Source organism: Apium graveolens, chromosome 2 (genome assembly GCF_009905375.1).
Source record: "Apium graveolens cultivar Ventura chromosome 2, ASM990537v1, whole genome shotgun sequence".
Classification (NCBI taxonomy): Eukaryota; Viridiplantae; Streptophyta; class Magnoliopsida; order Apiales; family Apiaceae; genus Apium; species Apium graveolens.
Genome location: NC_133648.1, coordinates 312,514,826 through 312,586,914, shown reverse-complemented (window position 1 = coordinate 312,586,914; position 72,089 = coordinate 312,514,826). Strand labels below are relative to the sequence as shown.

General features: G+C 35.5%; 2 protein-coding genes and 1 pseudogene across 4 annotated transcripts; 1 reads left to right on the top strand and 2 right to left on the bottom strand.

Moving 5' to 3' along the window:
* Nucleotides 1–35,106: 35,106 nt before the first annotated feature.
* On the bottom strand, nt 35,107–37,031 carry LOC141708757 (peroxidase 45-like). The gene is made up of 4 exons (XM_074512526.1): nt 36,708–37,031; nt 36,424–36,621; nt 36,048–36,213; nt 35,107–35,705 (listed from the first exon to the last, which is right to left on the bottom strand). Exons 1-4 carry the CDS (start codon nt 36,936–36,938, stop codon nt 35,311–35,313), a joined length of 990 nt encoding a protein of 329 aa, XP_074368627.1. The 5' UTR covers nt 36,939–37,031; the 3' UTR covers nt 35,107–35,310.
* A 6,468-nt stretch (nt 37,032–43,499) lies between these two features.
* Nucleotides 43,500–54,399, bottom strand: LOC141706396 (villin-4-like; annotated as a pseudogene).
* A 1,821-nt stretch (nt 54,400–56,220) lies between these two features.
* LOC141708756 (alcohol dehydrogenase 1-like) lies at nt 56,221–59,283 on the top strand. 3 transcript variants are annotated; one of them, XM_074512525.1, is made up of 5 exons: nt 56,223–56,381; nt 56,569–56,609; nt 56,708–56,856; nt 56,995–57,041; nt 57,192–59,283. In XM_074512525.1, exons 3-5 carry the CDS (start codon nt 56,716–56,718, stop codon nt 57,553–57,555), a joined length of 552 nt encoding a protein of 183 aa, XP_074368626.1. In that variant the 5' UTR covers nt 56,223–56,381; nt 56,569–56,609; nt 56,708–56,715; the 3' UTR covers nt 57,556–59,283. The 3 variants fall into 3 exon arrangements, with proteins under 3 accessions (XP_074368624.1, XP_074368625.1, XP_074368626.1); XM_074512523.1 differs by having other exon boundaries at nt 56,221–56,609; XM_074512524.1 differs by having other exon boundaries at nt 56,222–56,609; nt 56,726–56,856.
* Nucleotides 59,284–72,089: the final 12,806 nt, after the last annotated feature.

The following is a 72,089-nucleotide window of genomic DNA, read 5'->3' as shown; positions in this document are numbered from 1 at the left end:
TGAGGATGTTATTCGATATTTCTTTCATTTTCAGGAAGAAAAGTATTCCTTCAATGGAAAAAAAATCTTACAAGTATCATTCATATGATATTATTATTCAACAATCATTTCTTTCAATGGATATTCTCCATAATATCACAATATAGAATTCTAAGGACATGGAAAGATAATCCTTGTTATATTCTTCCTTCCAAGTTATAAATCTTCTGAGTGTTGTGACCCTTTTATTCATAGCTCATTATTTGTTCAGATGTTAGATTTTGAAATCTTGTTAAGATTGTCTAAATTTCACCGATATCGTGAAAATCATTTTTCCAAGGCTAACTGCCTTCCCAACAAAGAGAGGAATAATTGAGAACCGGTTGTTGTAATATGAGACTGGAAGCTAAGTGCTGTGATGGTGCAATCGGAGCATCGTGATGAGTAAGTTGTTTTAAAAAAAAGAAAAAGAATACCATGTGTAGTTATTATCGTAAGTATCTTTAAGATGGTTATAGAAGAACGAATATAGGGATACAACGTGATTAGTGAGGTACACTTCTATGAAACATTATCGGGATAGGTGCCAATAAATTCGGGAAAGACCAAGCATGTATGAATTTGAGGAATAAGATTTTCAAAAGGTAAAGGTAAGGTTAGTAGCAATCCCATGCTAGAAATACTCGATGATAAAAATAGGATGTTGCGTGAAGTCTAATGATATGTCTACGCAGCTTAAGGATCGTGACATAAGGCTTTCTAATAATAATCTAGAATAAGTGCGATAAGGTTCAAACTGAAAGGGACAAGGAGTTTACTTATGAGAAAATTTTGGAAATTTTTTTTTACAATGAACACGAGATAGAGGCTATAGTCAAATTGATCAAAGGCCATGATTGAGAAATATATTATCATCAAGGAAAGGCCAATGTGGCGGCCGACACTTTAAGTAGGAAAATATATATTGAGGATGACAAATCTCAGAATAACTGATGAGAAGGATCGCATGAAAAGAACGCTTTATTACTTAAAAAGAAGACTTAAAGATGCCTAAAAACGTAAACGGATATTAGTCGTTACAGAATATGAAAGGGGATGTCATCGAGTAGGTAAGTAAGTATTCGACATAGTTGGAAAATGAAAACGTAAAAGGCGAGGGTTAAAATTTTGGCGATTTCAACTTGTAGATGACCCAAATAGGGTTAGGAGTTAATTATAATGAATTTTGAAGGAGGATTATCAAGAACCAAGTTAGCCGTTGTGCTATTTGAGGATTTTGAGTGATAGATTAAATAAGACCGCTTACTTTATTATGCAAACGATAGATGTCCACTCTACAAAATTTTTATGAACGCAGAAGAGATAATTGGGACAGAGAGACCCCGTGACGACTGCGCCGCACAAGGACCCAAGATTTAATTTCACAACGGGTGTATTTCCCAAGATATTTTGCGAAAAAGGACGGACAAAGGAATGGCTTAGAGTTCTCATATCAACAAGTAGAATGAGAGGACTATCCTGACCATTGAAAATACAACTAGCGGCTTACCTTTTATTTGGAACGGTTAGGGGAATCGCCTATTATTGACAGATAATTCGTGTAGATGTACTTACCACACTAGCATACGAAAAATAATCGCCGATATCCCTTATGAAGGGCAACGTGAAAGAATGAAGGATGTCATTGTCAGAACTGATAGATGGCAAAGAAGATCGTACACGCCCTATAAAGGCCACTAGTAGCAGGTATCAATAAACGTGAATACGTCTAAGGCGCTATCGAGAATAACGAGTACGACCCAGAAATTGTCGTAGTACTATAGATATTATACGGGGAATGATTAAAGAAGTCCGACCGATGACGGAAGCTGAATGTTGCACGATCCTAAAACATGTCAATAAATTGCGTATGAAATGGTGCTTCCTTCAAAATGGCAACAGGGCGATGACGTGCTTCACGTTACTACGGGAAGAAATGTTAAAACTAGCGCTAAGCGGGTAGCAGGAAATGAGCGTGTAGAAATGCGACGAGAACTTCTTACATAGAATAATCGACAGAGATGATGCGCCCAAAATGGGAAAATATTAAGGAATGAAACTCTAGCACTAGTAAGAGCAATGTAAGGGGAAACAAATAAGTTGAAGGATGATTCCAAATACTAGAAGATACGCTAATCGTCCATGTTATCAATTTTAAGGGAAATGAAGTGGCCAGTTGACGTTAATAGAATTATCGACAATAATGAGTTATCATGCGTGCATTGGAACGGCTACAAAGCTTGTACGGAAGAAAGAATCATTCTCTCTTAGGTTGGGAAGAAATTGGTAGGCGGAGGATACTGGACCGTAGTTGAGTCGACAGACCAAAGGAATTCCTAGAACTTATCAGAACCCGGCTAGTAGCCCAGGACGAACAATAGAGATATGCAGACCAGGGCTATAAAGACAGAAAGTACGAAGTAGCAGACCAAGTATTGTTGAGAGTACCTCCCGAGGAGGAAGTGATGAGATTCGAAAGGGAATGGAATGTTGAACCCAAGATTTATTGGACCAGTTGAAGAATTAAAGGGCTAAGAAAGTTGACTTATTAAATTTGCACCATCATCGAACGGTCACCAAGTTTATAACGAGTACCACGAATCGAGTTTAGGAAATTTAACCGTCAAAACCAAACATATGATTGAAAATGAGCTAATAAACTCGTAGCCAGACTTAGCGTACGTCGAGTAACGTGTAGAGGTCATAAGACTACAAGGACAAGTACCCAGAAATTTATTGGATGGATGAGTGGAAATTTTATGAAGAGATCAAATACTGCAAGGTCAACGTGAGGACTCGAGGTTGTCATGCGAGAAGCATATCCCTACCTGTTTCTGAACTGATTCCGGGACAGAATCCTTTTAAGGGGGGAAGACTGTAAGAACCCAAATTTTTAACATCGGTAAAAGACCTTTATGAATGGTAATATAATAACTTGAATTTTTGAGACCTTGTAAAATGTTTAATGAATAGTAACCCTGACGGACGGGAAAAACTTTTGAGCCCACACTATGTAGTGCGTAAGGAAATGAGTTTCGGAGTTGATATTACGATTATACATACTAAATGAGCGTATGTAAACGCTATTAGTTTTCGAAGAAAACGAACTTTGAAAACGACCGTATTTACGACTCGTCGAGGATTACGGGAATCACAATATAATTACAAGATTAAAACCCTACGGATTTATATTCAAGTATGATAATTAAAAATATAAGGAATAAATACAAAAGAAATTACGTCGCGAACCATTTACGAGTAAGTATTACGAAAATGTTTAAGCAACCGAGCGAACGCGTAAACGATTAAATAAATGTAACACACTAACTAAACCATGGTAAGAACGTAACCATGGTGACTTTGTCAAATAGTAAGCTAACCATAGGATGATCAAGCAAGCTATCCAAATAATGTGCTAAGGAAGCTAACACAAGTAGTTTCTAGGAAGCTACCTAAGATTTGTCCCTAAGATTTGCAACAAAGAATAAACCTAGAATGCTATACTAGGAAGAATAAAGATCAAGGAAAGATATCACCCCCATTTCCTAGAAGCAACCTAGCAAAACAACCAAGCTAAGTAACCAAGGGAAGCAAGTATAAATACCCCCCACCCATTCACTTCTTCCATTCGGCCCTTTGAAGAAAAAGGGAGAAATTCCATTTCAAAACTCAAGTTCTAGCCATGGTAAAATCATCCCATTAATTCTCAAGCTTCCTCGCAATTAAACTAAGGTAATAAAATTCTTTCATCTCTTTTTATCAAGGTTTGATGGGTAAAATAAAATCAAGAAACTCACTAGTGAATAGTATGAATAGTAACCTCTCTTTGGTTTCTTAATTTCAATGGTGGTTCTAGGCTCCAAAATTCATACCAAGCACTTTCAAGCCTCCACCATCCTCAAGAACGCATCTCAAGCTTTCAAGAAAGGTAAAAATCTTTGGCCCAACTCTATTTAAGATTCATTTTTAAGATCCATTTAGTATGTGGTAGAAAACTTAGTTTAAAAAGTGGTATTGTTGAGATCTTGAAGTTTAAGTTAAGTAGATTTAAGGTTGATTATTGTTGCCTCAAGAACATGATATTCTTGAGAGGAGTTTATGTGTTGATGATGAAATGATGATTATTGGTGGTTGTGTTAAGAGTTAGGGCGTGAACGAAACCCCGATCGTAAATGTAACTTCGTTAAAACCAACAAATCGTAACTTTCAGTTTCTACAGAAAGTCCCGGAGTTGTAAACTTTAGTTTCTTGAAAAAAATAACCCTTGATTATTATAGGAAATGTTATAAGGATAATTTAGGCACTTGAATCGCTTGATTCCGATTTACAGATCAAAAGTTATGGTCGTTTTAGTAAAAGTGATTTACGCGACAAAAACTGCTACAAATCACAAACTTTGAAAATATAAAGGATTGACTTAAAAGTGTTCATAAATCATGAAATTTTTACAGAGAGTAACATACTTAGTTTAATAACTTTCTTAAAAATTTCAAGTGAAAATAATGATTTCTCAATTTTATAAAAATATCGGAGATGAGACCACGCGATTAGAAACCGTAGAATCCATAAGCGGAGCCGACGGCGAAAATAAAAATGAACCTAAGATACTTAGAAAAATGAAGTGACCATAATGTGAATAAGAACTTAAAGGAATAATAAGGGTAGTATAAGTTGAGAGGGTGCATAATAAGTAGCGCATGAGTGTGAGTCACCGTAAATTAGGACGGGACCTAACAAAACAAATTGTGTTTATGATTATAGATTTCCGAGCGGAACCTAGAGCATCCTCCACCTCGAGATACCCAGGAAAGTTTTCAAACCCTACCTTTTAAGAACTGTTGTGTTGTGAATATTTTACAAAACTGTGATATATGCATGAGATTGCTTTAAACTGTTTTACGAAGTTTGAGATGTATTACATTACTCAATTGTTGATAATTTCTAGTATATGTTCATACCGAGTTCGAAATATTATATTTAGACCGAGAGCCGGTCGGTGTAAGCTTATAAAAAACCCGGAAGTATCCCGAAGGAGTTTATAATTGATAATGTTGACGCTAGCGAGTAGCGTAGCATGTATATATTTTAGACCGATGATCGGTCAGTAAAAATTGATGAAAAGCCGGAAGTATTCCGGGGGTGTTTTACTTAAGAATATTAACGCTGCAGTAGAGCGTGATGTATAAGTCGTAAGACCGAGAGTCGGTCAGTTTTGTTTTATAAAGTAAAAACCCGGGAATCATCCCAGAGATATTTTGGACGATTAAAAGTCCATAATGGTACGTTTTAAAGGGACTCAACGTCCACTTGCGAAACATTGAATTACCTCAAACTTTTATTTAAACGATTTTCCAACGATCATATTACCTCAACTATATTTATGGTTCGAATAATAAATACTATATACTTATTCCTTTATTATGGAAGTAGTATACTCCAATGATCATTTATTTTAAACCCGATTAATCACTATAGATTATTAATTATGGAGAGACAAACTAGTTGAGGAATATTATTTTTAATATTCCTTTAAAGAGTAAACTCATTCGAGGTTTAATTATTTATCGATTATCATTTAATTATGTATTAAAGGTGTTAGGTCCCAATGTGTTTGTAGAAGGGGGGTTGAATATAAACGATACCGAATAATCGAATTTAGTGCGGAATAAAAAATTGAAACAAAATTCAAGTTAAATAAAAATATTATTAAACTTGAAAGGTGTTACAACAACGGTATCGATTACAAGGGATTAATCTCAAATTAATTATCATAAATCTGGAATAAATTCGACATGAACTTTTTCTATTTTTGCAATAAAAAGATTCAAATGCTAAACGCAATTTGAGATTAAGTTCTAGGGATTATGATCCTCTAGATAGTTACACAAGAACAAGATAATGATTTCTAGTGGTTTGGATTTAACTTTACTAGCTAGAAATTGTGATCTTGAATTTAGCAGATCAAAATGAAATATTTTCTGCGGCTGCTTTTTTTTCTGTTCTTGAGTTGTTGATGGATGATATTTGACTTCTGCTACTTCTGTTCTTTTATAATTCATTCAACAGACCTACTTGAACTGGCAAGACAATCTGCATGACAATCACTTGTATTAGAAAGACAATCGGTATGACTATCTGTTGTACTAGCATGACAATCTGTTTGAACTAGCAAGACAATCCTCCTTCTAGTAGACCTTTCGGTATGACAATAGAATGAACTAGTATGACTTTCGGCAAGACTATTGAATGAACTGGTATGACTTTCGGTATGACAATTGATTGTCATACTAGTTCAAATAATTGTCTTACTGAATTAAAACTGAATTTAATTCAATTATAATTCAGAAAATTCTTAATATTAATTCAGAATTAATTAATCAATTAATTCAATTAATCAATAAATTAATCTTGGCAGATTTAATTTATTTTCTTAATTAAATTATATGACTTAATTAATTAATAGAGAATTAATACTACTCTTGAACTGCAACCATTCGTCTGAAAATCTTCTGATAATCACTGTCAATTATGAATCAATTCCACCACTTGAATGTTGACACTCGATGTACTGTCTGGTTCATGAGTGACTAACTTTCGTGACGTTTCTTCATGTCTTGACTTTGATAACTTGATTTTCTTCAGATTAAATCCCTGTAATTCTCTGATACCCTGACAAGAACTCTGTCACTTGATTAAATCCACAATCTTGATTTATATCACTGAGGCTTGATCAATTTCTTGAACTTCTTCCAGTGAAGTAATTCCTCAAGTCTGTAGATGAACATTGTTTCTGAATCCTTTGATAGATGTTACTTTGAGAGATCTCTTTGACGGTAGATCCACTATTTACTTGTTACATTCTTATTTGAGTTGAGTTAAATCCTCGAATAAATAAATAGGCTATAACATATGCCTTTCAAAACGGTTTATTATTGATTTAAAATTCATAGATCCTGATTTAAAATATACTTTCTGATTTCAGAATATCATTCGAATAATTTCAGATCGTTGGTGAATATTATCCCGACTTATTTAATATTTTGAATATAGTTTCAAGGAGAAACTTTTCCCCCTTATTAATTATCTGTTGACAACGGTCAACTAACATCCTTAGTACTTCCTCCGAAATTCTCGGAAGTACGTATATACATATATATACAATTATATCTTAAAGAGATAAGTTGTTTCTATCAACAAGCAAAACGCTTGGGGAACTTCGATGTGGTTCGAGTTCTCGAGATTGATAGAATTCTTTTAAAGGACAATGGAGGGGTAGACTCTGGTACTATGTGTGCTAGATGGACTACCAAAGGTACCGCAGGCGAAGGTACTCAGTGTACTCAGGAACTTGTGAAGTATGTGTATACCCTAAAATGGGACACGTAGCCCGAATGCGGCAAGGGTGATAACCGGGATACGAAGGTCGTCTTCTACTAGTGGAAAAGGTTACTTTATCGCAGTACGACTGATCATCGTATACGATGGCTCCAATGAATGTCCTATTCTTCCAATTGGAATTGTGATGCAATACCGTAACCTAAGCCTAGGTGCTGGGTTTACTATTAAGGTATTCGCAGGTTAATAAAATCCACTAAAGGATTGTTTTCATAAGAAGGTGTATATCACCAAGGAAAACTATTTTTGAAGAAAACATATTTATCATATATGATGTTTTACGTAAGTAGATCATACAGTCATTTTCATAATGTACATTATTATGCTGGGCATTATAGCTCACTCTTGCTTTTTTTTAAATGACTCAACACAACAGATAACCAGTATGCCGGTGTGGGACTTAGTCGCTTGCAATCATGGGGAGGATCCCTGACAGCTTTGTCTCAGGTATGCTAGAGTATCAGATAGATATAGGATATCAGTCGTAATTATTGTAACTTCATGTAACTGTAATAAATAATTGTTTGAGATCCTGTAAAGTACATTTGAGTGTAATAAAAGAAGATTACATTTTGTACGTCATTTCTAAGGCTATAACTTGTGTGTGTGAGTATGAGATTGGGGTCTGTTGGATTATTGAATCAATACCAGGATACACATGAGTGAAGGATGGCGTGACGACCCAGATTCCTGACCCCGGATTTGGGGGCGTTACAATCACGGCTAAGAAGATCAAAGATTTTGTTTTCAATTCTATAGTCTGCAGATTTGGTATTCCATATAAGCTAATATCTGACAATGGGAAGCAATTTGACAGCAAAGAATTAAAGAAGCTTTGCGAAGACATGCACATTAAGAAGGACTTCACTGCAGTCTATCATCCACAGAGTAATGGCCATACGGAGGCCATAAACAAGATCATTAAGCATACTCTAAAGGCCAAGTTGGAGGAAAATAAAGGAGATTGGCCAGAACAGCTGCCAATGGTTCTTTGGTCTTATAACACAACTCGAAGGTCAACTACGGGCGATTCCCCTTTTATGCTAACCTACGGGTATGAGGCTATCATTCCCATGGAAGTGGGAGCTGGATCGTTATGATGGGATTTTTTCATTGAGGAAGATGCAGAGGTCAATCAAAGGCTCCAGTTGGATTTGCTGGACAAAGCCAGAATGAATTCTCAGTTGAAACTTGTTGCGTATCAGCAGAGGATTGCAAGGTATTTCAACAGGAAGGTGAAGTCTGTGCCTTATAAGGTGGGAGATCTCGTTGTGCGAAAAGTCATGCTAAATACCAAAAAAGCTCAGCATGGAGTGCTTGGAGCTAATTGAGAAGGACCTTACAGGGTCAAAGCTATACTTTAGAAAGGGACTTATCGCTTGAAAGATTTGGATGGCAAGCTCATCCCTCGAGCGTGGAATGTAGAGCACTTGCGAAATTATTATCGGTAGGGTGTGGCCTCGGCCCTCTCAGTTCTATGATTAATTTTATATAATAGACTAGTAGAAAATAAATTCCTCCTAGCCTAGGGGAGTAGTATATATGACTATGAACCTTGGAACTAGCTGAAGGATAAAATTTTCAAATAATTTCCCCACAGAGCATAGTAGCCATGGGACTGGTGTAATTTTCACACTAGAGCGCATTATCAATAAAAAAAATAGTTTCACTTGTTTGTCTATAGGATGTGCCCCAAGTAGGGAAAGTCGCGTCTATAGTGCAATATTTATGTTTTTAAAGGGGCAGGGCGCGTCCCGTTGTTAGGAATGCCTTAATAATTATGACTTGTGAAAACCTTTGTTGTAAGGTACTTTCATTATGATGATTTACTTGTAATACTCTAAAGTTATGCCTTAGAATAAATCAAGGCACGCCCTCTGGGTGATACCTTAGAAAGATTATGACCTAAACATGAAATACTTTCTAGGGCTAAAGGCTCGCCCTACGGGTAGAAGCGTTTCAAACATATTACTTATGAAATTTATTCACAAAATGAACCCATAAGGGTTTCAGGGCGCGACCTATGTAATGAAATGACCAGATAAACACTTGACTTATGTCCAAAAATATGATCTTCATATAAAGCAGGAAGAAAGGACTTAGAAAAAAATAGTTATGGTGATTTTAATATGTTTTGGAAAATAGAAATCCATTTTTATTTATAATGGGTAAAAGGACTAGGTAACCCTTAAAGAACGCGTCCTATAAAGAATGATCTAAACAAAAAACTGTTATGAATTTACCTACAACTCAAAGAAAGAGATGCGCCCTGATGTCATGAAGCGTCCCATATAGTGATAACCTGGAAAACAATTACGTACAGAAGGAATAGAAGGTACGCCTTATGTTTGTGGCGCACCCTAAAAGTGGATGTGCCAGATATTTAACTTAGAAAATATATAAAGAAACAACCAAAAAAAATAGTTATCAGTAAAAACCAAAGGAAAAGTAGCGGAAAGTTTACTCTAACAACTTTGCACAGCATCAAAAGAGGGTCGGCACCTCAAAGTATTAAGGAATTTAGTTCAAACAGAAATTAAGAGAAGCAGAGAATCAGGGCGCGCCCTGAGTGTCGTCAGTTGGTAGAATTGATTGAAGGGGAATAGAAGGTCAACCTCAGGCACGTCTTTAGGCGTGCCCTCTTCTTCTAGCCCAAGTTCTATCCTCCTTTCTTTGATCTCTGCAGCATATTCTTTCTTGAATTCCATCATCTCTGCGACAGTCTCCTCACCAAACTTCTCGAAAGAGTTTTTAGGGTCGTTTGCCATGAACCCAACTCTGTAGAAGTGAAAGCCACGAGCAAAGGCATCATCAGTGATTTCTCTTTTCTCATTTAGCCATCCATCTTTTTGTTGTTCTTTAAGATATTCAATCTTGAGCTTTTCTTCTGCTAGTTGAAGTAGTTCAGCATTTTTGTTGGTAGTCTCAAGTTGGTAACCCGGGTTCTCCAATTCCCCTTTGAGAAAAGAAATCTGAGAGTCCTTTGCCTTAATATCCTTGAAATGGAGGAGATCTTTGTCTTTAAAGTTGTTTTGCAGGAAGTTATTGTCCCCCTATAACCTCTCTAGGCGCTCCCTCTCTTCCAGGATCCTGTCCACAGCCTGAGTAGAATGTAACATGAGCTGGCAAGAAGCTTTGACTGAAGCTCTGGTGAATTTTTCAAGGCTCATTCTCTGCCATTGCTTAACTTCTTCATCAGTAATGTAAACGGACCAAAAGGGCCAAGAAAGTTAAGAGCTGCAGAAGAAGAACCTGAAGGCGCGCCCTCCGTCCGAGATCTTTTGAACGCGCCTTGACCCTCTGTTATGTCTACCACAGTCCTCTTTGGAAAAGGGGTCGGTTGAGATACTGGGATGGGGATTGGAGCAGGTGTTTGAGTTTTCAAAGCATCTTTCTTTTGAGCCCGTGCTTTTGGTTTTTCGCTAGGGCGCCCCCCAAATGACTTAGAAATTCTTGGAGGAGACATGTCTACATAAAAATCATAAAAATAATTAGTGCAACAGAAGCATGATGTGCTTTGTTAAAAGGGTGCGCCCTCATTGTGAAATATGTATCATAAGTTAAAGTGATGCTTGATAAGACGAAAACCATAAGTAAATGTAAACAAAGAATGATGAAGTGTAATATGCAATACTTAAACTAATAAAATGCAAAGCAAAAAGGGCGCTCCCACAAAAGAAGGTGTGCCTGCTTGAGTTATACTATGTCAAATATGTAGAAGTCTCACCCTAAAGAGTGTTGTCTTCTAATTCCTCTTCCTCTTCCTCTACCTCTTCATCACTATCTATGTCAATGATACGAGAAATAGGGTTGCCTTTCCTAAATTTTATATACTTACGCTTTGTCCCTACTTGATTAGACAAGATTCCTACTCGCATCAAATTGGTTCTGGTAATCAATATTTTCAAATCCCATCTCTCAGCAGCCAATCTGAGAAGGTCTTCTTCCCGATTTTTAGGCGCACCCTCAAGCTCTTTTACCGCTGGTTTGTCTAAACAAAAATAAAGTTATACAAGATGAGAATGAATGCAGATAATGGAGAAAAGAGAGTGAAAAAGTTAGATAAGGTGTGCCCTTACTTAGAGAGGTATTGAATCGAATCCTTATCCTTGGAACATCATATAAGTAGAAAAAATTCTCTTTCCAGCCCTTCTCATTACTAACTTTTCCAGAAGAAAATCATTTCTTATTGCGCTCCTAGTCCACGACCAGATAGTAATATCCATGTTCAGATTTTCTCAAACTGAAGAAATGGCTTACTTCATCCATTGTGGGTTGAGGAAAGCCTAAGTCTGTGTATAAAATGAATAAAGTGAGAATAAATTTGTAGCTGTTAGAGGAAAGTTGAAGAGGAGCTACATCATATAGTTCAATCACCTCTCCCAAGTAAGAGTGTAAGGGCGCACCCATACCCAATGAAACCAACTTGGGCTTGGTTACCATTCTGGGAATTCTGAAATTTCTTCCATGGTTGAAGATATGGGGACGCATCATACTAAGTGGGCGCGCCCAGATTCCCTCCATGTCATAGAACTCCATCAACCATTCCAGCTGCTCATCAGAATAGGCCGAGATTAGTCACACACAGAATAATTTTCCATGCTCCTTCCTGAAATGTTTCTTCACGGCTTCATTACATGGCTCGAAATTGTTCCAATCAAAGTCCAATTCGCTATCAGAAACTTCCCAATGAACGAATGAAATGGGTGAGGGTATAGGAGAAGTGGAAAATTGAAGGGTGCCTTCATCGAAAAAATTCATCTCGTCATGAAGAGGCGATAAGTTCCCTTCAGATGCGCCCTCAGAGTTAAAGGAAGTAGACGCGCCCTGAGATTGTTGTGGAGATAAGATTGGAGAAATTTCTCATTAAGAGACCTTGGATGGTCCAGCTCCCATATTAACTCATATCTCTATTCCTCTGTGTCTATCAGCATTCAGTTCCTCTATCCGATCGTTAAAGTCGTCGTCTACTGGAAGTGGTGATATATCATTAGGATTTAGTTGATTTTTTCCTTTTCTTTAAGCTAAAGGAATGTTATCTAGGGATGGCAATCGGGTCGGATCGGATCGGGTATTACAGAATTCATATCCAAACCCGAAAATTTTATCCATACCCGAACCCGACCCGAACCCAAAAAATACCCGAAAATGAATACCTGAACCCGATCCATCGGATTTTGGATCGGATTCGGGTATACCCGAAACCCAAAATTTTTTGAATTGGATATTCATACCTGAACCCGAATCTGAAATCTGAAAATTTGTATAATTATTGATATTGCAAGTGTTTGGGATCAAATACACGACTTGTAGAGAAAGAGTTTTAACGTGCCATCTTCAACCACTACACCACATCATTAATTGTGTTACTATATGTATAGCTAATATTTAAAAATCAACTCAATTGATACCCAGTTTTTTAGATTTATTACTAAAAGATGTTTTGTTAACCTTATAAACCTTATCACCTATTTAAATGATTAAATAATTATATTTAATTAAACTTTATAAATAGTTAATTTTTAACATAAAAATAAAAATATATGTTCTAAAAATTATATAATAATATGTATAATGTATATTATTAAAATATTTATATATAATAATGTGTAGTATATAAAATTCTAATATTATATCTATATTTATATAACTAGTATATATATAATAATTCGGGTTTTTTCGAATTTCGGGTTCGGATCGGGTTCGGATAGAGTTTCGGATTTCAGATCGGGTTTCGGATCAGTATACCTAATATCCAAATCCAAATCCAAAAATTTTCGGGTTTAAAAATTAAATTCATATCCAAATCCAAATCCCAAAAATCAGGTTCGGTAAATCCAAAATTTCGGGTTTCGGATCGGGTATCCATCGGATCGGATTATTTTACCATCCCTAATGTTATCCATAGAAGAACTATTCGAAGAGTCTGCCATAAGTTTTCCTTCCTTAGAATCTTGGATAAGGCGCGCCACTCGATGTAAGAAGTCATGAGTATGGTGAGCGTTTGGAGGCTGAACTTTGAAGTAGGCATTGGGAAAAGAATATATCCCAAGATTGGTGAGAAATTTCTTGAAAGGGTGAAAAGGAGAAGACGCACCCTCGTCTTCCAGCTGTCACATAAAAAGAAAAAATTTGTTGAGGGTGCGTCCAAAAAGAAGAAAAATAAGACAGAGAATGGTAAAGTCGAAAGCGCGCCTTAAGAAAAGACGTGCCCCGAGGATTTTTATTACGATGCTAAAATGCTAAAATAGAAAGAAAGAGAAGACGCGTCTACGTAGAGGGATGGTTATTATAAATAAAGATAAAAACAAGACGGCGCGCCCTAAGCGAGATTGTTGCTAGTAAGAATGAATAGGCGAGTCTTAGATCTAAATTGGGCGTAAGTTATTCAGAAAAACGATTGGAATTCTAGGAACATGAAATTGAAATTCAAAATCCTAAAATTATGGATCTAAATTACAAAATCAGAATATATACAGGTATATAGACACAGATACATATATCGACACATACATATCAAGAACACATATGTTCAAGAAGATGAAAAGTTTTTATCATATGTGTTCGCAATAAAACCCACGAGAAAATACACGTAAGCGTACATGATCACAAGTAGTATAAGATATAAGTCAAGTTCGTTCCCACAAAGATTGGTTTAGGTTAAGTTCAGATTATGCACTTATGCAACAATGTATGATTATCGTTTACAGCTAAGACAAGTAACAAGTTTGATTTGATTAACTACTTAAGAGATTATACTAACATGCATTAACTAAGAGATTAAAAGTGATTTACTTATATGAGAATAAAACAAGGGATTCTAACTTCATTAAATACTTCATTCAAAGTTGATGTCTTTATCAATAGCATATGATGGTGATGATAACTAATCAGACAACACGAAATTAGTATACGCTATCTTTCGATATATGTATACCCTACTACTAAGCATCCACAATCAAGATAGAAGTTAAGTAGACACCAATTATGGTTAGACCCTATATGTCTATAAGATTTGAAAACATAATAGTTGAAGAGAAAGTTATCTACCGTGATTATATAGGGTAGATAAGATGGTTAAAATTACCTACAAATCATGCATGTCAATTCATACATAAACCTATGCTAGCATGGCAAGTTCTAAACCTCTATATTCACTGTCGCTTCAATAGAGATTAACAAATAATCTTAGATGTTAGCTACGCATTAAAGACGAATAAGCACAACCAAACTAGGAAATCATAAATCACCACACACTAAAGATTTAGAACAATCAACTATTGAAGTCCATAAATAAATCCGCTAGAACCCCATGACAACGATTAGTTCATGATCGAACACATCATCACCATGGGTTCCAATGAAAACATGATATTAAATAAGTTTAGAATATTACGATAGAATATAGAAGTACTAGGGTTTATAACAAGAACAAAACTAGCATCCAAAAAGTATCGCCTAAATCGAAGAATACAAACGTATGAAACTAGATCTTCTTCTCCTTAGCCGTCTTGTGTGCTCTAGGTCTTCGTACTGTTCTTCCTGGCTTCCTTGTTATTAAAAACGTCTTTTTATCTTTATATATAAGCCCAAAATGGACCTGGACTCTCATACAATCAGAATCGTAATTAGAATCAGGATTCTGCAGAAACGTACAAGCGCGGGCGCGCTGCCTTGCTGGAACATCTGGCGCGGTCGCCCCGCTTCTGGCGCGGCCGCGCCTGCCTTCTGACAGAAACACTGATTTTTGTTTTTTTGCGCTCCTTTCTTCGTGTGATCTTCCGAAACTCCATTCCTAACCTCTTATTAGCATAAAAATATTGAAAAACTCCTTTCCTCCTTCTGACTAGTGCCCTGTAACAACTAAACATGAAACATATCAAAAACACCACATACTTGAGTTCAAAACATCCAACTTAAGCCGATATGAAGCATTTCAAGTGGATATAAAATCCACTTATCACAGCCCCAAACTTAAATCGATTTTGTCCTCAAGCATAAACAGACTCGAAACTAAAAATAAAATACATGCATGAATGCAACTAATATGAATATGACAATGCAAAGGTCCCCTCGGACTAACTATAACCAATCAATAAGCAAATATCGCTAAGAATGCAATTACTCAAAATAGAGTTCAACTAAATCCCACAAATCAACATACAACCTAGAAACGTGCGTGTGTGCGATACTTAACAGATATGCTCTCATCACTAGATCAATAATCATATCCTATTTTTCGCCAAAACAATCACAATTTTATAAATAGAATAGACGTTAAACACATAATGACTCACAACACTTCAATTTTACTAGAGTTATACAAGGATCATGTTATTATAGTGAACACATAACACAAATGCTTATTTGACCGTGCAATGAATAAGGTCCCAAAAGACTTATATAATAATACCCATGTAGCGAGCGTTAGGTTATCGGATCCCAGACTATACAAGCCTTAAGTCACTAGGCACAAAGTCCCCTAGAACTTAATAACTCGAGTATTAAAGAGATCACTCTTGGTCAATTATGCATATACTATCACAATTTTTTTCTTCCTTTTTCTTCTGTTTTTTTTTATTTTCTTTTTTCATTATTTCTGAATGAGTGCGTTTCGCTCCATCTCATTCAACCCTAGACTACTCATAAAAATATGAGCCAGCTACTAGCCATTTGGCGCCTAGCCTTATTCACAACAAGCAATGAAATCCATGGTTTCCCTAGTTTAAAAATCAGTGTTACTTCGTCATTACGGGAATAACACAAATTCTAAATATAACCAAGTGATTAAATCTCAAAAAGCAAAAAAGTATGATCATGATCTAGTTCGAAAGCAACCTATAATACTTGTGAATGAATTTTGTTTCTGGCATGCAATTCAATTCATTAGGACTTAAACATCCCTCTATTCGACATCACTACACTCAAATTAACATCAACAAATCAATCCGAAACAGCTCATCCTACGGGATCATGTTATATGAATGCAAATGCAACTAAATGGACTCACATACAACATGAATAAATATACAAAACAAAGATTCAAATACTATATGAATAATCATGCAAAAATACGAATGAACTACTACTAAAGATGTAATATGAATCTATATAGACACAACATACACTACTAATCATTACATTATCACCCCCAAACTTAAAAAATTTCAATGTCCTCATTGAAGGCAATAAGAAGGATACAAGGCATACCTAGTCATTAGAAAGATAACCCTCCTCTGGTTGAGTACCAGGAGGCGGGTAAACATAATCAGCTCCAAAAACAGGCCAATCGACCTCGACACCAATGGCCCGGAAAGCAGTGCCCAAAGCCTGTATCAAATCTGCTGCAAAACGACTGTGAATGTCATCCATGCGCCTAGTCAATCGTCTGTACTGTGCATCTCCAAGTCCAAAACTCTTCCCTACTGCTGAGTACGAGAAGATCGAGTGGCTCCACGATAAGCTCTAGTGGCTGCCTGACGTGCCTGAGAAGAACATCCTACATAAGTCTGATCAGCTGGCTGGCAACCCGGTAAATGATCATATGTGTAGCCCAAACCTTTCTCGTCGGCCTTACCGTCATACCACTCCTTCAGCTGCTGAATCGTCGAGCTATCAATGAGAGCACTCGGCATCTGTAGCTGCTCATGCTCAGGCCACCCAACACCAACCGCGGTGCATAACCTCGTAATAATGGATGCATGAGGACACGCCCCTGTGGTCCTTCCTTGCATAAAACGGAGCATGTTCAGATGAATCACAAAGTCGAGATCCACATAATCTTCATTCAGAATCCCCCATAGCAAAATAGCATGATCCACAGTAACCTCGTGCGAGTGTAAAAATGGCATGATATTTGCACACACAAACAGATTCCACGCCCTAGCATACTGGTTCATACACAAAGAAGGAAAAGTAAGCTTCTCATTCGTGCCCGCGTTGTACTTTCACTCTATCCCAGGAACACATAACTCAACCACAATATAATTCAGATCAAAATCCTCCCTAGTATTTTGCACCCAATCCTCATCAGTAGGCTTCCTCGCGGGTTGATTAATAACCCTACGAATAGCCTCAAGAATATAATCAACCGTCAACCCACGAACCACAGAAAACCCATTCTTATCCGCCTTAGCATTCACATAAAATTCTCAAACAATGCTCAACGGGACCGCAGCGGGTGTCTCACAGAAAGTCTACCCTCCAAACTCAACAATCATCTCCAAAAGCTTCCCATCCTTCGCCGTGGGCAAAAAACCCCTCTCATTCATAATTGACTTAGAAATTAACCTATTAAACTCTGTTTGTGCCTTCAGAAAAGAAAATCTTTTCACCGTTCCACCCATGCTAGGTTCCTCGATAGCCGAGGGATGAGTGCTACTACTCCCAGCAGTTTTTGCTCTCTTAGGTGCCATATCAACAATAGAATAGAAATTAGGATGTAGGTAGTGTATAGGAGAAGCTAGGATTTTGAGAATATAGAAGATGTATGTATAATGAGAGAAGATGTGTATATATAGGATGGGTAAAGGGATGGGTAGGGTTTAGAAGTGTTTAGGATATAGAATTAGGGTAGAAATAGGTTAATTTTCGGGTAAGAAGTGTTTTTATTTTAATTTTTTCTATTTTTTCCCTTTTTTTCTTCCAGGGGGGTCGCGCGGCTGCCCCGCTTCCAGCGCGGGCGCGTCGTGCTTCTGGAGAATCTCGCGCGGCAGCCCCACTTCTGGCGCGGGCGCGCCGTGCTTCTGGAAAATTTCAGATTTTTTTATTGTCTTTTTTTCTTTTTTTCTTCTTGTCGATGCTACTATACAACAAACATGGGTTGCCTCCTACAAAGCACTTGGTTTACGTCGCTAGCTTGACGTGAATCCTCGAATCAAGTTGTCAAAAGAACGACGCTCACCACTTCACGGTTCGCCGTATCACCATAGTAATGCTTCAACCACTGACCATTTACCTTGAACGATTGGTCCGGATGCTTATCAAAAATCTCCACAACTCCATGTGGAAACACAGCCTTGACAAGAACGAACCTGACCATCTTGCCTTAAGCTTCCCTGGAAAAAGTCGGAGATGAGCGTTGAACAATAGAACTTGCTGACCAGGCACAAATGACTTGCGCACTAACCTCCTATCATGCCATCTCTTGACCTTCTCATTGTATACCTTGTTGTTTTCATAAGCCCGTAGACGGAACTCATCGAGTTCATTAAGTTGAAGCATTATCTTCTCTCCAGCAGCTGTCATGTCAAGATTCATCTTCTTCAAAGCCCAATACGCTTTATGCTCTAACTCCACAGGCAAATGACACGCCTTCCCATACACCAACTAAAATGGTGACATTCCTAGAGGAGTCTTGTATGCTGTTCTATAGGCCCACACAACTTCATCTATCTTTAACGACCAATCCTTCCTTGACGGACTCACAACCTTCTCCAAGATTCGTTTGATCTCTCGGTTCGACACTTCAGCTTATCCATTAGTTTGAGGATGGTAGGTAGTGGCAAAATGATGATTCACATGATATCTTTCCATTAAAGCAGTGAACTTGCGATTGTAAAAATGCGATCCCTCATCACTGATTATAACCCTTGGAGTACCAAAACGTGTGAATATCTGCTTTCGAAGAAAATTTATCACCACATTCGCATCATTGGTTGGAAAGGCTTTAACATATGCCCATTTAGACACATAACCCATCGCCAAAAGAATATACTGATTGTTGCATGATAAGATAAATGGCCCCATGAAGTCGATTCCCCAAACATCGAAAATCTCAACTTCAAGAAGACATTGAGAGGCATCTCGTCTCTCTTGGACATATTTCCATCCCTTTGGCAGCGATCACATCTTGACACGAATTGATTAGCATCCTTAAACAACATAGGCCTGAAAAATCCCGCTTGAAGAATATGGGCAGCTGTCTTCTCTCTACCATAATGACCACCATACACAGTAGAATGACAATCTCGCAGAATACCCTCCGTTTCAATGTAGAGAATATATCTCCTGATAATCTGATATACTCCCTGTCTGAACAAGAACGGCTCATCCCATCGATACCACATCACCTCATGTAGAAACTTCTTCCTTTGAGCATAAGAGAGTTCTGGGGGAATAACATTACTCACAAGATAGTTCACAATGTGTGCAAACCATGGTTCTTCTTCTTGCACCCCAAAAAGTTGCTCATCGGAAAAGATTCATTGATTAACATCTTATCTTGGGAAGCATTGCCTTGATCTTCCAGTCATGAGAGATGATCCGCTACTTGGTTTTATGTACCTTTTCTATCTTTGATTTCTAGCTCGAATTCCCGAAGCAATAGAATCCATCGAATCAAACGAGGTTTTGAATCTTTCTTCGAGACCAGATATCGAATAACAACATGATCAGTAAAAACTGTCACTTTTGTCCCAAGTAAGTAAGATCGGAATTTCTCGAAACCATAGACGATCACCAAAAGCTCCTTCTCTGTAGTAGTGTAATTCAGCTGAGCACCTTTAAGGGTTTTACTAGCATAGTAAACCACATGGAATATGTTCTGCTTTCTCTAGCCAAGAATTGCTCCAACTGCATAGTCATTAGCATCACACATCATCTCGAAGGGCTCATTCCAATCAGGTGCAATAATAACAGGTGTTATAGTCAAACTCTTCTTCAAGCTCTCAAAAGCAGCTAGACATTCTTCATCGAATTTGAAAGGAACATCCTTCTCTAACAGATTGCACAAGGGTTTAGAGATTTTAGAGAAGTCTTTGATGAATCACCGATAGAAACCCGCATGACCAAGAAAACTGCGGATTCCCTTAACCGAGATTGGCGGAGGAAGATTTTTAATAACCCCCACCTTGGCCTTATCCACTTCAAGACCCTTGCTAGATACCTTGTGCCCAAGAATGATACCTGGTTGCACTATGAAATGACATTTTTCCCAGTTAGCACCAGATTGGTCTCAACACATCTTTTCAATACCAAGCCAAGATTATGCAAGCACTCGTCATATGAAGTCCCGAACACAGAGAAATCATCCATGAACGCCTCCACATTACTGCCAATCATATCAGATGATATCATTATGCATCTCTGAAAAGTAGCAGGTGCACCACAAAGTCCGAAAGAAACTCGACGAAAAGCGAAAGTGCCCAAAGGACAAGTAAAAGTGGTCTTCTCTTGATCTTCTGGGGCAATGCAAATCTGATTATAGCCCGAATACCCATCCAGAAGACAATAATTCTCATGACCAGCCAACCTATCAAGCATTTGATCAATGAATGGAAGAGGGAAGTGATCCATCCTGGTGGTTTATTCAGCTTCCGATAGTCCATGCATACTCTCCCCCTTTGACTGTCCGAGTAGGAATGAACTCGTTCTTTTCATTAGAAACAACTGTAATGCCTCATTTCTTAGGCACACACTACAACGGGCTCACCCATGAACTGTCAGAAATAGGATAGATGATCCATGCATCCAGCCATTTAAGAATTTCCTTCTTCACAATCTCTTTCATGATAGGATTGAATCTTCTCTGCTGGTCAACTGCCGGCTTACTTCCTTCCTCAAGCAGAATTTTATGCATGCAATAAGAAGGGCTGATTCCCTTGATATCTGCTATAGTCCATCCAATTGATGATTTAAACTCTCTTAGAATTCTCAAGAGCTTGTCTTCATCACTACCTGAAAGGTCAGATGCAATAATAACAGGCAAAGTAGATGCATCCCCTAAAATGCATACCTCAAGTGATCAGGCAGTGGTTTGAGCTCAAGTGTGGGAGCTTCCTCAATAGATGGCTTCAGACGCTCCTGAGAATTTTTAAGCTCTGAAAATCCAAGAGACTCGAATGGAAAATCCAATCTCCTTTTCCATGGCGAAGCATTCAAATACTGAAGTTATTATGCCCCTTCTTCATCTTCACTATCAGACTCCCCTATTAAGGCTCTCTCTAAGGCATTCGTCCTTAGTAATTGATCAAGTTCTAAAGTCACTACAGAATCGACCAACTCTACCTTAAAGCACTCATATTCATCATTAGGGAATTTTATTGCATTGAAGACATTGAAAGTCACGTCCTGACCCTGAACTCTCATTATAAGCTCACCCATTTGCACATCGATCAGAGTTCGGCTTGTAGCTAAGAATGGTCTTCCCAAGATAATAGGAATCTTCTTATCTTTCTCGAAGTCCCGAATGACAAAATCAAAAGGGAATATGAGTTTATCAACCTTAACCAAAACATCCTCCACTACACCTCGCGGATAAGCGATGGAACGGTCAGCCAGTTGTAAAGACATGTTTATCGGTTTAGGATCAGGCAGACCAAGTTTCTTGAAGACAGATAAGGGCATGATATTGATGCTAGCTCCCAAGTCATACAAACACTTAATGAAAGATAGATTGCCAATGGTACAAGGTATCGTGAAGCTTCCTGGATCTTTAAGTTTCGGAGGAAGTTTTTGTTGCAGCACAACACTACACTCTTCCGTTAAAGCAAAGGTCTCCAACTCCTCAAGTTTAAGCTTTCGAGATATAATACCCTTAGTGAACTTAGCATAGCTCGACATCTGTTCTAGAGCTTCCGTAAAAGGTATGTTAATGTGCAACTTCTTGAAAACCTCCAAAAACTTAGCAAATTGCTTGTCGAACTTCTGTTTTTGAAGCCTTTTAGGATATGGAGATGATGGATAGACTTTTTGACTCCTGTATTCTACTCCGGAGGAGTGTTTTCAACAACATTCTTCTTCAGTTCAGCTTCGCCATCCTTTTTCTCAGCAAAATCATCAAAAATCTCCATTTCTGAATTTTGGGAGGGCGCGGGCGCGCCTGCATTCTGGAAATCTTTTTCAGCATCTTCTTTTTCTTGATTTTAATGGCTAGTGACCCTTTCAGATCTCAGGGTGATAGCCTTCAACTGTTCTTTGACTTCTCTCTTTCCTAGATTAGCCTATGTATCACGTGAAAGAGTTCCTTGAGGTCGGTTCAATAAGGCATTAGCAATCTGCCCTATTTGATTCTCCAAAGTCTTGATAAAAACCGTTTGGCTTTTGCACATAAGCCTCAACTCCTCCAATTCAGATTTTTCATTAGAAGGTGGACCGACACCTCCATGAGATTGTTGTTGCATCCCCCGTGGCTGATATTGCTGCCTTGGTAGCATACTGTTATTAAAAATCAGGAGGACTGAATTGCTTATTTCCAAAATGCTAGTACGGCTATTGCACATCACCCTGATTATTGCTCTAGCTGAAGTTAGGATGATTTCGGTTGTTAGGATGGTAAGTAGCAGGAACAGGTTGCTGCGACCTCTGAAAGTTACTCACGAACTGAGCCGACTCACTAGATATATCATATTGCTCTGTCGCATGCGATCCTGTACAAAGCTCATAAACACTCATTATCGGTTGAACACCATAGTTGGTCAGAGAATCGACCTTCATAGTCAACGCCTTTAACTGAGCAACGATAGCTGTAATGGTATCCACTTCCAAAATTTCCGCTACCTTGCCTTGTGGTAGCCTCTAAGTTGGATTCTGATATTCATTCGCAACCATCATCTCAATCAGATCATAAGCTTCCTCATAGCTCTTAGCCCATAAAGCTCCACATGATGCTGCATCGAGCATAGGTCTTGACTGTGCTCCCAAACCATTATAAAAGCAATTGATCACCATCCAGTCAGGCATTCTATGATGAGGACACTTTGTTAGGTCCCAATATATTTGTAGAAGGGGGGGTCGAATACAAACTATACCGTTAAATAGAATTTAATGCGCAATAAAAAAATTGAAACAAAATTCAAGTTAAATAAAAATATTATTAAACTTGAAAGGTGTTACAACAACAGTATCGATTACAAGGGATTAATCTCAAATTAATTATCACAAATCTAGAATAAATTCGACATGAAATTTTTCTATTTTTGCAATAAAAAGAATCAAATGCTAGAAGAAATTTGAGATTAAGTTCTAGGGATTTTGATCCGCTAGATAGTTATACAAGAACAAGAGAATGATTTCTCGTTGTTTGGATTTAACTTTAAAACTAGAAATGAATGATCTTGAATTCATCATAGAGAGATGAAATATTTTTCTGCGGCTGCTGTGTTCTGTTCTTGAGTAATTGATTGTGTTCTGTTGTATATCTTGAATGTCTACTGCTTCTGTCTTTTAAATGATTTGATCAATAGAACTTCATTGAACTGGCATGACAATCGGCATGACAATCATTTGTACTAGGAAGACAATCGGTATGACAATCATTTGTACTAGGAAGATAATCGGTATGACTATCTCCTGGACTAGCAATACTATCAAATTGAACTGGCAAGACTATCTCCTCCCAGTAGAACTTTCGGTGAGACAATCAGGAATGGTCTGGCATGACAATCAGTATGACAATCCAGATTGTCATGCCAGTTCAATCTCAATTGTCTTACTAAATTAAAACTGATCTTAATACAATTATAATTCAGAAAATTCTTAATATTAATTCAGAATTAATTAATCAATTAATTCAATTAATCAATAAATTAATCTTTGCAGATTTAATTTATTTTCTTAATTAAATTATATGACTTAATTAATTAATAGAGAATTAATACTACTCTTGAACAACAACCATTCTTCTGAAAATCTTCTGAAAATCACTGTCAATTATGAATCAATTCCACCACTTCAATGTTGACACTCGATGTACTGTCTGGTTCATGAGTGACTAATTTTCGTGACATTTCTTCATGTCTTGACTTTGATAACTTGATTTTCTTCAGATTAAATCCTTGTAATTATCTGATACCCTGACAAGATCTCTGTCACTTGATTAAATCCACAATCTTGATTTATATCACTGAGGCTTGATCAATTTCTTGAGCTTCTTCCAGTGAAGTAATTTCTCAAGTCTGTAGATGAACCTTGTTTCTGAATCCTTTGACAAATGTTACTTTGAGAGATCTCTTTGACGGTAGATCCACTATCTACTTGTTACATTCTTATTTGAGTTGAGTTAAATCCTCGAATAAACAAATAGGCTATGACATATGCCTTTCAATCTCCCCCTATTTGTTTGTTAGACAATAACAACAAATACCTAGAGGATAACTTAACTAACAAATAAGAAAAAGATATAAACAGAAATGCAAAGTAAATAGCAGAAAAGTTCTGGATAATATTTAACATTTTCCAGATTCCAAATAGATGTTCCTCTAGACTGAACATATCTTCAAGTAGTTTCATTTTCTTTTGTACAACCATATTTTCTGTTGAGAAGCGCATATCTCTCTTGCTTCTCCCCCTATGAGAATCAACTACTTAAAGGAGATCACCGTCGTTTACCACATCTCCCGTACAATAGGATCAGCAGATAAAAACCAATGGTACTCCCCTTTTGGAAAACAGCTTCTTCCCTTACTATAAAATCACCTTGTGTTTACCACCTCTCCCGTACAATAGGATCTGTAGTTACAAATAACAATGATGTAGTGTGGTGTACATGTTCTTTACCTTTTTCTTCCTCCCGACAATTTCTCCCCCTTAGTTGAGGAATCCTCCAAACTATTACTTAAGCTTTTATCTCCCCCTTAGAGAAGGAATGTATGCCGTTGTCTGAAGGAGTTCTCATATTCCACTTGGTTGGAAAAGAAATAACAAGTAGTTTCTCTTTCTTCCTCACTGTGAGTGTGTGATTCTGTTTTAGTGTACCTCACATGTGTTTCACTATTTTCTCCACTCGTGTTTACACTCATTCTCACAAGTTTATCACTCCTCTCATAGCTCCAAAATTCAGCTATACCTGCAAGGAAAATCACCTTAGCCATCCTTAAGGAGGTCACAGGTGGTGCAATGGGAGTTCGCAAATCCCCATCCTTGTTAAACTCGTCATTTAAATCTGAGTCATAATCTACAAGTTGCTAGTTTCCCTTTTAGGGTTCCAGATTTGAATTCTGTGAAGGTAAACAATGATCCAACGAATTTAGCATAAAGATCAAAGTTCCCTTCTAATGTCTGTGAAGACATTTCCTTGTGACTCATCAGGTAATATCTGAATCATTATCAACAAGTTGCCAATATGCGCCTATGTCAGATCCATTATCCGCAGATGCATCCAGAGGATTTAAGCCTAGGGAGGTAGACACTGACCAATGACATATGGCTTTTGGATCAGTATCATCTCCTAACACCTGTAAAGGCAATTGGTCCATTAAAGAACCTTGAACAATCGAATCTGACCTTAAAATGGTCGAAACTCTTATTTCCGTCAACTCCTCATTTGTGTGTGTAACCTTTTCTTGTGCATCAAGAATTGTTTATGTTTGAGGTGGTGACACTACATCGGATACCCTGGCCGACAGGCAAATTTCAATAGATGCAACCTGTTGAGAGGATGAATCTAGTAACTGTTTTTGTACCTTTTCAGCCATTACATCTTTTTGAGAAGATGTATGGGGGCTAGCAGTTGTCTCGGTTTAAATACTACTCATCTTTGTAGGAGACAGAGCTGTTGGGTTGACTTCAAAACCTTCCTTATGTGGTGCACTAAGGCATTATCTCCCTCACGCTCATTCATACTACATTTTAGTGGTAAGAGAGTATTGGTTGGTTCTGTTTCTGTGTTTGTTTTTACAGTCTGGGATAGATGTTGTGGGTTTTCAACCTCATGACTGTCAATGAAAGAAAGCCATTGGAGACTGAACCTGTATCACAGAACATATGGCAATATAGAGATAAAATGTAATTAAGATCGATAATGAATGAAAATTATACATTTAATCTTTTGAGAGAAATGATGTACAATAGTGATTTCAAAAGATTTTAAATGAAATAAGAAATCACTAATGTTGAAAGAAGTTTGAGTTCAATGATAACATTACCATCTTGCAAACAGCCATATCCCTCAGTTAAACCTTTGTTGTTATCTCCAAAGGTAACCACTGGGCCAGCTTTCTCAACCACATTTGATAGCAGGGCTCTATCTCCGGTCATATGTCTTGACGATCCACTGTCAAGAATCCACACTGCTGGTTCCACCTATTTAATGTCCTACAATACAAATGGATTAAACCTTCTTCGGAACCCAAACTTGGTTGGGCCCGGCATACTTGTAGAATTGACCTTTGTCAGGCAAAACAACATTCTTAACTTTAATGTTCTCAACTTTCTCAATGACTGGACATTTGACCTTGTAAACAGCCTTAACAAATTTTTGTTTAGGCTTAGGCACAAATGTCTCCTTTCTAGCCTTAGAAGGACTAGCAGTCTTAGACATATCATGCTTCCTATTATTCACATGCTGACGAGGAGTAGTCTTATCACTAGAAACATGCTTACCATTAAAATAAGCATACATCAAAATAAAAGCACAAGATATACAATTAGGAACACCACATACTTTATGAGAGGGATTAACAACAGGCAAATTATGCATGGTAGACATGGCGTTTTTGTTATCCAACTCATGTGTGTCTGAGTTAGTCTCAGTTGCTTTCACAACTTTGACTGGAACTTTCGACACACTTGGCTTGGAAACAACCTTCTCATTAGCACGATCTTCAGCACGTATTTATTCTTGAATAATAAAGGAGGTCTCATCAAATGGTTCAGCAATTGATCCTTTATAGAGGGGTTTATCAACACCCTTAAGCACATGTGGTACTTCCCTACCTTTAGCACAGACATGAGGAGGGGAGTTTATGCCTAATTCTCCGATATCAGCATTATAATCAAAACATATTCCAGATGTTTGATTAACAGCTTGCTTACTGTAGAACTCTTTAGCCTTCGAACAAGAATTAAAGTAAGCTTTAACCTTAGTCTCAAGACCGGTGATCTTGTCTTTGAGAATAGTTTCGAGTTGTTTATAACAGTTAACTCTATTCTCTAGAAAAGTTACTTGTTCTTTTAATTTGTCTTGATTAATGTGCACAAGTCTTAATTCATTGACCTCTTTCTCAAGGTCTTTGATCTGCTGACTTAACAGTTCATTATCACGACGAGCACAATCTAAGGAACCTCCTAGATGATAAACTAATTCAGCATCAGTAAATTTTACCTCTTTTCTTGACGATGAAGTATTTCCATCAATAGCCATAAGAGCAAGATTCCCTTCGTCTTCATCTTCACTATCAGTATCATCCCAGCTTCTTCCCTTTTCCAGATAAGCCCTTTCAGAGTTACTCTTCTGATTTGAATCATAAGAGTTCTTCCTTACCTGCTTTGGCTTCCTGCATTCTGTGGCAAAGTGTCCCAACTCATTGCAGTTATAGCATCTAATGGTGCTCCGATCAACCATCCTTGTTTTGTATCCACCACTGCTGGTGTTAGAGGATGAAGATCCATCTTTCTGAAATCTGTTGTAGTTGGACTTGTACTTGAACTTGGGATTTCTCTTGAATCTGACATTGGAGGATCTCTTGACAATCTGGGCCATTGACTCATCTTCCAATTGCTCCAGCTCTTCCAAGGAGTAAAAATCATCACTGGATTGTAGTAGGAGGATCATATTCTGCTACTAACACATTTTCCTCAGCCTTGGAATATTGTACCATTCTCTCTGACAGTTGAGATTGTTGTTGTTGTTGACCTTCAGCTACTAGAGCTGTAGATGTGCTGACAACTCTATCTTTCCCGTAGACTTCCTTCTGCCGAATCTGCTCCAACTCATAGGTTTTTAACACACCATAGAGTCTATCCAAAGAAATCTCAATCAGATCTCTAGCTTCTCTTATGGCAGTGATTCTATGTTCAAGATGAGTTGGCAGTGTTAAAAGGAACTTTTTGTTGATCTCCTTGATTGAATAATATTTTCCATTTATGTTCAGGTTGTTGATCAATGCATTGTACCTTTCGAACACTTCAGTAATTCCTTCTCCTGGATTGGATTTAAAATGTTCATACTCAGAGGTTAGGATCTCTAACTTGTTCTCCCTAACTTCCTTTGTACCTTCATTAATCACCTCAATAGTTTCCCAGATGTGTTTGGAATTTTTACAGTTCATCACATGTCTGTTCATCAAAGAATCAAGGGAATCAACTAAAATTAATTGAAGGCTAGCATCCAAGGAGGCTTCTTCTTTTTCAGCAGGAGAAAAATCCTCGGGCTCTTTTGCATAGGTTCTAGCTTTGGTAATTACAACATCATCTTCTATAACCTCTGGTTCAATAACCATCAGAATTTTTGGACCCTTCTTTAACAAGTTCAGATATTTGGGATTTGCAACTTGTAAAAACAAGAGCATTTTCTTCTTCCACATAATATAATTTTCTTTATCGAACAGTGGAATTTTAACGGTTCCAACTTTTTGTGAAGTCATTATGAATTTTTGAATAAATAAAAATTCAAGGAGTGGAAGAATCACAAAAGTCTAGGATCTTGATTTGTTCGTTAATCAGAAGGCTCTGATACCAATTGTTAGGTCCCAATATGTTTGTAGAAGGGGGGTTGAATACAAACTATACCGTTAAATCGAATTTAACGCGGAATAAAAAAAATGAAACAAAATTCAAGTTAAATAAAAATATTATTAAACTTGAAAGGTGTTACAATAACGGTATCGATTACAAGGGATTAATCTCAAATTAATTATCACAAATCTAGAATAAATTCGACATGAACTTTTTCTATTTTTGAAATAAAAAGAATCAAATGCTAGAAGAAAATTGAGATTAAGTTCTAGGGATTTTGATCCGCTAGATAGTTACACAAGAACAAGAGAATGATTTCTAGTAGTTTGAATTTAACTTTAAAACTAGAAATTAATGATCTTGAATTCAGCAGAGAGCGATGAAATGTTTTTCTGCGGCTGCTGTGTTTTGTTCTTGAGTAATTGATTGTGTTATGTTGTATATCTTGAATGTCTGTTGCTTCTGTCTTTTAAATGATTTGATCAACAGAACTTCATTAAACTGACATGATAATCGGCATGACAATCATTTGTACTAGGAAGACAATCGGTATGACAATCATTTGTACTAGGAAGACAATCGGTATGACTATCTCCTGAACTAGCAAGACTATCAAATTGAACTGGCAAGATTATCTCCTCCCAGTAGAACTTTTGGTGAGACAATCAGGAATGGCCTGGCATGACAATCGGTATGACAATCCAGATTGTCATGCCAGTTCAATTTCAATTGTCTTACTGAATTAAAACTGATTTTAATACAATTATAATTCAGAAAATTCTTAATATTAATTCAGAATTAATTAATCAATTAATTCAATTAATCAATAAATTAATCTTTGTAGATTTAATTTATTTTCTTAATTAAATTATATGACTTAATTCATTAATAGAGAATTAATACTACTCTTGAACAACAACCATTCTTCTGAAAATCTTCTGAAAATCACTGTCAATTATGAATCAATTCCACCACTTCAATGTTGACACTCGATGTACTGTCTGGTTCATGAGTGACTAACTTTCATGACGTTTCTTCATGTCTTGACTTTGATAACTTGATTTTCTTCAGATTAAATCCCTGTAATTATCTGATACCCTGACAAGATCTCTGTCACTTGATTAAATCCACAATCTTGATTTATATCACCGAGGCTTGATCAATTTCTTGAGCTTCTTCCAGTGAAGTAATTCCTCAAGTCTGTAGATGAACCTTGTTTCTGAATCCTTTGTCAGATGTTACTTTGAGAGATCTCTTTGACGGTAGATCCACTATCTACTTGTTACATTCTAATTTGAGTTGAGTTAAATCCTCGAATAAATAAATAGGCTATGACATATGCCTTTCACACTTCCTAAGCATCTCCTTATAGTGCTCCCAAGCTTCACATAACGATTCACCCGATTGTTATGTGAATTGAGTAAGAGCATTCCTGATTGCAACTATTTTTGCCATATGGAAGAATTTGGTAAGGAATTTATGAGCAAGATCCTCCCAAGTAGCAATAGAACCAGCTGGTAGAGAGTGTAACCAGCTCTTAGCTTTATCCCTCAAATAAAATGGGAAAAGTCTCAATTTCACAGCATCTTCAGAAACATTATTAAACTTGAAGGTGTCGCAGATCTCGATGAAATCCCTAATGTGCATATTGGGATCTTCCGTTAGAGCACCCCTAAAATGGACTGAATTTTGTACCATCTGAATCATGCCAGGATTGATCTCAAAGGTATTAGTTGCGATAGTTGGCCTGACAATGCTAGATTGAATGTCATTGATCTTTGATTGAGAATAATCCAACAATGCTATCGTTGCTGCTGCTGGTTCTCCCATTGCAATGATCGCTTCTTCTTCAACTTTTTCAACTTCCTCAACAACTTCTTCTTCCAATTCTTCAACTTCGTCTAGTGTTTCCTTACGAGATTGAGACCGTGTTCGCATACTCGCTCTCTAGATTACCTGAAACACAACAAAGTAACCTTATTAGTAAAATAATCCAAGTCAGTGAACTTTAACGACCACTGATGATCTGGACATAAACTAAAATTTTAACACCCTTCCCCTGCAGCGGCGCCAATAACTTGTTCGCACTAAAATATACGCGAATATACACGCAAGCGCACATGATCAGAAGTAGTATAAGATACAAGTCAAGTTCGTTCCCACGGAGATTGGTTTAGGTTAAGTTCAGATTATGTATTTATGCAACAATGTATGATTATCGTTTACAGCTAAGACAAGTCACAAGTTTGATTTGATTAACTACTTAAGAGATTATATTAGCATGCATTAACTAAGTGATTAAAAGTGATTTAATTATATGAGATAAAACATGGGATTCTACCTTCATTAAATACCAAAGTTTATGTCTTTATCAATAGCATGCGATGATGATGATAACTAACCAGACAACACGAAATTAGTATACGCTATCTTTCGATATACGTATACCCAATTACTAAGCATTCACAATCAAGATAGAAGTTAAGTAGACACCAATTATGCTTAGACCCTATATGTCTATAAGATTTGAAAATATAACATTTGAAGAGCAAGTTATTTACCGTGATTACATATGGCAGATAAGATGATTAAAATTACCTACAAATCATGCATGTCAATACATACATAAACCTATGCTAGCATGGCAAGTTCTATATCTCTATATTCACTGTCGCTTCAATAGAGATTAACAAATAATCTTAGATGTTAGCTACGCATCAAAGACGAATAAGCACAACCAAACTAGGAAATCATAAATCACCACACACTAAAGATTTAGAACAACCAACTATTAAAATCCATAAATAAATCCTCTAGAACCCCATGACAACGATTAGTTCATGATCGAAAACATCGTCACCATGGGTTCCAATGAAAACATGATATTAAATAAGTTCATAATACTACGATAGAATATAGAAGTTCTAGGGTTTAGAACAAGAACAAAACAAGCATCCAAAAAGTATCGCCTAAATCGAAGAATATAAAAGTATGAAACTAGATCTTCTTCTCCTTAGCCTTCTTGTGTGCTCTAGGTCTTCGTATTGTTCTCCCTGGCTTCCTTGTTATTAAAAACGTCTTTTTTATCTTTATATATAAGCCCCAAATGGACCTGGACTCTCAGACAATCAGAATCGTATTAGAATCAGGATTCTGCAAAAACCTACTAGCGCGGGAGCGCGAGCGCGCTGCCTGTGACGCGGGCGCGCTGCTTTGCAGGAACATCTGGTGCGGCTGCCCCGCTTCTGGCGCGGGCGCGCCTGCCTTCTGACAGAAACACTGATTTTTGTTGTTTTGCTCTCCTTTCTTCGTGCGATCTTCCGAAACTCCATTCCTGACCTCTTATTAGCATAAAAATATTGAAAACTCCTTTCTTCCTTCTAACTAGTGCCCTGTAACAACTAAACACAAAACGTATAAAAAACACCACATACTTGAGTCCAAAACATCTAACTTAAGCCGATATGAAGCATTCCAAGTGGATATAAAATCCACTTATCAACATGCATTACTAATTATTCAACAGAATCATAAAAAGAGAAAGAATTCATGTACCTTTTTGATTGCCTGAGATGTTGATCGGAAAAAGGTTGTAAAATGTTAAAGAACCAAGCGGTCTTGCTTGAAATCGCCGGAAATGTGAGTTCTTCAAAGGGAAAGAGGTGGAAGAGTAAAGTAAAAAGTGAAAAATTAATGATATTTCACTTATATTTATAGTCAAAAGTGATGTGTGTGATAACTGTCAATTAAATCAATTATGTCAATCACGATTCATGAGAAATAAGGGGAACCGTTTTGAACTGTTTGGAATCCAAAGAACGCGCCCTCTTGAAGGCGCGCCCTCTCTGATAATCGCAGTTAGTCGAATTTTGAATAAAAATAATGTGTTCCAAAGGCGCGCCCTGTTAAAGGCGCACCCTTTAAGATAATATTGATAATACATAAGTTTATACAAATTTTGATAAGGAAAAGAAATTCCAATTCTATTTTCTAGAGCATATGGAATTTGGGGGGTAGTTGTTATGCCCAAAAATTGGTATAAATATTATTCGGTTCAAAATCAGATTGAGTGGTCAAAATTGAGATATGTATGCCTAAAATTAAGGAAAAGATAAATCAAGTTTCCTTTCTGCAAAGGTAATAGGCGTGCCCTTTGACTATGATAAGGCGCGCCCTATGTTTATAAAGAATTGATGGTTGAAAACATCATGCAGATGTTGAAGGCGCGCCCTCATATATGCAGGAGGCGCGCCCTAATGTTATATGGAGAAGGGAAATGTGAGTATTCACTGAGTTACCTCCTCACTTGTGAAAGGCCTTAGGACGCACTCTAAGGAAAAGAGTTGGCTTGGATGGGATTTCAGCATGGTTACTTGGACAGATTCTTTGGATGTGGGGTAAATTCTGGTGTGTGCTTTGGGAGCTCTGTCTCTGTAGTCAACGGGTGTTCTCGTTGGGAGACTTCGGAGTATCCTGCACTTTGCACCTAAAAGCTTGAGATCACTTGTTCTGCAATCTGATAGGGGCTCCTTATCCGGGGGATAAGGATGCGTCCAACATTTGGGGTGAACCACGGTTATACCTGAGTCCACGGATTAAAGAAACAGCTGGTAGTGGAGGGTTATCCTGGGTCAGGTAGATGCCTTATCCGTGAAGTCTCGAAGCTGTGGACGAGCCTTGGGCCTTTATGGTTGGGCCTCATCGGCGAACATTCCTAAGGCTAGTAGAAGACGGTTTCCAGTAGCTTTCCTACTGGGCCTCGGGACAAGAGATCTTAGCCCATTAGGTTTCTTGTTCTATAAGAACTACGTTGGCTTGATTCCCTATAAACAGGTATACATAGACAAATTGTAAGGGGTCATAATACGTAGACAAATTGTAAGGGGTCATAAGTAAGGGGTCATAAGCAAAAGCGCAAAGAAGCCACTATTAACCCTAACCCTAAGTAATCTCAGGCACCAATAACCACACAAATTAAACACTATTCATAAATCTGACGATTACTGTTCACGTTTTCCGGCGAATAACCACCGCCATAGATCTTGTTTCCGGTTACGAATCTCAGACTTTGTTGCTACCAAATTCCGTCGTCTAACAGTCAACACATTGGAATCAGATTCTAGTGACAACTTTACAAGAACTTTTGATATCACTTTCGAAGCCTACTTGCATAGCACAACTCAAACTTTCAGGAAAAAAAATACTTTTAGGGGTTGTCGGTTTGCGCAGATAGTTGGTGCGTATGTCAGGATCAATGGATGCTATAGCACTGAATAATCTCTCTTGTGATCCTATTGATTATATCTCCGATTCTGGTCTTGATGATGATGGTGAAGTATCTCAACTTAATTCTGCATTTATAAAGAAAGTCTCTAAAAAGAGGTCCCGAAAGAAAAGCCCTGTAAAAGGTCCAACTTACCGTCCTAGTCCTCAACTCAATCACATGCGACAGACACGTAAAAAACAGTGGCGGCTTTGAGGTTGGACGCTACCCGCTCACGGATATGTAAATATTACGACATTACAAACAAGCCTCTCCCTGCCATATATTTTAATCAACTACTTTATCTCTCTCAGTTGGCTCTTTGCTTGTAAAACATCAAGGAGAAGGCACAAATGTCAAAGTGCTCAAGGCAATGAAATATTGTTGCAGGAGCAGGATTGTAGCTTATAATATCACTTTCGAAGCCTTCTTAAGTGGTAAAAATCTGAAATTTTTCAATCAAATGTACGTACATCCATTGCTCTTCCAGTTGAAGAAATTATAAGATTGTGTTTGTCAGGATCAAGCCTAACTGATTACAGGGCTTTGTGGAATATGCTTCTTAAGCATGGCGGGAATATGCTTTTTAAACAGAAAAACTATTCCCTCCGTCCCCTTTTAGCTCGTTAGTCAGAACTACTCTCCGTCCCTTTTTAGTTAGTCGAACTACTTAAAAGAATTCATCGGTAATTTTTTGAATCGGAGAAAATTTACACTATTTTATTACGAAATGCTTTGTTTTCTTGTTGAAAGCTCTTTCTTGATGTCTCTGTAGACGATTATTCTACTACTTGAATGCCTTCTGATAATTAAGCACAAACATAATGTACATTGCAGGACCATTTTTATACAAAAGTTTTAATATACAATCATCATACTAGTGCTTAAAATTATTATATGCCAATACAAACTTTAATCTTTTGCATCTCTAGTGGCTACTTTGTTAGGTAAGGGAACTCAAGTACAAAACGTGATGAACCTTGCCACTTCTAAAAATAACCAACTACCAAAAGAAAGAGTATAAAATCCTTTAAAAATCATAATGAAAAAGGCTCATATATATTAGTTTTATTGATGAAACATGAATGCCTTGATATATCTCTATCAAGAAATTGTAAGATGGAAAAAAGGACTAGGCCATTGTTGCGCTAGTTATTAAGCATGAACTTGTAACATGAACTCTATACATCTTGTAATGAATAGCAGGGTCTATTTACAAACGGATGTCTGTGTGCATAGGCCTAGTTAATTGCAGTGCAGTCGCGACGAATTTCTCCTTTGTTTCCAGTAAGAACTCCGATTCTGCCAAGCTTGGTAATAGCGGATACGAAAGCATTGTTGAAAGCAGTTTTGCTTGATGCAAACTGTTGAACCGTGCTTCTTGATCTGGTATCAGTATATAATATTTGATCAGAACTAAACAGGCCTTTTCCTTGGACAAGGTTTTGGTAATAGGCATTGTCGAATGTTTGTGGCGTGGTGGGATCCATGTTTATGGCGATTCTCGGATCAACTTTTAGTGGGCACATTTGTCTGAGCTGCAAGGCGTATCCTCTGTTCAGGGTCGGATCAATCTGTTTTCCGTATATTCGCTTTGAGAATTGGTTACAATGAGAGAAACCAAGACTATGTGCGCCTGCACAAGAAAACTTTCGCGTCATTTTCATTAAAAAACAACAAACATGAGAAAAATGAGCAGACACTTGAATTAGCTAGCTAGACCTGTTTCCGCACCCACACGTGTTATTAACACTTTCTTTTTGCTAATTGATTACACACGCGTGGCAGAAGTCGAACTCTTGACCTCTCGCAAGAGGGACACGAGTTCAACCATTGTACCAGCCTTTTGTTGGCATGTGTTATTAACACTTAAGATATTATAGACAAATTAAATCCTTCTCCAGAGCTAGTACATTTCAATTCTTAATGTGGACATTAGGATTGACTTTTAGAAGAGCTGTTAACTTAACACCCCTACCTGAAAGCGCAATCATATCTGTTTGGCTTAGACCATGGGATGAAAACATAGAATTAAGCTGATCCAAGTTGAAATTAGCATGTGGAAGCCTGCGTTGAACACTGGCCTTGGTAGATATCCTCCCATCTCTTCGTCCCAGTTCAACTGTGTATCGCGGTCCTCCCGTCTACATGTATCATAATAAAATCAGGAAGTCCAAGAAAAGTATATATAGCAAGTACCAAGTATACAATGCATTTTCCTATCTAATCATCTTGAGGGGTTAAAGATGCTGAAAAAATATACTTTTGTTGCTAATTTATGTCTGAACAATATTACTTCTTCTAGAGCAATAAACTGAAATATATTGAGACTAGATAATAATAATAAAACATACCAAGGCCACAACTTCTCGGGTAGCCAGAGCTAAGATATCAGCACAAGAGACTTTGTTCCGGCATTTAGAATCACTATCAACAGCAGCCTTAGCTTTGATGACAGTGTCAAATCCATCTCCAGCAAGTGAAATATCATCTGGATGATCTTTCTCTGCATTAGCAGTAGGTGAAGCTAGCATCACTGAAGCATCACAACCCTAAACAAAAAAAAAACAATTTTCTTATCAATTCAAAAGTGTCCTATTTTTAATGTGCACACAGAGTTTAGTGAATGATATATTACCCGGACAAAGCAATCATGGAAAAGAAGCCTTAAGGTTGCAGGAGCAGTAACAAAGGTTTGCTGAAACTTTGTCTTGACAGCAGCTTGGACAATAGATTCCACATTCGGGCACGAGTTTCGATAAAAATTCGTGCTTAGCTGAGCCCTGGAATGAGTTATCAGGAGCAGCAAGGGGAAGATGAAGATCAGAATAGACACCAGAGGCACAGAACTTATTCTTTGACTCCCCATATTTATATTATTAATCTCTCTTTATCTTTGAGTTGTAATGTGATGTTTATTTCACATGCTGCATGTTAGTTGCAGCTCAAATCTATATATAGTGTATCAGAAAGTCAGGCCGTCAGGGTCTGTTTGGTTTTAAAAATTTTAAATAGAATAAGAAAATGATTAAATCAGTTTGTGATTGCTTATAAAAGACAATCATTCTTATCATTTACAGTGGATCATTTTAACAAATAATTGTCAGCAATGCGCCAATACAACACAGATTCGACTGAAAATGGTATAATAAAAGAAAAAATGTCTATGGAATTATAGAGTTGTTGGACTAAAAGAATAAACCAGGAAATGTACAGTCTGTCACTGAAATGACGTGTTCCATTCGAATAATCTGTCCGTGTCCACTTATTTTTTTACCTTTTCGCGGAAAGTCATTTTGAAATCACTCTAAATTGAGCGGAACACTTCCGTGTTATAAGCAAATACTCTAGTGATTATGTTCCATGATCAAATGATATTATCGGTGGTACTGTTATATTACAAGTAAATGATAATTATGTTCTACGATCAAATGATATTGTTGTGGTAGGAGTGGTCGAGAGTTCAAACAATTTTTGGATATTTAAAAGTTCCATCTCTGTTAAATTGTGTAAAACAGGGTGCCTGTGGCATGTATGACAAAGAATTTGGTTGAAAAGTCACGGACACCAGAAAAGTGACTAATGATATCACATGGGTTTAGAGCTATTAATCTTCCAAATTGATGTCCGTTGCCTTTGGCGTTTATGTAGTATTATATATAAGCACTAATCTTAGTTTATTGTGACTAATGTCTGTAAAGTAAATTTGTTTTTTGATTGTTTTTTTCTGAAGAGAATTCTGCTAGAATGTGAGATTGTAGTGGTTAAAACTTTACACATGTGAGATTGTGTCCATGTCTCACTTTGTGAGAGAATTCAAGGGTTTGACTCCTAACATGTAGTTAGCTATTGATGATGGAAATGCTAATCAGGATCGAGAATGGAATGGAGAATCAAATGTTAATCAGGATCGAGAATGGAGGATATGAAACTGGTTATGGAAATGAGAATGATATTAATAACCTTTATAAATAAGCCAAACCTCCTTTTTTTTGGTACCACCACCTTTTGATTTCATTTTTCATGATTCATATTATAACTCTAACTCTAATTGTATTTTTATTATCCTTTTTAATTCCTATATGACTTATAATTATATATATAGGGGGTTGTTCTAATAGAAATCAAATTAAAATAAAAACTAGAAATTAGTCAAACCCACATATATTATAAGAGGCACTACAATCGCTTACTATCTTCTCCATCTTCCATTACAGCTAGTCAGTCACCATATAAAATCACCTCCATATCTCTAATTTCCATCGTCATCGTCGATCTATATCCACCATTTACAATCTCTAATTGTCTTCCACCAACACCTTCCGCCAAACTTTTCGTTTTGATTCATCACTGACATAAATTTTGACGGCTTTTTATTTCTTCCGCTTCGATCTTCACTTATCTACACTCAGTGAATTCGATTATATCTAAAAAAATTCAGATTTAACCTTTCGTCATTGATTCATGTATAAAAATCATAAATAGTAAGTTTCTAGTTTTATTTTAAAATTGGTTTGTATTTGATCATCTCCCTATATATTATTTTTACCCGTTTTTCTTTATTAATAATTTTTTTAAGTGATACTTTATTTTCACTTATTTTTTGTTTTTATCACCTTTTGTTTTTTTTGTTTTTATGATTCATGGTGTAACTCTAAGTGTAATATTTTTATCCTTTTTGATTCTTATATGACTTATAATTTTATATGTATTACTTTTACCCGTTTTTCTTTATTAATAAACGAAACATATTCACTTATTTTTTAGTTCCACCACCTTTTGGTTTCACATTTTATAACTCCAAGTGTATTATTTTTATCCCTTTTTATTCCTATATGACTTATAATTGTATATGTATTATTTTTACTCATTTTTAATTTTTTTATAAGCCATAATTTTTTATTATTTTTATATGTTTGAATCCTATTTTTAATTAAAATAAATAAGTTCATAAATTGGCTCAACTAAATATGTTCCGAAAAATATAAATCACGACCAAGTAAATAGGCCATGTGTTTAAATTGAATTTTTTTAATTTGTTGGTAAAATTTCATTTTAATAAAATGGTAAGAATATTATAAAAAATTGTATTTTGGTTTCACCACTTGAAAATAATAAAATTGTTCAAACCGTAAAATGATTACAATTCTATTTTCGTAGAACTCCAAATTATTTTTTGATAGGGTACTTGGTTTCATCTTAGTACGGTTACGCCGTATTTTGGTTTCACCCCTATAGTTCTATTTCATGTAGAGTTTTATGTTGTTTTTTAACAAAATATAGATTGAAATCATATTATAATTACGATATTTCTATTTTCCGTAGAATTCTTTTTATTTTTTATTAAAATAATAAAATGGAATTCTTTAAACAATGTTATTATTAATTAATAAGGAAATCATCTTTTAAGGGATACTTTGGTTTCACCTCTTTTCGATTTTACGAACTTTTGGATTCACCCTTTTTTAAATCTTGATATAACTCTAAATATACCATTTTTATTTTTTTTATTCATATATGACTTATACTTCTATATGTAATACTTTACCCGTTTTTTGATTCTTATATATCACATATTTATATTATTTTTATATAAACAAAATCGTATATACATTGTAATTTCTAGATTTATATCTACGTAATGTTATTTTAGCACCAATTACAAATTTATACATACATAATGAATATTTTATGAGAAAAAATTATGCAATCACAAACTATATAGAAACACAAATTCAGCTAACAATAATAAATTTAAGATGCAATTACTTAGTGCTGTTGATTTAATTTTTTGTTAAATTATCCATCAATCGTGTCGCGACTAAAGTTTTGATGTAAAATATTAGTTATGTCTTTTTGAACAATAGATACGTAATAACGTTGAGTTTGTTGTTATAATAAGATTTTAATTAATGAAAGCTACATATAATTTAAAAGTGAAAATTACAATAATCGTACAATTTTATTTATTATATATATATTTTTTAAAAATTAAAATAAAATTTTATTATCATTATTAAATATTGATATTTTGATCTCGGCTCGTGCTTCGCACAGGTTATCTACTAGTATCTATTATAAACGAAATATGGTTTTGTTTGGTCCGTTGGTTAACACCTTCCGAAAATATTTATTTTCACCTTCCAAAATAAAGTTAAAACAAAAATAATTTATTCAAATATATTAAATCAGGTATCTAATATAATTACATACTCTTTGAACTACAATTCAACTTGACTTCTAATTGCCCTCAACTTCTTTCTCATCTCTTGCACGGGAAACCAAATACTTCCAAACTTAATTTTAATAATTCATATTTTAATATTTGAAAATAATTCATATTTTTAATTTATATTTTAAATCCATCAATATCACCACACATACAAAAAAATAACTTCTTTAATTTCAATAATACCTAATTATTATCTTTTATAATTTATTTTTTATATAATAAGCAAATTGCGAATATTATAATCAGCCTGTGCATCGGGGTATAGGCTAGTATAGATAAAGAGGAAATGAAGTTCACGTTACATCACATTAAATTGTTAATCCAAATATTATTACTTGAGTTTAAGGATCTCATTACCGTTAACCGAACACATTAATAATGAACCAAATACCTCTTTTATGCTGGTACAAGAAAGTATAACTGTAAGATATAGACAGAGCTGCAGGCGTCCGGGCATGAATGTGTTGATATCATACTTGCAAGTTGTTAAGTTTGAAAGGTTATTATGAATAGTCACCGAAGAATGAGCTGTTTTTTTATTCTATTTTAGTACGAGTAGTATATCTCAATCAATATCCGCATGTAATGATGAATACAATACTATAAACGCAACTCAACTCGTTGATTCATCAACATCAAGATTGAAAAACAATATATGCAAAGCGTGATGCTTCACAGCTCTAGCTAAGATACCAATTCTCAAGATAATTCATTAATCAAAGTCCATCATTAACTTAGCAAGTAGATAAATCAAAAAACAATAAACAGATGCCGTAACAGCGAAGGATGATGAACTCGAAACCCCTTTAGTAGTTAGTTAAGAGTAGGTTTGGTAATGTATTAGTATAATTTTTATTCGGGGAGATATGAGATATACGCATGTTATATTTTCTTGTTTTGTCTTTCTTTTTTAATTATATAGACCAGTTTACATGCTTCTCGACAAATTCTATAGATGACATTACCAAATTATATTGTGATGACTTCCCACTTAAAGCCACATTTAAAATCGAACTAGTAACTTGAGGTGACATATCCTAAAGTCGAGTTGGGATCCTCTTTCCCCTTCTTGTGTCCCCTATCATGTTTCTTTTTCTTATTGATCAATTATTTAACTTCTTTTGTCATCCGACAGCCTCTTTTTTTGATTAGTCAATTATTTATTTTTTACGGATTTCTTTTTTTTTGTCTTTAATCTATTAGTTTCTTTCAAATTTATATAATGTATATTCAAATTATTAAAATATTCATTTATCTAATAGTTAATCAATTAAAAATAAATTTTATAGATATAAACATTGTATTATATTATAAATATTATTTTTATATTTTGTACATTAAATTATCAATCGAGAGTTTATTCTACAAAGTTGAAAACTCTTGACATGCTTACAATTTTTTTGATACATACTTTGTTTAATAAATTTATTTATATTCTCTAATTATATCATAATATATATTAATAATTATATTATATAAAATATAAGGAGGAAGTAGAAATAACATAAAAAAGTAATAACTGACTAATAAAAATAAAGGAGACATGTAAATTAGGGATGACAACGGGTCGGGTTTGGATCGGGTATTATAAAAGTTAAATTCAAGTCCAAATATTTTCGAGTTATCCAAATCTATATCTATCGGGTTTCAGATCGGATCGGGTATTTTTCGGGTATCCAAAATTACGAATAATGTAGTCAAATTTAATATTATTTATATATACAAACACTATTAATCACATTTATATGATAGCTAAAATTAAAATACATTAACTAATAAGTAGTTGAACACATTATATTGCACGAGTCGACATGTTGAGTAATATCTAAAATATGTTGATAACATAATATTTAGTATTTTATCACAATTTTTTTTATAAATATATACAAAATACATCTTACATAATAAATGCTGATTTTGAAATAAAAAGTTATAATTCACTACATAAGTGTCGACAATCTTGATAATAATTTACTATTACTCAATCAATACAAGAAAAATATGTAAATTATATATATTACATCTAAAATATTACATATAATCTATAATAAATGTGTCCAGTTTTAATCGGGTTTCGGTTTTGGATCATGTTTGGATCGGTTCGGTATAATTTAAATCCAAATCCAAATTAAAATCCAAAACTTTGGGTTCAGTATATCCAAAATTTCGGATCGAATATCCGTAGGATCAAATTAATTTTTCGTACCCTGACATGTTAGGGGACACCCTGAGGGGACAGGGAGTCATGACCTCCGCAACTTAGCTATTGGGGTGGTTTGTTATGTCTTTTTAAATGATCGATCATAAAAATGTTAAAATTTGAATGTATTGACGCTCATACATGTCTTTGTCACTTAGATACGAACTCTCGAAATTTACACTCCGGCAAAAACGAATACTAATAGAATACGAGATGATAGAATGCTGATATAATTTGATTCTAAATGAAAGTCGACTTTTCAAAACTTGTGTTTGGATTAGGTGTTTATAGATGGGTATTATTGATGTGGCTGGTACGAGATGTTGACGTTTGGATCAACCAGAACTGAAGGCACGCTGAGCATCTAGAGTATCTATTTTACCAACACTAGTCTCTTCCATCAGCATACTTGCTGCCCCTTCATACATAGCAAAGCTAGCTACCAGTTGCCGTCTATTCTGTAATCCAGTCTAACCTTATCTTCTACTTTCATTCGTAGTTTCGTCATTAGTGTCGGACATAGTTTGGTTGGTCCCTCGATACACAATTATAGTTTGTCATTAGTGTCGAAAATAGTTTGATCATTCAATCCATAAACATTAGATGTGAATTTTTAGAGTAATTTTAAAAGATATAAGGGGTGTAGGATTCAAATTCCACTAATAATATATAAAATTATCATTTAGAATATATAACGATAGAAATAACCGTTCATCGCGAACTACATACTAATAAATTACTTTAAGTCATAAATATATTCATTTTTTAATCTACAAAACATCTGAAACGAGAAACGACATTCGACTAAAATTAGCAAAGCTTTTAAAAACAATGTAAACAATTTAATCGTAACAGAAAATTTGAGGACTATGATTATATCGGAGAATCAAAGCATCGTAACGGTGACAAATGTGTTATTAATTTTAAACAAGGTGGAAGTACGATCATATTAAAAAAAAACTGACTCCAACATTTTCAGGAATTATAAAGAAATCAAGTTGAAGCTTGTTCCCTTATTTTTACATGTATAAGAACCCAAGTTATCATCCATTATTAGTGGTTGACAATTATTAAAAATGAAATGCAGCTTTGATTGCACAAACTTCAGCTGACATTTGGAAAACTGTTGAACAACTCTAAAACTACACACAGACCTCAACTTCACCAGAATATACAAAGATAAGGACATACAGACAGAGCTTCTTGCTGAACAAGGTTGCTTTGCCTTGAAAAGTATCTCCAATTAGCACTATGTTGAAAAACTAAATATTTCCTATTAAAAAAACTATATATAAGAATAAACATATATTGGCTATTATTTATAAATATCTCCCTTAAATCTTCTTCTGTGTGTTTTAAGTGCTGATCCCTTGACTCTTGAGTTCTTCTGCCAAGGCAATCTCAATTCTCAGGTCTGGCAAACATATACATCGCGCAAGCCACCAATATATCTGTCTGAAATTCTAGCTAATTTTTTTGATATAATCGAATGCAAGCTTCTTAGAAGCAGAAGTAGCCACCCCTCTCATTTTAGGGAAATTGACTGTCATTACGCTGAAAACAGAAATGGCGAAAATTAGAACTGATATAGACAAGCTTCTAAATAGAACTATGACAACTACTACCAAGTAAAACATGACTCACCTTCTCCACAATCTGAAGCTGTAATAAATTGGCGTTATAAGGTGAACTGATCAGGGAGACTTAGAATAATTGAAGTGACATCTTTAGCTTATTCTGTTTCCATTTCGGTAGTTTGTAAAATGCGCTCTTTGTCATGTTAAATTTGTTATTGAACTCTTCAGATGAAAGATAAGCCTACATGCAACAAGAGTTAGCACGTATTAACTGAATATATGTGAAAGTGAACTCGTTGAAACATAATGTCATTTCAAACAATACCTCTCGTTTGGTCACATCAATTTCTGTAACAGGATCCATAGAGAGTATTGTAAGCCGTTCATAAGGGTGTGTTGGGAGCCCTTCATCATCATCAGCTTCACCCTCTTGGACATCCTCCTGTATGGTATCTATTCTGCTGCTCAATGATTTATCGTTGGACGTTGTACTTGAATCTTGACTGTGTGCCCCTTGGTTCCCTTCACCCATAAGAGTTGCTACTTCAAATTTCAGTTTTCGTTACTACCAAATTATCTGGTTTTAAAAAAGTTCAGGTAATACATACCTTTAACAGAACGTGGCATTAGAGTTGTTTTGGCTGGTTTCTCAAAGTTTGATGTTTTGGCTGGTTTCTCAAAAGTTGATTTTAATGCTGCTATGGCCATGGATTTAGAAGTTACTACTTTTGTAGACTCGGACGGTGCAGGTTTTTGATATAGCTCCGTTACATCTGGGGGAGGAGTTGAGAGGTTCCTACCATTTGGTTTTTCAAAATTAGCAGCTAACGCATTGAATTGCGGAGATCTGCCTCGTGAGCGGGGTCGATCTCGGGAGGATGCCCCACTTACACTCCTGGAACGCTGTGGTTTTTCTGGTGAAGCAGCAGACCTTCCTCCTAATATAGCTGGTCTCCTTTTGGGTTTCTGAGCATGCAACATATCAACTGAGAAGACAAACATTGGACAAGCAACACCTCCAAAAAGGTAGCATGGCAATTGGAGTGACAAAATTCTAACCGCTAAAATGTTTCTGTTATATAGCCCTATAGCATAATATATCAAGGCTATAACCTTATAGCACAAACCATCATACATGGTTATCAAACATTTAGACAAAAAGATAAGTTACAGGGTAAACTAGTCTAGTTTCTTGAGGACGAGTATATCCCGAATCCTGCCCAACGTACGCATAGTAAGCTGTATGTCAAACTTGAAAAAACATTTTCCCATCGATGCTAAAATAAGTAAAGAGTTTCCTTGTTGTATAAAGTTTCTGTTTCAGGTTAAGTAGTTAACCTAAGACATACTGCACGACATTAGTACAAGTGGAACAAACTTCTTTTGGAACTTCAAAATATATTGCACAATATTTGTAGGAGGGTTGGGGGGGGGGGGGGGGGGCTCAATAATTCGAGTATATTGGCAAATTGGAAACAAAACTTATAATACAAGATAGGACTTACATCCAAAATAGGACTTCCTCTAACTATAGCTAGCTTTCTCTGGAACGAGTTTCCATGCATCTGAAACCATACAGCAAGAAAGTGTCAAGCTTGTCACATACATGAGTAACTTCTATAATCACTTCATGTACAATTATTAATCACTACTTACAGCAAATTTTGTGGAGTCCCATTTTGAGAAGAAGCGCGTAAAGAGCGTTGGTTCACTCCCTTCCGTGACGATATATATAGGAGTATGAGGTGACAAATTTTCAAGAAGAAAATCGCGTTCAATAAATTTCTGTAAATGTGGGAAAATTGAGCATGAATTAGTCATTATAAAATTTCCATTGTTTAAGAATCTAAGTCTATTAGGTAAACTTTTTAGAGGCCAAAGGTCAGGGAAGCAGCTGCAAGCCTAAACCAGCTAGTGACTAGTTCAATCTAGCACCTTTATAAACAACTATATTGACAAATTTAACACATTACACAGGAAATTATTACCATTTTAACTCTAACTCTCCAAGCAATATCTTCGAGTAAAAATGATTAGATTGTTGCTGATGTTTACATTTTTCTTCTCATCATCATTTATTGAATCGCATTTTTTTATTATACAATCATCGTGTCTGAGTAAATACTTCTAGAAAGAAATCCTGGCCAAAACTTACCTCTCCAATAGATAATACATCCTTTCTCTTTGTTGAGCTGATCTGTTGCCCCACCCACAAAAAAATATCTGAGTGACAATCCAGGACGAATATATCTTCAGTCATTAGATCATCTTGGTCGAAGTTGTATATCTCTGTCACCTAATAATAGGAAATCTTATTCAAATTCCTGGAGCAAAGCTAACGTGGTGGACTGCCAACCATGCATGCAATAAAAATATATATATGGACATACTTTCATGAAGTACATATGTTATACCTATATACACTGCAATGAAGAAGAAAGATTTAGTCTTAAGACGCACCTTTAAATCTGAAGACGTGGAAGAATTGCAGTGGTGACCAAGGAAAGGAACAGAAATGATCAGCTAGAACAAGGAGAATAGAATCCGAAGAGCTACTTTATGAACTAGACATTCCCCTAACCTTTAGTAAGTGAGCACGAGAACAAATGAGGATCACTTTCAGCAACTCTTCTAACCTTCTGGTTGGGGTATTCTACTTTTCTACCTAATAAGTCCCAAAATTGCTCAGACTCCGAGCCTTCTTTTTGTGTTCTGGTACCCTGCATATCTGGCTGTAGGTACAGAAAGTGATAGTTTATTATACAAAAAAACCATCTTAAAGCTAGATAATTTGTATCGGCAAACTATAGTTGCTAACAATAATTCTTTTTCTTAGTAGACTAACACTATCGGAAATATAAGTGCACTATATATTGTCATCTCTAGCTTTAGATAAGGATATTAGAATACTAATATAAGATCCTGGGAAGGGCCTTCCTCTAACACCTTGAGGCTTTAGAGCGACTGGTTCCTTAACAAAGGAGCCCAACTACTTCTCTTTGTATTATACAAAAAATCAAGATACTCCAGATGCATTAGTGTAAAAAATCACATTTGTAGCATCTAAGCATAAAACAGAGAGACTTGTAAGAAGAATATGACCAAAACCCCAGAATCAGACCTTTATCCAATCCAGCAGCCTGTCAACAAGTTCCTGATCTTCAGGGGATGTAAGGTTTCCGATCCAAGTGAAGACTAAGGGACCATCATGTAATATGTAGCAGTGGGACGAGTTTAAAGATGATGCTCTCTGATGGAAAAGAACAAAAAAAATTAATTTTTTATATATAGGTAAAATATATCAGCAGAAGAAAGATTTTCTCAAGATAAAATTCATCAAGGCAATAGATTGCTGAAACTGGATTATTTAGGGGACACATTTACTGTGAGGTACCATGATAACTAATCTATATGATTAATTTTTTCGTTATGCTATAACAAGATTTAAGTTAACCAAACGCGTGCACATATGAACATCACTACCTGTTCAGAATGAGTTGGGTCCAGGTTTCGGGTTAAAGCATGTAGACAATACAATTAAAAAAAATTTAATCCTAAAGATTACCCATGAACTTGCGCAATTTAAAGAAAAGCGAGGGAAGGGAGGCCAAGTGACATCACTTCATTGCACAAACTAATACTACTGAAACACGTGCAACTAAAAGTAGATATAGAAGGAAGTATTTTAATTTAAGAAGTAGAAATATAACAAATAATTGGGAAACTATGCAAAAATATCATTTAGTAGAATAATCGAGGTGTGGAAAGAAGCTAATGTAGGACTTACTGTTTCAACTTGAATTGCTTGCATGTTTTCAGGTCCAGTGCCCTGCACCCTAAATAGAGCAAGCCCTTCCACTGTGTGAGTATCATCTGGAAGTTCATTCTCTGCTATATATTTTTTGTATCCAACACTTTGACCTCCCTAATAAATTTGAGCCATTGGTGTTGGTAAAGAAGCAGAAAACACGCATATAATGACAAAGGGAACAAATTTAGATTTTTAGTTGAGGGTTCTCACAAACCTTAAAGACCAACAAGGTCTGAAAAATGGCAAAGAACTCGATAGGTTCATTTCCGTCATAATAGCAAGCCTAAAATTCCATAATGACAAATCCATGACAATAATCATGCATGAATAAATTATCAACTCCTACATCGTTGAAACAGTTTTTGAACATAAGATAAACCTGAGTAGGCAAGAACTTCATTGTTTCAATCATCTTACTTGCTTGTGAAATCGCCGAACTTCTATCCGCCTATCATGTGTCATTATTTCAAAGTAAATAATTAGCTTACAGTCATAAAGTGGGTGAAAATACCTACCTCTTCTGCATCACTAGTTAAACATGTCTAAAAAGTTCCAAAGATTTAAAATGAAGAAGTCAGCAAAATTTTGAGAGGTGAAATTAGTGAATATGAATATGTGGGCAATATACTTGATCTGCAATTTTTTACCAATAATGCCACATACATGGAGTTCATTAACAAACAAATACTAAATTTTCAAAATGTATCCAATAATATATTTTGTCAAGGAATAAGCAGGACTAACAATTTCCGTCATCATGGTACAAACTTACATGAAATTATTGTTCAATCAGTGAAATCTTCAAGCTTTTCTTGGTTTCTAAAAGTATATAAGGATTTGATTCAAAGTAATAATGATTGTATATTTTATGGTAAGTATAGGCTATATAAACTTAACTAAAGAAATTTTTACAATGACTCTCCATATACATGACAACTTACTTGGTTAAACTTTTGAATGTTAAAGTTGGTTTGTTTTCTTCTCTTTTCAATCTACTTGACTCCCTTTCTATTAGTGTGTCCCAACTGATAGTAGCTTATCCCTGGCATTGCAGCCAGATGGACGGCCATATCCCCATGTAACAAGAGGTAGAGCGTTCGAATCTTAGTGAAGGCTTGTGTGAGTGGGTATATTATTTCTTTAGTTGACCTTATCGAAGAAAAAGAAGAAGATAGTAGCTTGGTATGGGAAAACTCTCTCTGTATAAATGCCTTATATGGACATACATTTCTGCTTTTTCTTGTTACTGTACATACCCGTTTGACTTGTTCAGCAGGAATATTAGGGGTGGCGGGTAGTCGAACCTGAGTACTCTCCCGCCTAAGCTCTGATACCATGTTGAGTAACTAGCTCATCCAAAACCTTAAAATGTAACAGGAAGGCCTCAATCGGATAATATATTTAGCACAGCTAAAAGTGGTTGTACTGACAATATGGGTTGCTCGAGAGACAAGATTATTTGTGTTTGCCTCAATCATTATCTCTTCTTCAAGCAACTGATAAGAAGGCCAAAGTGTACATGAGTGTGGAAAGGTTATACAGAAGTGAGAAGACCATGATGTAGGACAATCAAAATGGCTTTGGCTAAGTATTCGTGCAGATTTTGTTATTTCTTAAGTTTTGTTAATAAAATACTTTTGCATGTATAGCCACTTACCATTCGCAATGTCATTCTAGATTCAATATACTTAAGACTACTTCGAGTGCATGCATATCATATAACAAAACAAAAGAATTTAAAACTTAGTGCAAGCAAAAATTACCTCAATGGATTGCCTTCCAAACCATGTCCCGATAATGTGTTCCTCGCCTCTTTCCCCAGGACATGAATATTGGAAGACATAGCAGTCACCACTATAAAGTTTCGAGTCCTCAGAATTAGAATTTGAAAGAAGAGTCTTCTCTTCTTCATCCACACGCCAAACCTGTTCAACCATTCAAAAATACAGTTAACAAAAAACCACGAAAGTGCACTCTATATAGAGTGATAGTCTGTATCATGCTTTTCTGTGTTAAATGTTATTTACATGCTCGAATTACTAGTGTTAGTGGAAACAGAAATATATCCTCATATTGATAGCATGAGACTGGTAAAAAAAGAGTTAAACAAGATACAGATTTTTTATGTGAAGTCATGTCAAAAATTGATTAAAAATCAATTCAAACTTACCATTTGATATTAAATAGATGAAGCTTGAAGAGTGTAATTCATTTAAATTTACAGCAGTGTTCGGATAGATGAAATCGATTAATTTGTTTCTTAAAGATTATCCGAGTGCAGTACCTATCTTTCTCTCCTACTCCAACATAAATCAGCCGACTTTGTAAGACAGGCCTAATACTTCTAACTTAAATATTTTTATTATCACTTCCCATTTGATCAATTTATAGAGAGAGAAAAACTACTTTGTACGTGCAAAAGTTCTCCAAAATTAGATGCCAAATAAATTGTATAGAAATTAGCAAGCCTTGGTGGATAAAACAACCAGATGTTTGTGAAATAGCATACTTAGTCCTCATTTTTTAAATTGAGAGTTGAGACATAATTTCTCATAAAGGCTTTCATAATTGCGCAAGCCCAATAAGATGCAAATAGAGTACTGCATATACATTCCTAATGTAGATCCACAGGCATCCGCTTGCCCATGGAAACTCCTAAGGACTCGTATCTACAGATATTCTTCACTAATAGCAGAACAAGCACTCCTATAGTTCCCCAAAGACATATCCAAAATATCTGCATAAGAGGGTGTCTACTATATACGGAAGACCACCTGCTTAGTGTTCTTTGAGAAGAATAACTCACATCCTCATCTTATGTTCGAGGGAAAAAATAATCAAGTAACAGAAGAATAGTCCTGGCAGGCAGCAGCCACATAAAGATTTACAATTTCATTTTTCTGGGACCAAATTAGTAGTGAGCAGTTAGTACCTGCAAGTTCCCTGTGCAATCAATATGTGGCTGTGTTTGAGATTCTTCCTTTGCAGGGCCTTCTTTCATGAGTCCCTTAACATCTACCCCTTGGCGTCTGAGAAGTGCTACAAGAAAACAAGCAAACGACTGAAAATAAACAACAATCTAATTGGAAGTAAAATGTAAGTGAGAATAGAATTTCGAGACATTTAAGGTGACATCAAGACTGCAGTATCGTTGTGAAGGAGGATAGAATAAATATAAACTCACCAGCAACCTTGCCCCTACCAACCTCGGGTTCAGTTACCACAGTTGGTTGAGGCCATGAATCAAATTTGGAGCGGAACATAACGGTCTCAGATCCCTCTGTTACACGAGTGATATGAGTTTTTGGTCGATCAACGCTTTGCAGTAATTCCTAGGTAATAAGATCACTGCAGTAATTAGTTGCCGATAACCATACATCAAGATTAAAAGGCATAAGCAGACTATTATTTCAAAATAATAAAATGAATAATAAAAAACCTCTGCAGCTCGACTTGCACTTTTTCTTTGATCAAGGGAAGTATTTTTCCCCATCCAAGCATAAATTTCCAACCCACAATCCAAGAGGTAGCATTTATTAGTGTCTAGCAAATCCTTTGTCAAAGATTCAGCATCCATAGGTTCTGCCTGCCCTTCAGAAACACTATAGGAGAGAACATACTTTTGTCAATTTAAGAAGTACGAAGCTATTATATTAATTTCACACAAAAAAAAGAATATTGGTATTATACCATCTCAACGCTAAACTATATGATAGCTAAAACAAATCTGCTTCTCTGAAGGCTTGAATGCATTCCAATAATATTAAAGAAGAAATATACCTTTTACCTGCTACTTTTATTTTGTTACACATATTAAATAACAAAGCATGAATAGTACACAATCTTAAAACTAGTGCTTAATATATTAAAAGGCCTAGATAGATAGAAATACACGGTTGTGCTAATTTTTGAATCAACTTATTTGTCGCTACATGACAACTATAATCATCTACTGTTTCAAAAATTGTATAACATAAAAAATGTACGACAGTTAAATTTAAACAGCATATAGAGTACAGGCGAACGATAAAGGATATATATTTTTTTTTGCTAATATAAGGAAAAAAAGTTGCCGGTAAAGTAATTAATAAGATATAAGTAAATTATCAATAGCAAAAAAGTTTATTACCCATAAAGTCTAGTAGGATGAGCGTCCATACTTTGAGCATCATCAGCAGGAGTTCTCTTAGGCAGTGGAGCATAACCACCAAATAAACCCCAGAATTCTCCACTTTCAGCATCAGCCATCAATCTTCCATCCTCTACTCGGAAACATCACGGGAAAAGAATGAGAGTTCTGGGGATCATAATGATAGCATCTCACAGCATGCAACTTAAGTTTAGCTTACCAATGGCAGCTATCTCACATTTTCCATCATGATAAGTATCTTTAATGTACTGGACCACTTCCAGAGCTTTAGCTCTCTCTTGAATAGATGATTTAGAACCATTGAACTGGAAAATTTTGGAATCTGTATCAAGGATAAAGACGTCGTCATGATTGAGTGAGGATCGAACAAATTCAACCTGAAACCATTATATTCAGGGCCTAGAATTAGCAATAGGTATTGACAAAAATCCATCATATTGGTGAAGGATCATTCTTTACTTACCTCATTCACATGAACAACATGTTTCCCTTTACAAGCATACAAACGGGTTGTATGTTCTTCAGCTTCAGCATGTTTAAATCCAGATGCAACTCCACCTTTTTGAGGCATGATACATGGTTTGAAATATGAAAGAAACTTTTCAGTTTCCTGTCCTTGCACCTCTCGGTACTGAACAGCCCGTCCTTTAAGAACTGCATCTAGTTCAGTTGTCTTAATAGCTGCAGTCCCAGCTTCATCCTATCAAAACAAAGTTTTAGCCTTCGAAGACAGCTACTTGCGGCTACTTAAAAGATTGAAATACAGGGAACAGCTACTTACTTGACTAGTATCTTTACCAAGCCAATAATGTATATCATGACAGAGAGCGCGACTTTTTAGTGCAGTTGTCTGCATTTAATAAGATTACAGTTTTAGAATTTATTTATACTTAATTATGGAGTTTAAGTAGTTAATCCAGTCTGCATACTGAAGATTGAAAATGAAAGCGATAACCAATTAAAAATCAGCAATATTAAGTGACAGTAATTAGGTTAATTCTTTTTAAAGCATTTATGAAATAGCTAATATAACAACGTTACATGAGTATAAAGTAATAAATAAAAATCAAGTAGAACACTGTTACATCACTTGCCTTCAAAATGATATAGGAGTCCCCCGTAAAAAACTTTCCATGAGAAGAAGTTGGCACAGGTACTGGATGAAAATTTTCAATGCGCCATATCTCTAACCCTCTATGTATTGTTAAAGAAACAAATTATATAAACCTCTGATTGGGAGAGAAAAATCAACCTTTAGGCCATGATTACGAGATACCAGTTCATGCATTATTAATGTTGGATCACCTTTTAATTTCCATATCTTGTGTACTAATGTCACTAAGGGTAATAATTGTTCGGGAAAGGTTACATGTTCAATACACAGGTGAAATGGGCAAATATTAAAATTGACAAAACGATAGTTAATTGCATTTTATAACAAACAAAAGGATACTCCTTATGTCCAGCTCCTTGAAAAGCTGGATCCAAATCCTTCGCGGAAATGGACATAGCTGTGTTTTCCTTTCTCTGGGCTTTAGCTTTCAAAATTCTCTCCAAATATTAAAACTCACTTCCTGAAATACATAAAAAAATCATGGAAGATACATTAGATTAAGTAAACACTATCCAAATCAGAAGCTAACCTCATGATTGGCAATGCATCCTACTGCCTGCACGGCAGATTGCCCTGCATTTCAGGGTATATAAAAGGGTGATTACTAATCAATACGGAAACACCAACAATTAATTGGAAACAGAAATATCAATAGCGAATTAGTTTGAGATATTATATCATGTAAAGCAAGCGAGGATTGTAAAGTTAGATTCCACAATTGTTACAGTTAGATTCATAATGAAAAAACCACCATTTACAAAATATAATCCCATTTTTCTAAGGCACCAATTACGCATTCCACAATGCATTACCATTTGAAATCTAACAAAACAGGGACATATATAATATCAATTTCTAAGGCACCACTTATCTTAGCAATTATTACCAAGTAAATATGAATTTACGCTTTAGATTCTATAGATACATACTAAAGCTTGCCCCAGCAATTTCTCCCTGATAAAACCAAAATCTAACAAAGAATGTGTTTAATGCAACTGCAGGCAATCAATCAAACAGCATGGAATCTGCCAAACAGTACTTATAAACAGATAAAAAACCAAGCACATATCAACAAAAATCATACTATTTTAACTGTCAATGATAAAGCTATATACCGCATGCTTAACAAAAGATCAACATAACCGAACAATTGCAACGTCGAGATCTTCAAAGGGGTGAAAACTAATCAGTTTTAAGGGGGTTTCACATGCAAATTCTTGAAAACTCGTGTTTCTGAAAGGGTCGAAGAGAAAAGAAGAAAAACAAAGAAATGGAGATGGAGAAAAGAGGGTAGGGGTGAAATCTCCTTGAAAAACTGAAATGTGGTTTGTGAATTCCCGAATTGTCAGGACTAAAGAGCATTTTTGTTCACTCAAATATCACATGTGCATGTGTATATAACTAACAAAACAAATAACTAACAAAAACATGATACTACAATATACATGTTGCTTTCGTTTTTTTTTTAAACTCGGGAAAAAGCGCAATTATTGATGCAAGCGAAACTATTTACTTACTCCCCACTTACTTTCCTTCCTATTTAAGATTCGGGAGCAACGGATTAATGTTATTACCGTAATCTTCTTGTGCCCGGCCATTTGCACCGGAACTGTTGCACACTTCTCTTCAACATCTTTGCTTCTTGTTAACTGTGGGGAGGCAGACAGGGCACTTAAACAACACAAGTGTCAGATAACAAAGGCAACTGATCAGCGAGCCACCAGTTTACCCCGCTAATTAAATTGAAACTTTGACGCCTTGTGCTGTTTAACTATTATATTGTTTGAAAAAAAGTTGAATTATCTTACTTCTGTTCTTTTTAGACCCTTAATTTTAATAATAAACTTACAACATATCTAATATCTTAGAGCATCTTCAACGAACTCTCTATTATAGCTCTTAACTCAAAATTTAACTCAAAATTTGAAGAGAGAGAAAAAATATTGCTCCAACCGGTTTTTAGGGGCTCTTTAAATCACTAAGAGGCCTTTCTCTCTCCTCAATTTTAAGAATCCAGTTTCACTCTTAACTAATATTATATTATATATTCATAACTATACTCTCTTTCTCTCTACACTTCCTTTACATACTTATGGTTTCAAAATGTTTTTAATAATAAAAAATAATTTAGGAGTCAATATAAAGAGTATTAACACATACTAAATCACTAAGGCTCTGTTTGGGTGTACTATTGAAAACTGATGTGTTGTGAGAGAAAGTGCTGGTGGAAAAAGTGATGTCAGGAAAATTAGATGATTGTTTGGTGATTGTTTTTTATTTATACATATTTTGAGATATAATATATAAAAATAATATTTTTGAGAAGGTTTGATGGTGAAACTAATAACTACTTCCTGCAAAAGCTGAAAACAGTTTTTTTCCAAAAGTATGGGGACATATTTGTGCTAACAGCAGTTTTTAGACCAAAAGCGCTTTTCCAGGCAGCAGCTTTTAAAATTTACCAAACACCGTTTTGATAGCTTTTCAGCAAAAAGCTGGTGTAACTGTCTACAATAGCAATACCAAATGGTATCTAAGAGCCAATTATTTATATTATTTATAAAGAGTGAACTAAGAGTTTATTGGAGATGTTCTTAGGCCCCAAAATTAGGGATGGTAAAGCCGGAATGGACGGGGTTCAGGTCCATTTTTTTAGAAAAAATTCGAGAATACCGTTATAAAGTTATAATATTATACCAATGATATCGATAAAAAATGGCTAAATACTAAAGACACATAAGAGAAATAGAATGTGTACGTTACTGTTTTTTTCACTACATCATAGATTGCCTATAACAACCAAAAATAAAAATGTAACTTAAATATCGTTGCTATTTCTCAAAGTGTTTTCTAAATTTGGAGATATTGCAACAATTTTAAAAAAATGTTACAGTTGAACCGAGAATGTGTCAACTTGTGTGAAAAATTCGAATTCCCTTGCAACAGTTTTCAAAATACGTTGCCAACTCCAAAAATTTCAGCCCATTAATTTCGCGGGCTCTCAAACAAAGCATCCTTTCAATTTTTTTTAACCCAAGCACACAGATATACGCGGGATAAAATAACACTTTACAAGGATACACTTAAACAAAATAAATACAAAAATACACTAAACAAAACAAGAATTCAGAAAGAGGCGAACACCAAATCACTCTCACAGATTGAAATTGGATGAAGAAGAATCAAGCTCAAGCATTTAAGTTTGAAGATTCAAGATCAACTAAGAAGGCATGTTCTTCCCTAAATCGATTATTATGTCAATTGAATTTTAATTATGGTTAATTTGAATTTTTTTGAATCGATTTTGTATTGTGTGTTTGTGTTTGAGATTGTACATCAATTATTCAAGTGGCTTGCTTCGATTATGTGGAATTATTTAATTTGTCTTGATGCAAATTGTTATGCTGATTAGCAGTTTCGATGAGTTAGGGCACAATGGTTTGACAGTCAACTTAGGTTAGTCATTCTGCAAATCTGGTTCGTATTGTGGTTTATAAGTTCCAAGATTGTTATCCTTGCGGTAGCAGCACTAGTTATAAATTAATGGTTTACAGATAAATTAATGATTGCAGCTGCTGTGGCTTGGGAAGCAGGCAGGCCACTGTTAATAGAGGAGCAGGCCACCACAGAAAATGGAAGTTCGAATCAAGATTCATTTCACGTCTCTTTTCCATACCTGGATGTTTACTTCTGGGAGGCCAAGGTATATTATATTGATGAACGTGTTCACTGCTAGCCTAAACATTATAGCTAGTCATTATATGTACGCTTTGCCTAAAGGCTAGAGCAGATTTGTTTTCTCTGTTTTTTATCCATTACACTTGCTTTCGTTTTCTAACAGGGACAGCAGCCTCTATTTCCACGAATATTAGGTCACGAAGCCGGAGGGTATGTTTGAATTTTAATAAGAAAACTTTTAATACAAGAGAATAAATTTATGTTCTACTGACCTAGACTTCTAATTACATGTTCTAGACTTTGTGGTGTGCATAATTTTATCCTTGAACGAATTTTATTGATTTGTATTGTTGGCTCCAGAGTCATAGAGAGTGTTGGAGATGGTGTTACAACCCTCAAACCCGGAGACAAAGTGTTACCTCTGTTTACAGGCGAGTGTGGGGAGTGCCGTCATTGTAAATCAAGTGAAAGCAATTTGTGTGATCTTCTAAGGATCAATTTGGACAGAGGTGTGATGCTTAGTGATGGTAAGCCAAGGTTTTCGAAAGATGGCAAGCCTATCTATCACTTTGTTGGAACTTCCACCTTCAGTCAGTACACTGTTGTTCACTATGGCTATGTTGCAAAGATCAACCCGGAAGCTCCGCTTGATAAAGTGTGTGTTCTTAGCTGTGGTATATCCGCAGGTACAAAAGTGTTTATCTTAGCATGGTCTACGCATTGATACTAGATGCAAGATACATTTTATTTTTTTTGTTTTTTCTAAATAAATTGCAGGATACTATTTTCTTTAAGTAATTTACAAATTTGACTTACCAATAGAAAAACAAACCTAAATGGGACATCACTTATCTAGCTAACTAGAATCATCTGAGTCATATATATATATCCAACCATTCTTTAAGGTTCTATAGTCTATACATTCATATTATTTCTTATATCAAACAATTTGAAGCTAGTCACATAACTGTATATATTATCAACACTGTAATTCTGTACCTTTTTCTTAGATAGGTCGAGTTGCTCCATCTGTAATTGCTCCTGAAACAATTTAACACTCTGTTAAGAATGCCGTTTTTCTACATTAAATAATTCACCTTATAGATATTAAGTTACAGGGAGACACGTAATTTGACCTTCTTGTCCTTGACAGATAATAAGCCTTCATTCAACAACTGCTCCAACTGCTGCAACTCTTTTAAGCCCAGACCACTGAGGTCCTTCCCCATTATCTGCCTATAAATATGAAAAACATGACAGAATTAAGCATCTTTTTCCAAGTACAAGTGTACAACTCTTTCACAGCTAAAAAAAACTTACATGTTTTTCAACTGGAGATCTGCAATCTCCTGTTTCAGACGTTCCACTTCCTGAACATCCTTCTTCTGAGAAACATTACACCATAAAAATAAACACGAATTTTATCTTCTCCCTTTTTATCAATTATTAATGTAGATCAATTAGCTAGCCTTTTCTGTAAATCTTTTTTGGTATACTTATTTTAACATCCAATTTTATCTCTTATTAAATGGTTGACTTTCATTTTGTCATTTAATCTCTAACTTGTTTCGCAGCAAGTATCTGTAGTTGTCTATACCTTATCAATTATGCAAATTTCAGTTGAAAGCGTAAGAGCTACTCTGTGTATCTTGATCTATCTAAAGTTGTCATGTTAATAAGTTTTTCTTTATAATCTTTCTAAATTTAGCGATAGATTCAAGTTAATATCGATCTCAAGTTAATAATCTTTCTAAATTATGCAAATTTAGTGAAGTTTAATTCTCCCTTGAAATGGGCTAAATATGAATGCATCTGAGAAGTGTTGAATGGGCATCTCTAATGTTTCTCCTTTTCTCCTTTTTCGGAGCATTTAATTTATATATTCTGACTAACTTGTGCTTTGTGTAAGAATTTTATTTGTGCCAGTAGAAATGGCTGAGTAGAACCAGCTTCCAACTGTTTATCAGAAATTTGCTACCCAATACAATTTTGGTTCCAGCCTTTCACATGATGTTAAGAGTACCTATGGAAGCTTTTCTATACAGAAAAGTTGTTTTTCCTTTGGGAATTATACTGGTGCAGGACTGCAGTACCTTACGGAACGAACATACCCAGCCACCCAGGACCTTCCATTAGCTGAGAAAGGGATTGCAGGTTTTGCCATCGATTTTCTCATGGATGGAGTCTCTGCAGCTGTGTCCAAAACTGTTGCTGCTCCAATTGAGCTTGTGAAACTTTTGATCCAGAACCAAGATAAATGTTTCTCATTTAGCGAAGAAGCTAAATGAAGATTACTACTATTAGTTTTGTTTATTAGTTAATTTAGTGTAGTAATTTATCCTTTTGTATTGATGTACATTCTGAATTATATGCATGATTATGTTGGAACATTCTTTTGAATGGTTGTTAATGGTTATAAAATGACATTGGTGTTTGGTTTTGTGGCATAAAACATGCCTGGTTTACTTTATTTACAGTCAAATCCTACTGTTTTTTTAAAAAAAATAATGTTGCAATTGTGTGTAAATATGTTGCCATTAACAATTACATCAGCTATAAAATATTGCAATTGGTTCAAAATTGTTACAATATTTTCAAATTTAACCTTAAATTTTATTGCAATTGGACCAATTAATGTTACCTTAAGGTGGTTATTTAGCTGACAAAAATAGCTATTGCAATGATTTTATCGGGTTGCTGTAAAATACATTTTATTGCTATATATGGTTTATTGCAATAATATTTTGTTGTTGCAATATATTGCTTAATATGTTGCAATAGGACCTCTATTGCATCACCACTTAATGCAAAGCTAAAATTTTACATATTTGTTGCCATAAATTCTACTGCAACAGAAATAGCCCATAAGCAATATATTTTTGTGGTTGCCATATCCATTCTATGGTGTAGTGTTTCCTAATCACAAACATTAGTTTATGTCTTCTAACCATAGACTCCCTCCATCCCACAGGAATGTTTACGTTCATTATTTGCACGCATTTCGAGCCTTTTATAAACTATAGTTTCATATATTTTTTTTTAAAATTTTATCTTTTTTGAATAAAAGTTTAAACATAAAAATTTTATTCAGAAAAAACAAATTTTAAAAAAATATTGTAGAATTATACTTTAAACGAGCATTGAAAAGTGTGTCGAAAAGAAACGTAAACAATTCAGTGAGACTGAGGGAGTATACTACTACAAGCCATGTACGGGAAATGATAATACAACTATTACATGATCTAGTATTTACTTGTACAATTTGTTAATAAGACTTTCATGTACTCCGTGTATTGTTGTATGTGCCTTTCTAGAACCATATTTTAGTTTGACAATCACCAATATGTTCATATTATAACGCTGCTCCTTAATTGTCAAATGCGAGTTATTACAAAGATTAGCTGCCTCGTTCAAATCTTGCAAGGAAAAACCCAGTGGGATAAAAATCTTGACGAAGAAAAAAAAGAGTACAGCCTCCTCCTGAATATAATGTCTTACAATTTAACATCTTTTTGTAGCAATGATTTCATTCTTCGCATTCCAATATTATTTCGCAGCTTTTCAAAAGTTGAGGTAGGTAGCGACTTTATAAGTAAATCAGCCAGATTATCACATGAGCGCACTTGTTGTACATCAAAGTCACCATTCTCTTATAGTTCATGCGTGTAGAAGAATTTTGGCAAGATGTGTTTAGCTCGGTCCCCTTTAATATATCCTTCTTTTATTTATCTGATACAACTTGTATTATCTTCTGTTTTGCAAAACATGCTTGTACTTTAACAAGACTAAGTCAAATTGACAACCCCAGGTAAGTTGTATTGTAATCTTAGTTTGTATTTTGTATTGTAACATTTAAACTCTATAAAAATGATCAAGAGCGGACTGTAGTCTTTTTCTTTAAACAGTATCAAGCCTAAGAATTCTATCTGGAAGAAGATCAAGAAGATCATGCCTCAGAAGAATTATGAAGAAGTTTGGAGTTGAATAAATCTGTTTTGAGAAAAATGTTCTAAGTCAAGATATCTACAAGTCACAGATTTAGTGCTCTAGAGAAGTCATTCGAGAATTCCAGAATGACTTATAGAGAACTCAGGAAAGCTACTAGAGAACTCAGAGATATCGACAAGCTAAACTGAAGACATAAAGATTGGAGATATCGACAAGTCATTTCTTCACTAGAGAACTCAGAGTTATCGACAAGCCAAAATTCACTAGAGAACTCTGAGTTATCGATAAGTCAAATTTCACTAGAGAACTTAGAGATATCGACAAGCCAAAATTCACTAGAGAACTCTGAGTTATCGACAAGTCAAATTTGACTAGAGAACTCTGAGTTATCGATAAGTCAACAAGTTATGAGAGAACTCAGAGATATCGATAATCCAAAGTGAAGATATGAAGATGAGAGATCACGACAAGCAAATTTCTCTCATAGAGAACTCAGAAACCTCTACAAGTGAAATCAACTATAGAGCAATGAGAGATCTTGATAAGCCAATATACTTATCGAGATGTCAAGTTCTCTATATGCCTAACTGGAGATCTCGAGGTAAAATCTAAAAGTACAAATTGCACACCGGTTCAATATCCAAGATTAACAATCAACAAACAATCCAACCAGTTGGATTGACAAGTCTACAAAAAGCAGCTTGAAGTGTGTACAAGATCAAGGGTGAAGATTAACTGACAAAGGAGGATCAAAGTTAATATAGTATACAAAGATATGCTAAGCCAGAAATGGAAGATATACTTTTCCTAAAATGGAATAATTAGTGACAGTTTACTAAAATGAATAGCATCTCTTATTATACACTGTGTAAACCAGTAGTTAACTAAGATATAAAGTTAACAGTGGTTCTTTGTTAGATGTAACAATTTTAGAAAAGAAAATCTTGTATTCTCTCAAGAAAGAAGCTAAACTCTTTACCAACAAAGAGCCTAGAAATTTTCTAGCAAAATATTCTTAATTTTAATATAAAATTAAGTGAATTTTGAAAGATCTGTGTTCTTTACTGTTACTGTTTAATTTCAATTTTAACACATTTCACTACAAGATTTGATTTACTTTGTTCACAACCATAAACACTTCAATAAAAAGCGGAAAAACATATAAACACATTCACCCCCCCCTCTGTGTGTAATTCATTACCTAACAAGTTGTATCAGAGCAAAATCTAAAAGTAAACTGATACAAGATCTTGGAAGAATGAATACACAGAAAATCAGTAACATCAAAATTCCTACCTTTGATAAAACTAAATACACCTTGTGGAAGAAGAAAATGTTGTTGTTTATTAGGATGGCCAATCCAATCCATTCTACATCCAGATTCTCAAAAATGGGTCCTTCACTCCTATGGTTAGAGTTGAGGAATCTACAGATGGTGATATGGTCATTCCAGCTCATTATGCTCTAAAAGATCCTTCTGAGTACACTGAGCCTGAGAAAGAGAAAGTTTTCCTGGATAGTGGCTTACAGCTGATATTGATAGAGTCACTTGACAATGAATGTATAACAACATTGTCAACTGTGACACTGCTAAGCAAATCTGGAAAAAGATTGAAATACTATGTGAAGGAACTGAGCAAGTTAGATCTAATCAAAGAAGAATACTGATTTCACAATATGTGGGTTTCATGGCTAAGCTAAAAGAAAGTATCACTGATGTGTTTGAAAGGTTTAATAAGTTGATAAATGACTTGCAGCTCCATGACAAATACTATGAAGCTGAAGAAGTGAATCTGAAATTTTTGCTTACAATTTCTGATCATTTGGAACAGAAAATTTTAGCAATCAGAGAAAGAAGGGACTTGAGCAGAATAACTCTGGAAGTTCTATATGGAATCTTAAAAACATATGAATTAGAAATGATTCAAAGAAAATCATTAAGAGCTGGTCAAGGCATGTTGTAGATGGTTCAGGTGCTCTAATTGTCAATGAAATCCAGACCTCTAATGATGAGTCAAGATCCCAGACTCCAGTTGCCTCAACAAGTGATCAAAGAATCAATGATTCACAGGAACAAGTTATTCTGGAATTGGAAGAAGATGAGTTCTACACCCTAGATGAACTTGATGAGCTTGATCAGTCAATGGCCTATCTGGCAAGAAAGTTCTCGAATATTAGAGTAAAGAAGCCAAGATTCTTCAAGGGTAAAGGACAATCATTCAACAAAGACAACAGCTGGAAGGGAAAAGGGAAGTACACATCTCATAGCAAAAATGGTTACAAAACTGGATTTGTTGACAGATAAAAGATAAGGTGCTACAACTATGATGAACTAGGCCATTTTGCTACAGAATGCAAGAAAACCAAGAAAGCAAAGAAAGACAAAGCTTATCTTGAACTGGAGGCAAAGTATGAAGCTCTTCCGAAGAAATAGCAAAGCAAAGCCTATATTGTAGATGGAAAAAGTTGGGATGACTCCGATAATGATGAAGATGAGGAAGTTGGAAATTATGCACTAATGGCCTTGGAACAAGGAGAGTCATCCTCATCAAAATTACAGGTACCAACTCTCACTACCATTGATTTAAATGTGAGTTAATATAAGGAAACTGTAGAAAAGATGAGCACATAAATGTTTCACATTCATACAAGTATAGTTGCTGCTAATGAAGAGGTTAGCAGACTGACAAAGATAAATGAGAAGCTTGAAAATGAGAAACAAGAAGCTGAATTGTTGTTGGTAGAGCTTGAAGCTGTGAGACAAGAGAATGCATATCTAAAGAACAAGCTCAAGTGCGCAAATGAGATTGAAGCAATGTTAAGGGAGAAGCTGGAAAAGAATGAAGTGAAGTTGAAGTCCTTCAAGAATGCATCTGAGTTGGTTGGGAAATATCATGAGAAAAATAAACCATGTGCAAATATTGTTATGGGTCTTGACTATGATGCCTTGAACAGCAAGAAGAAAAATATACGTGACAAAGAAAAGGCAACAAAAAATAAAAATATTCCAGCAATGCTGAAAAAGGTTATTTCACCTATGTTCAAGGCATGTGAAGTTAACTTCAGTGAAGAAGTGTTAATTTTCAAGCAAGAAATTGCTGATGAAGTCAATGAGAAGAAAAATATAGAAGAAACTCAATCTTCCAAAGCTGAAGAGAATCTCATGGACAACCAAGGTTCCAAGACACCTGTCAAAGAAACCAAAACTGAAGATGCAAGAAAGAAGAAGAAAAATAGAAATGGGAAAATTGGGATAAACAAGATTAACAATTTTGCTTATGTTGCAGATGCTCCAAGAAAGAAATGTGAGAAATATGGCTATGTGAATCACCTAACTCACCTTTGTAAAAAGGTTGTTAGTAAGCCAGTTGAAGGAGCCTGCAAATACAATGAAGTAGATGCAAATGATCCCTACTCATTCTATGACAAGTTTGATTGCATCCTTTGTAACTTGAAAGTAATGAAAAGTTGCCACAAGCTGAGAGTAGAACTTAAAGAAACAAAAATTGGGTCTATAGAAGATAGGGAAAATGCACAACAGTCATTGAATTCTATTTTATCTGAAATAACTCATTATACTTTTGCTAAATCAGTTAACAAGAAGAAAGTGCCCAACACTGCTCGGGTTGCTAAACACACTTAAAACTCATTGTGTGCAGGTCAAAATGAAGAAGATCATATGGATCATAGATAATGGGTGTTTCATACATATGATAGGTGATAAGACCCTGCTATCACAGTTTGAGGAGAAGGCTGACACTTTGATGACCTTTGGAGACAATAACAAAATATTCTCAATGGGATATGACAAGATTGTTTCTGGAAATTTTGGCATTGATGATGTAGCACTGGTAGATGGTCTTGAAGTGAATCTTCTTAGTGTTATCCAATTTACAGACAAAGGTTTTGAAGTTATATTCAACAAAGAAGAATGTACTTTTATCAGCAAGAAAACTGGTGAAGTTGCTCTGAAAGGAGCAAGAAAAGGAAGCTTGTTTATTGCAGACTTGGACTCAACAAATAAGGATGGTATTTGTTTCTTCTACACCAAGGCATCAGAAGAACAAAGCAAGCTATGGCATAAAAAGTTGTTTCACTTCAATTTCAAGGCAATTAACACCTTGGTCAAAAAGGAGTTAGTAAGAGACATGCCTAATATGGGGTTTGCTCAAGTTGAAGTCTATGAAGCTTGTCAGAAAGGAAAAATGAAAAGATCAAGTCACAAGTCAAAAACTGTGAATTCTATAAGTACACCATTGAAGCTTATTACATGGACTTGTTTGGGCCAGTAAATGTCTTATCAATTTCAAGGAACAAATATGCAATTGTGATGGTGGATGATTTCTCAAGATACACTTGGGTAGAATTCATGCACTCTAAAGATGAGACTCCACACATCATAATTGAGCACATCAAGAAGATAGAAAAACAGGCTGAAGATCATAATTGTGTAAAGAGATTGAGAATGATAATGGAATAGAATTCAGGAATGCAACATTGAGTGAATTCTGCAAAAGCAAATGCATTGTTCAGGAATTCTCAGCTGCTAGAACACCTCAACAAAATGGAGTAGTTGAAAGAAAGAATAGAACATTAATCGAAGCTGCTAGAACAATGCTGCAAGATGCCAAGTTGTCAACAAGTTTCTTGGAGGAAGCTGTTAATATTGTATGCTATACTCAAAATATATATCTTATTAACAAGGCCCATGGAAACTCACCTTACTCAATCATGTCTAAGAGAAAGCCTACTGTAAAGCATCTTCATGTGTTTGGAAGCAAGTGTTACATATTAAAAGACAACTCTAAATATGTGGGAAAATTTGACTCAAAGGTTCTTGAAGTAATTTTTCCGGGATATTCATTGGAGAGAACTGCCTACAAGATCTATGTGATTGATCAAAAGAAGATTATGGAAAACACAAATGTGACTTTTGATGATGACAAGTGTCCGGGCTTGGAATGCCTTGATGATCATGAAGCGAAAGCCCTTGCGTTTGAAAACCTCAACATTAACAGTGATTCTGATAAAGAAGATGAAGCTACTGCACAACATATGATGAATGAAGAGATTACTGAACTGGATAATCATGGGAATGAAAGCTCATCTCAAACACCTGAATTTGATAGCACAAACTCAGGGGGAGAAAGAGAAGAAGGATCTATTAGTCATACCAATGATGAAGAAAATGATGAAGGCACAAGTCAACAAACTCACACAAGGAAGTGGGATAGAATTCACACTAGAGAAGCAATTATTGGTGATCCTACTCCTGGTGTGAGAACTAGAAGTGCAACTGCTAATGAGTGCCCACATGCATGTTTTTTGTCTCAAGTAGAGCCTAAGAAAACTGAAGAAGCTCTAATGGATCCTGATTGGATATCTGTCATGCAGGAAGAGTTGAATCAGTTTGAAAGAAACAAAGTTTGGGAGTTAGTTCCTGCACCAAAGAACAAAAGTATAATTGGAACAAAATGGGTGTTCAGGAATAAGATGGATGAAAATGGTATAGTTACCAGAAACAAAGCAAGGTTGGTTGCTAAAGGCTACTCACAGAAAATAAGGAATTGATTATGATGAAACCTTTGCTCTAGTTGCAAGACTTGTAGCAATAAGGATTTTTCTAGCATTTGCTGCATATTCAAATTTTAAAGTGTATCAAATGGATGTCGAGAGTTCCTTCCTAAATGGTGAGCTAGAAGAAAAGGTTTATGTGCAACAGCCACCTGGCTTTGAAGATCCAGAATTTCCAGATTTTGTGTATAAGTTACTCAAGGCTCTACATGGACTAAAGTAGGCACCTAGAGCTTGGTATGATACATTGTCAGAATTCCTGCTTAAACATGGTTTTACTGGATGTACTATAGACAAGACTCTATTCTACAAAAAGCATGATGATGATATGATCCTAGTTCAGATTTATGTGGATGATATCATCTTTGGCTCTACAAATGAAAAGCTTTGTCAAAGATTCTCCAAGCTTATGCAGAGTGAATATGAAATGAGTATGATGGGAGAATTAAGTTATTTCCTTGAACTTCAAGTAAGTCAAATAAGTGATGGAATCTTTATCAGCGAAACTAAATATGTCAAAGAACTATTGAATGCATGATTGATTGTTCACCTGCATCAACACCTATGTCTACGGCAACAAAGTTGGATGAAGAAAAAAAGGGCAAAATTGTAGATATTTCAAGCTATAGAGGGATGATTGGATCATTGCTTTACTTAACTGCTAGTAGACCAGACATCATGTTTTCCGCATGCCCGTGTGCAAGATTTCAAGTCAATCCAAAAGACTGGTAGGTGAAATTGGAATGCTTAATTCTTTATCCTAAGGCAAGAACTCAGTTAACGTGTTGCAACAGATTAATTTCTAGTAACTCAAAATTAATTTAATTTAAGTGGAAATTAACTGAAATATGAATTATAAATATTTCAGAAATCTCTGCATATTTATTTTCCAAAAATAAAAATTCAACTTGGAATTTTTCAAATTCTAAGTTAACTGCTCAGTTGTTAATTTACATCTTTAATATGTAAAATTAACACAAGTCAAAATTAAAGTGATCAAAAGTATATAGAGAACTGAGTTCTCGATAAGTCTTATTGACTTATCGACGACAAGTCATTTTAAGACTTCTTGAGTGAGTTCTCGATAAGTCAATTTTACTGACTTCTCTAGTGACTTCTCGATAAGCTTTATTATGACTTATCGATAAGTCATTGTAGAGTTCTCTAATAGTGTCAATTCATAGAGTTCTCTACAAGTACAACTTTTAGACTTATAAATAATTCAGAACTAAAATAATTTAATTTAATAAACTATTTTAGCTAAATACTTTTGGTAAAATAATTCTGATTTTATTTTGATTTATTCAAATAAAAATTGGAATCACATTCAGTCCATTTCTGGACAAACTAGGTATTTATTTGACATCTCGATAAGTTAATTTTTAGTTCTCAAAAAGATTAATTTAAAATGACTTCTCGATATGTAATTCTTTTTCAAATTGACTTCTCGATAAGTATAACCCAAACGCCTATTTTTGACTTCTCGATAAGTCATTTGCTTTTACTATAAATACCCAGACATCTCGATACATATACATACTTACACATTCGAGATCTCAAGTGACCTAGCTTTTCAATCCAAAATCAATTTCTCTCTCATTTTTACTCCTTTCTCACTAGTTTTTCTTACCCATTCACTCTCACTAAACAAAAATGGCACTCAATGTTGTTAGAGCTACTATCCCAGAGAAAGGAACAAATTACCTTTCTTTTATTGATGCTAACCAAGCCCCTAATAGTTTCAAGGGGTTTGTAAAATTCTTATCTGAATCCTACCTTGCAGGAGCTTTAACTGCTAACCCAGTCTTGCATTTGGATGTTCTGCATGAGTTTTGGACAACAGCTGTGGTAAGGACTGTTATGAATGACAACACTGTATCTCTAGTGATAACTTGCTCAGTTGGAGGCCAACAGATAGAGTTCAATGAGCAAGATGTGAATATACCTTTGGGTCTTCCAACTGCAAACTTAGTGGAGGTGTCAACCCAGGATGAACTGACTGAGTTTATGGACTTCATCAACTATGGTGAAAGAATCAACTTGTCAAGTTTGAACATGACAAACCTAAGGAAATAATGGTCCTTTATGTTTGATTCTGTAGTGAGGGCCTTCACATGCAGGAAGACATGGTATGACAACATTTCAAGTGTGGTGCAGAAGTTGGTGTACTCAATAGCCCACAACAGACACTTGAATGTTGGTCTATTGATCTTGAAAGAACTTGCAACTGGGCTGACCATGCCCCTGTCTGCTAGAGGTAAGAAAATCTTCTTTCCTAAATTCATTATGTCTACTTTAAATTATAAAGTAATAAACATACATTTGTTGAATGGTATAGATATCACTAAAATAGACAATTGTAAGCAAGTGTCCAAAATAATATTTGGTTCACTAACTACAAAGAACAAGGTAAATGTAAGTCTGAAAATCACTACATTCATGCTAGAGAGGTTTAGGACTTACTATTACCCAATTCCTGACATGAGATCAAATGCACAGTATAACACAACTATGGTTCCTGAACCTGTGGAAGTACAAACACAGGAACACCCACAGGGACCTTCCCAAGTTGAAACCACTCATTCAAACCAACTAGCAGCTAGGAAACCAACCACCTCATCTTCTCAAAAGGATGAGGTAAATAAAAAGAAGAGAAAGGAGATAACCTTAACAAATATGAATGAGGGTGGTGATGAACAAATAGAAGTTGAGTCACCATTGGTCAAAAGAACAAAGAAGAGTAAGAAATATGAGCTGACCACTCAAGCCACCTCTGTATCCTCCCAAAAGGATGCAGTTGTAACAATGGGGTCTAAAAAAACTCTAGATATATTCTCTCAACAGGATGTGTCTATTGAAAAGAGCATTCACCCCAATGCATCCTGTATAGAGTCTGCACAGCCTGCACCTGAAGAAATTCAAGTGTATGGTAGGAGAAATAAGGATGGCACACACAGTGAGAGCACATCTATTGAGGCTCCCTCATCTATTCAGGGGGAACTTCCAACACTCACTTCTAAACAAAAACTTCTAAGCTCTCAAATTTCTTCTTCCCATACAGTACTTGAATCTATTTCTGAAGTGCAAACTAAATCAAGTGACTTGGTTTAAGAAACCTTACTCACCACCCAGACACTACAATCAGATGGTGAGAGGCTACTAGTTGGGGTAGACCTTGATGACACCATCAAAACCATGGGGATTTATCAGTTTTTACTGAAGACCCCATGGATGTCACAAATGCACCTTCATGTGCAAATCAGTCTTCACAGACTGTTAGGTTTGAGGTTAGTACTCCAGAGGGGGAGCTATCTAAATCCTCCAATTCAATTGGAGGTTCTTCATGTAGGAACAACTCCCCTCAAAACCTTAGCAGGAATTGCTTTAGCAGTTGATGCTAGGAGTAAAATTGGCAATGATCCTGCTATGGGGGAGGCAAGTTTATCACATTTATATGACAATGCTTTGCAAGAAGCACAAGGGTTTGAGACTGGTGCACATGACAGTAACCCAGTCAAATTCCCTCCAATTCAATTAGAGGTTCCCACTACATGTGAGGAACAACAACTTGTCATAACCACTGAGCAATCTGTGAGTAAAACTGTGACTTCTGTCACAGGTGGTTCTGATTAACCTTCAACCTCACAACCTCAACAACAACACCTTCTCTCTCAATGGCTGCAAGAATGTGACTCTCAACCTACATCTGTAGATGATCTTCTTGTTGAGCAGATTTCTGGATTAACAAATATCTCACAGCATCTACTCACTTCAAACATGAGCAATCAAGACTATCAAGCCATTATGCTCACATACAATGAAGATGTTGAAAAACATAAGGAGAAGATTGTAAATAATGCAGGAATAGATGGGAATGTGGATTCATGGCTATCTAAGGACTCTGAGTTATCGATAAGTCAAATTTCACTAGAGAACTCAGAGATATCGACAAGCCAAAATTCACTAGAGAACTCTGAGTTATCGACAAGTCAAATTTGACTAGAAAACTCTGAGTTATCGATAAGTCAACAAGTCACTAGAGAACTCAGAGATATCGATAAGCCAAAGTGAAGATATGAAGATGAGAGATCTCGACAAGCAAATTTCTCTCATAGAGAACTCAGAAACCTCTACAAGTCAAATCAACTATAGAGCAATGAAAGATCTCGATAAGCCAATATACTTATCGAGATGTCAAGTTCTCTATATGCCTAACTGGAGATCTCGAGGTAAAATCTCAAAGTACAAATTGCATACCGGTTCAATATCCAAGATTAACAATCAACAAACAATCCAACCAGTTAGATTGACAAGTCTACAAAAAGCAGCTTGAAGTGTGTGCAAGATCAAGGGTGAAGATTAACTGACAAAGAAGGATCAAAGTTAACATAGTATGCAAAGATATGTTAAGCCAGAAATGGAAGATATACTTTCCTAAAATGTAATGATTAGTGACAGTTTACTAAAGTGAATAACATCTCTTATTATACACTATGTAAACCAGTAGTTAACTAAGATATAAAGTTAACACTGGCCCTTTGTTAGATGTAATAATTTTAGAAAAGAAAATCTTGTATTCTCTCAAGGAAGAAGCCAAGCTCTTCACCAACAAAGAGCCTAGAAATTTTGTAACAAAACATTCTTAATTTTAATATAAAATTAAGTGAGTTTTGAAAGATCTGTGTTCTTTACTGTTACTGTTTAATTTCAGTTTTAACATATTTCACTACAAGATTTGATTTATTTTGTTCACAACCATAAACACTTCAAGAAAAAGCAGAAAAATATAAAAACACATTCACCCCCCTGTGTGTAAATCATTACCTAACATCTTCAAATAAAACTGTAGGATTATCTGAAATGCTTGATAATCAACATGATTCTCGAATATTTGGATAACAGTCCTTAGCTAAATACATTCATTGCTTGCTTCATGAATTTCCAATAACTGTGCATGGTTTGATGAAGTTGCCGCCATAGTCTTTGTAGATTTTCAAGAGATAGCGGTACCACAATATGTAAATAGGTAACCTGTTTGTGATCGCCCAAAATGAGCATCTGACATGTACCCAACATCCGCATATCTAACTAGTTGCGATATTGAACTATTTGAAAAGAATAGTCCAAGATCAATTATCCTGCGAAGATATCTGAATATATATTTGATCCCATCCCAATATCTTTTAGTTGGATCAGAACTGAATCTCGCCAAAAGATTCACAGCAAAAAAATATCAGGTTTTGTGTTATTTGCAAGATATATAAGAGTTCCAATAGCACTAAGATATGGAACTTCAGGCCCAAGTGCATCTTCGTCTTCTTTTCTAGGTCGGAATGGATCTTTTTCAACTTCGAGTGATCGAACAACTATTGGTATCATTAATGGATGAGTTTTGTCCATGTATAACCGATTAAGAATCTTTTCTATATAAGTTGACTGATAAATAAATATTCCCGAAGATAAGTGCTCCACCTGTATAACTAAATAAAATCTTGTCTTTCCAAGATCGTTCATTTCAAACTCAGATTTTAAATAAGTAGTAGCATTAGTAATATCTTCAGAAGTATCTATAATATTCAAATCATCCACATATACAATAATAATAATAAAAAAAATTAGTTGATGATAGTTTGATAAACACACATGGACACACTTGATTATTAACATACCCATCATTTAATAAATATTCACTAATCCTGTTGTACCACATACGACTAGATTGTTTTAATTCATATA

Bases quoted from the DNA above. Each gene is read 5' to 3' on its own strand.
- LOC141708757 (XM_074512526.1), bottom strand. From the start codon at position 36,938: ATGGGGAGTCAAAGAATAAGTTCTGTGCCTCTGGTGTCTATTCTGATC. The intron at 36,622-36,707 runs GTAATATATCAT...TTTTTTGTTTAG, and splicing joins TCCATGATTGCTTTGTCCGG to GGTTGTGATGCTTCAGTGAT. The intron at 35,706-36,047 runs GTAGGGGTGTTA...TTTCTTGTGCAG, and splicing joins AGATATGATTGCGCTTTCAG to GCGCACATAGTCTTGGTTTC.
- LOC141708756 (XM_074512523.1), top strand. From the start codon at position 56,543: ATGCAAATTGTTATGCTGATTAGCAGTTTCGATGAGTTAGGGCACAAT. The intron at 56,610-56,707 runs GTTAGTCATTCT...AATGGTTTACAG, and splicing joins TGGTTTGACAGTCAACTTAG to ATAAATTAATGATTGCAGCT. The intron at 56,857-56,994 runs GTATATTATATT...GTTTTCTAACAG, and splicing joins TTTACTTCTGGGAGGCCAAG to GGACAGCAGCCTCTATTTCC.